Source organism: Homo sapiens, chromosome 16 (assembly GCF_000001405.40).
Source record: "Homo sapiens chromosome 16, GRCh38.p14 Primary Assembly".
Classification (NCBI taxonomy): Eukaryota; Metazoa; Chordata; class Mammalia; order Primates; family Hominidae; genus Homo; species Homo sapiens.
The window spans coordinates 24,533,955-24,600,514 of NC_000016.10; the positions used below are offsets into that span (position 1 = coordinate 24,533,955).

The 66,560-nt window shown below is 40.0% G+C and overlaps 1 protein-coding gene across 3 annotated transcripts, besides 6 other annotated features; it reads left to right on the forward strand.

Moving 5' to 3' along the window:
- Positions 3,554-3,848: an enhancer, noted in NCBI's record as "tiled region #12060; HepG2 Activating non-DNase unmatched - State 1:Tss, and K562 Activating DNase matched - State 5:Enh". NCBI's record gives its function as "activates a minimal TATA promoter and a strong SV40 promoter by Sharpr-MPRA in HepG2 and K562 cells {active_cell/tissue: HepG2 | K562}" and the evidence as "EXISTENCE:reporter gene assay evidence [ECO:0000049][PMID:27701403]".
- Positions 5,275-6,269: an enhancer, noted in NCBI's record as "NANOG-H3K27ac-H3K4me1 hESC enhancer chr16:24550550-24551544 (GRCh37/hg19 assembly coordinates)". NCBI's record gives its function as "activates a minimal SCP1, AML or CMV promoter by ChIP-STARR-seq in primed H9 embryonic stem cells {active_cell/tissue: H9 hESC(primed)}" and the evidence as "EXISTENCE:reporter gene assay evidence [ECO:0000049][PMID:30033119]".
- Positions 5,559-5,608: a silencer, noted in NCBI's record as "silent region_7286". NCBI's record gives its function as "represses an Ori minimal core promoter by ATAC-STARR-seq in GM12878 lymphoblastoid cells {active_cell/tissue: GM12878}" and the evidence as "EXISTENCE:reporter gene assay evidence [ECO:0000049][PMID:35858748]".
- On the forward strand, positions 5,612-38,909 carry RBBP6 (RB binding protein 6, ubiquitin ligase). Of its 3 annotated transcripts, NM_006910.5 has the most exons (18): positions 5,612-6,838; positions 12,209-12,308; positions 14,991-15,027; positions 19,559-19,603; positions 21,661-21,749; positions 21,867-21,963; positions 22,354-22,493; positions 25,551-25,723; positions 27,658-27,761; positions 27,870-28,207; positions 29,245-29,341; positions 29,469-29,547; positions 29,656-29,710; positions 30,843-30,911; positions 33,189-33,551; positions 33,838-33,939; positions 34,791-36,545; positions 36,922-38,909. In NM_006910.5, the coding sequence occupies exons 1-18, from the start codon at positions 6,673-6,675 to the stop codon at positions 38,489-38,491; spliced, it is 5,379 nt and encodes a 1,792-aa protein (NP_008841.2). In that variant the 5' UTR covers positions 5,612-6,672; the 3' UTR covers positions 38,492-38,909. The 3 variants fall into 3 exon arrangements, with proteins under 3 accessions (NP_008841.2, NP_061173.1, NP_116015.2); NM_018703.4 differs by lacking the exon at positions 33,838-33,939; NM_032626.6 differs by lacking the exons at positions 19,559-19,603; positions 21,661-21,749; positions 21,867-21,963; ... (10 more) ...; positions 34,791-36,545; positions 36,922-38,909 and having other exon boundaries at positions 14,991-15,447.
- Positions 5,879-6,058: a silencer, noted in NCBI's record as "silent region_7287". NCBI's record gives its function as "represses an Ori minimal core promoter by ATAC-STARR-seq in GM12878 lymphoblastoid cells {active_cell/tissue: GM12878}" and the evidence as "EXISTENCE:reporter gene assay evidence [ECO:0000049][PMID:35858748]".
- Positions 6,270-7,262: an enhancer, noted in NCBI's record as "NANOG-H3K27ac-H3K4me1 hESC enhancer chr16:24551545-24552537 (GRCh37/hg19 assembly coordinates)". NCBI's record gives its function as "activates a minimal SCP1, AML or CMV promoter by ChIP-STARR-seq in primed H9 embryonic stem cells {active_cell/tissue: H9 hESC(primed)}" and the evidence as "EXISTENCE:reporter gene assay evidence [ECO:0000049][PMID:30033119]".
- Positions 41,462-42,121: an enhancer, noted in NCBI's record as "H3K27ac hESC enhancer chr16:24586737-24587396 (GRCh37/hg19 assembly coordinates)". NCBI's record gives its function as "activates a minimal SCP1, AML or CMV promoter by ChIP-STARR-seq in naive H9 embryonic stem cells {active_cell/tissue: H9 hESC(naive)}" and the evidence as "EXISTENCE:reporter gene assay evidence [ECO:0000049][PMID:30033119]".

Here is a 66,560-nt window from a genome sequence, read left to right on the forward strand (position 1 = left end):
TTATTTATTTATTTATTGAGACAGAGTTTCACCCTTGTCACCCAGGCTGGAGTGCAATGGCACGATCCCAGCTCACTGCAACTTCTGCCTCCCAGATTCAAGTGATTCTCCTGCTTCAGCCTCCTGAGTAGCTGGGATTACAGGTCCATACCACCATGCCCAGCTAATTTTTGTATTTTTCGTAGAGATGGGGTTTCACCATGTTGGCCAGGCTGGTCTTAACTCCTGACCTCAGGTGATCCACCTGCCTCGGCCTCCCAAAGTGCTGCGATTACAGGCGTGAGCCACTGTGCCCGGCCAGTGTCACCATTTTAAAACAGACTCCATCTTAAAACTAGCAAGGCACATTCCCTGCTGGTCACGGCTCATGGTCATAAGATGTTTACAACTGAAGAAACAGCTTAGTAATGCCTGCAAGGACAAACTCCTCCAACAACAAAATGTCCAGATGTCCCGATCTCTCATAACAATATATGATTTTACAACCATTATAGTCATGCTTTTTGATATACTTACGCACTAAAATGCCAAGGATAATTTTCTTTAAATCAACAAGGTAATAAATTTGTTATGCTGCCAGCCTACTAGCACATAGACACAGCTTAGCTTTTACATAGATAAGACCCTATATTAGAAGAGTTTAAAATAAAGACAGTGCATTCGTCCTGTTGCTTTCTGAGGATGCCCTACTCTGCAATGAAGTAGCTTTCAATACACTATCTCTTCTCACTGTACTCTGAGACTCATCCTTAATTCTTTCCTGTGCCAGATCCAAGAACCTTATCTTGAGGTCTGGATGGGGATCCCTTTGTCAGCAACAGGAAGGAGGGATGACTAAGAAGGACACAGGGGAATTTTTATATGTCACTATACATTTGCCAAAATCCACAGAATGCACAACACAAAAGGTAACCCCTAATATGAACTGTGGACTTTAGTTAATAATGTATCAATACTGACTCATCAATCCTAACAAATATATGACATCAATGCAAAATGTTAACAATAGTGGAAACTGTATGAGGGGAGAGGGGCATATGGGAACCCTATACTTTCCACTCAATTTTTCTGTGAACCTGAAACTGCTCTAAAAAAGAGTATATTATGTACCGACAAAAAATAAACATTAAAAAAAATTAAAATAAGGCTGGGCACGGTGACTCACGCCTGTAATCCCAGCACTTTGGGAGGCCGAGGCAGGTGGATCACTTGAGGTCAGGAGTTTGAGACCAGCCTGGCCAAAGTGGTGAAACCCCGTCTCTACCAAAAATACAAAAATTAGTCCGGCGTGGTGCTGAACTGTAATCCCAGTGACTCGAGAGGCTGAGGCAAGAGAATCGCTTGAACCCGGGAGGTGGAGGTTGCAGTGAGCCGAGATTGTCTCACTGTACTCCAGCCTGGACAACAGAGCGAGATATATATTTTGTCCCTTTTCTATTTATTTATTTATTTATTTATTTTTTGATACAGGGTCTCACTCTGTCACCCAGGCTGGAGTGCAGTGGCACAATCACAGCTCATTGTAGCCTCAACCTCCCAGGCTCAAGCAATCCTCCCACCTCAGTCTTCTGAGTAGCTGGTACCATAGGCATGCGACACCATGCCTGATTAAGTTATTAATTTTTTGTAGAGATGGGTTTTCGCCATATTGCCCAGGCTGGTCTCAAACTCCTGGGCTCAAGTGATACTCCCACCTTGGCCTCCCAAAGTGCTAAGATTACAGGTGTGAGCCACCACTCATGGACTCTTTATTAACAATATACTTCACAATGAAAAAGGGAATACAGTGATCTTCATTCTATATTATACCCTATATACCAAAAAAAATCAGATTGATTATGGAGTTTAAAATCATGAAGCTATATATAAACTGGAAGGAAATATAGCAAAAAAATATCTAAGGTGAGTGCTGAGTGGGCTACAAGCCATTTCTCAAAGCAAAAGCAAAAACCATAAAGGGAGAAAGGTCAATGGACTTTTGTTTGTTTGTTTGGAGACAGGTTCTCCCTTTGTTGCTTAGGCTGGAGTGCAGTGGCACGATCATAGCTCACTGCTGCCTCAAACTCCCCGGCTCAAGCTATCCTCCCACCTCAGCCTCCCAAAGTACTGGTATTACAGACATGAGCCACAGCACCCTGCCGGTCGATGGGCTGTATTACATAAACTGCAAAAAAATAAAAAATACCCCAACAACTGTAGGCTGAAATATTAAATAAAATAGAAAGGCAACATAAAAGCAATCAACTCTCTGGAGAAAATACAGTGTGATGTAAGGGATGTATCTACCTTCTGTGAATTGGACTGACAACACAGAGGCTTAGAACTATTTTTTTTTTTTTTTTTTTTTGAGGTACAGTCTCGTTCTGTCACCCAGGCTGGAGTGCAGTGGCAAGATCTCGGCTCACCACAACCTCCGCCTCCTGGGTTCAAGTGATTCTCCTGCCTCAGCCTCCCCAGTAGCTGGGATTACAGGTGTGCGCCAGTGCGCCAGGCTGATTTTTGTATTTTTAGTAGAGACAGAGTTTCACCACGTTGACGAGGCTGGTCTTGAAATCCTAACCTCAGGTGATCCACCCACCTGGGCCTCCCAAAGTAATGGGATTACAGGCGTGAGCCACCATGCCTGGCCTTGTTAGTGCATTTTTAAGATTACATTCAATATACAAGCATAGAACAGCTTCCGTGGGACCAGGCACAAGCTCAGTCCTGTAACCCCAGCACTTTGGGAGGCCAAGGCGGGAGGACTGCTTGAGGCCGTGAGTTTGAGACCAGGGTGGGTAGCATAGTGAGGCTCTGACACTACTGAAAAAACTAAAAATTAGCTGAGCATGTTGGCACAAGCCTATAGTCCCAGCTACTCAGGAGCCTGAAGCAGGAGGATTACTTGATCCCAGGAGTTCAAAGTTACAGTGAACTGTGATTGCACCACTGCACTCCAGCCTGGGTGACAGAGCAAGACCCGGACTCCAAAATAATACTACTAATAATTAAACAAACAAAAAGAGAACAGCCTCCATGAAATAGATCTCATTCCGACTTCCTGAGCTTGAGTAGTTCACTACAGACAGCAGGCAGGCAGAGCTCCTTGGATCTCCCAATTCCGCTTGCTGGAACTGAATTTTGACATAAGAAAATAAGTTAAGGGGTTTACTAACTGTCTATGGTCAATGGTATGAGGCTATACTGGGTTTGAGAATGACAAAGGTTTGAAATCCTGGGACATGGGAGCTCCAGAATTGTTACATTATGAGAAGCTTAGACAGGAATGCTTCATTCACTGTAGGATAGTACAAAAGGCTTTTTCAGGGCTTACAAAAATATTGGTAGGGAGAGAAGCGTCAGGGAGACCAGCTCCATATTACCCAAAGAAAACGGCAAAATTTACAATTCAGCTCACTGAAGAAAAAAGAAAATAAAAAGTTTTTTTTTTAAAAAAAGAAAACTGCAAAATGAAGATTAGTAAAGGAATTCAGTGAAATGGACCAAATGTAGCATTGTGTCAATTAGTCAGGCAACTCAAGTCATAGGCTTATTGCAGGTGGTGAATGCATTTTGACCTGTTTGATGTGATATGAAGTGAGGCCTCTGTAAGTGAGAATATCAAGGTTGAACAAAGTTTTTGGCAGATGAGAACGGTTGGACCAATAGACAACATTCTTTCCAAGGACATCCCCCCCTGCAGATTAGGTTATGATCCACTCTGTCATATCCTGAGGGTGTGGCCCACTTTGAGATCCCATGATGCACCACGCTGATTAAATTAGGCATTCAGTATATAAAGGGGTCGGCCACAGACGGGCAAAAGGAACAGATTCACCGCTTCGGAGTGAATTCCATGACGGCTTGCAATTTTCTCGTCGAGTTTTTCTTTCACTAGAGATAGCCCTCGCCCTTTCATTCACACAGAGGCTTTTAAGAAAAAAGCAACCAACCTGAAGAGGACCTGGCAGCAATAAGTTTTTGGTGAAATAACAAAGAGGTAAAAGTGGAAGAAACTTGTTATATATGAAAAGTACTGATGTGTGTGGTTGAGTTAAATTGTAATGGTATCTCTAGAGCTGCCCTTGACTACGGCCAAAATTTTATTGCCACGACATCTCTATGGATCACGTAAAAATGTATCCAGTTATTCAGCACGTATTTATTGAGCACCTACTATGTTCTAAGAGCTGAGGATACAGCAAAAACAAATATAAAGATAAGATTCCTATTGTCAGCCGAAGGTAGGGGTTGGGGGAGATAGATAATTAAAAAGTAAATGTGTAACTGTCAACTATCTGCAAGTGCTAGGAAGAAAAGACTAAAGGGATAGAGAAAGATCGCCATCTTATTTTAAAAAGATGGCCTTAGGAAGGCTTTTCTGGCAGGATGGTGATTAATTTTAAATCAAGTTCAGTAAGAATTTGGAGTGTGCTTGCAGGAAGTCCCTGGGAAACTCTGCTACTTCTCGGCTATAGGATCTTATTCTCAGTTGCCTAAATTCACTGAGCCTAGCCTGTAAAATTCAGAGAGGATGAGGAACATGGATTGTAAACGATAATAACTATCGTTTATGAATGTAATTTTATTATATTATGATTTTTTCTGAATGTAATAACGTCCCCATGCCCAAAGGAAAAAAAAAATTCCAATCTACTGAGGGGGTTCTTGTCACTGTTCCTGGCATTTGCGCTTAGGAATGGAATCGGGACCCTGCCACTGAGCAGGCATCCCCTTCTGCAAATTCAGAAAGTACATGATTGCTAGCTTCAGTTCCATCATCTATAAATCGGAAATAATGTCATGTTGACCACGTAGGGTTTTTGTTGTTAAATTGACATTTATTGAGCTACAGCTATTAATATTTCGGTGCATTGAGCCACGTCAATGCACCGGCATGGTCTTAGACTATGGATTTATGTGCATTTATTTAATCCAAGTAAACCAAGTACTATTTTTAATGGCATTTTACAGCCAAGGAGACCCAGGCACAGAGGGGTTAAATCTAGAGCCCCCACAGCCAGGGATCCAACCCAGACAACGTGGCTGCTGAGCCTGGCAATGTTGTTATGCGATCAGCCCTGTGCCTAGCACATAGTAAGAGCTCAATAAATCTGTATGGTGCTGGTGGCTGTTATCAGTTCTTGGCAGCGGCTGCTCCACGATTTCCACTTGTCAAGAGTATAGGGTAGCCAGTTTATTGGAAGCAGCAGCTAGGGAGCGCTTGCATAGCAACCATAGTTTTCTGCGTAGCAACCATAATGCTCACTTAAATTGGGAGGCTTAGAGGAGCTGACGGGGCCTGTGGGGAAGGGGGAGTTAGCCGGCCACCCCTAGGCAAGCCACTTTGCAGTGGAAACTGCACGCAGCCCCTGCAAGGCGAGCTCTCCCCACCGAGCCTCCCTGTGAGCCGGTCCTCCTGACGCGCAACCCCCCTCCCTTTTGAAGCAGATGGTTCTTCCCGTTGTCCCTGCTCTTTCAGTTTCCGCGCTTTGGAGTCACAAAGCGCGGGGTCACGTGGGCGGGCCGTGCGCTTTGTGACGTCAGCCGCCCCGCCTCTCGGCCCGCCTATCCGCGCACGCCAGCCCCGCCTCGCGCGCGCCGCCCGTGCAATCCCTGCTTAAGAGACCCCGCAGTGGGGCGCTCGTCCGAAGCCAGGCCGCGTCCGCCATAGTACCTGGCTTGGAGGTGTCGCCGCCGCTCGGTGAGAGCCCCCGAGCGGCAGGGGGCCAACACAAAAAGGGAGCCGGAGAAGCCCTAGCCGCTGCCCAGCAGCTTGCGGGCGTGTTCTCGCGGTTCCGGGCCTCAAGGCGACGGAAACGAAAGGCGAGCGAAGCGCGGAGGATCCGGCGAGAAGAAGCGTCAGGGAGCCTCGGCGGTGTCCCCGGGGTCCGCCGAAGCCACCCGGCCGCCGGCTGGGGCCCGGGGTGGTGAGGAAGTGCTCCGAGGCCTCGCCGAGGCCTAGCGCCGGCTTTGTGTCCGAGGCGGCGGCGGCGGCGGGGGGAGGCGGAGCCGGGGGCGGCCTGCGGGAAGGCCTCTCCTCCGCCGACCGCGCGTTTTCGGCCTAGGCCGTGGGGCCGCTCGTGGCCTCCGGGGAGCAGGCGCCAGGGGTTTGTGTGCGGTGGGGGCCTGGGCCTGGGCCTGGGGAAGCTGACGCCGGTCGTCCGGAAGCCAGGAGGAGGCGTGAGGCCGCTCGTGGACTCCGGGCCTAGGCCCTCTCCCCTCAACCTTCTCCCGGGGCCTGGGTCACCCCAATCCACGGAGAGAGAGACCCGCCGGGAGGTGCGGCCGCGCTATGGACCCCTGACCCCGTGGGGTCGCTCGGACTCTTAACGTGTGGACTGACCGCTACTGACTGCACCGCCAATCCCCCCGTCTCTGCCGGCCCCTTAGCATGAGCGAGGGGGACCCAGCCGGGTGACATTGTGCCCGTTGGCGGATTCTCGATTTCCCCTCTTCCCCGTCCTCGTCCTCCTCCTCCCCCATGAAGTGATTCTGAGTATCGGGGGGTCTCTGGATTATTGTTCTGACGAACCCCTGCTTGTGGTTGGGGGGTATTTAATCTGAGGCCTTAGGGTCCTTCGGTGTCTTTGAGTGTTTTGTGTGTACATATTTTGCTCTTAAAGTTTATAAATATACGTATATTGAGAGTGTCCACGTCTCCTCGCTGAACCTTAGGAATCCCTTGGCACCATGTCCTGTGTGCATTATAAATTTTCCTCTAAACTCAACTATGATACCGTCACCTTTGATGGGCTCCACATCTCCCTCTGCGACTTAAAGAAGCAGATTATGGGGAGAGAGAAGCTGAAAGCTGCCGACTGCGACCTGCAGATCACCAATGCGCAGACGAAAGAAGGTAAGGGCCGCTTGGTCTTAAGATATTTGGTGGCTGGAGAGAGATACTAGCTAGAAGGTGCCTGGCAGGAAGCTAACCGCCATTATGTCTCTAGTGGGGACTGTTCGTTCTAGTACTTTGGATACAACTTTCATTGATAGCCAAGGTTTGCAGCAGTTGGCCTTGGAGTTTCACTGGTTTATTTTATTTCTGCATACTTGGGTCATCTGTAACAGGCTAACCCAAAACGTGGAAGCCTGATTATTCTTCTCGCTGTTTTTTAAAATGAGGGAGGGAGGAGAGGGGGATAGCTATCTAGACTCTTTGAGTGCTTGTCTTAGGGCGTTTTCTAACTTATTTTCCATCAGGAGGGCAGGAGAGCCTGTGCAAAGCTTGTTTGTTCAATCAGCAAAAAAAAAAACAAAAAAAAAACCAAAAAAACAATTTTCTAACCTAACAACATTGTGGAGTTTGATGGCAAATTTTATGTCCTGCCTTCCTCCCTCCTCGCATTTATTTATTTGGAGTTGCTTGCCTGTGTTGTGGATAAGGGATCTGAACTTTAATATTTTTGAGGATTTAATCAGTATTGGAATTGTTTTTGGATCTTGAAATGTTCTGATGTCACCGCTCTTGTCTTGTGTGTCAATTCCAGAATTAGTAATACGGCAATTAAGTAGTTAAACTGTTAGTTCATCACATTACTCTTAAGCTTTATCAATTCGGTGAAGATCAAAAGTACTGATTTTTTTTAAAGTAGTAGTTGCTAGATTTTACGTGACTGTTGATACTAAGGTACTGAAAAATAGGCTGCTACCATAGAGTACAAATAAGCCACTGATAAGAATCGTTAGATTCTTTCTCCTTTTCAAAAGTATTTTGATAATATTGGGAACTTAACAGTAGATAAATGTGACAAGCAGTCTTTCCTGACTCTGAACTTGTTTTGGTTTCTTTTTCTCAGATCAGTAATGCTGATGTGTATTTTTTAGCAGTTCGGTGTTCTAAAAGTTACTGATGGAATGAGAAGAAGTGAAGTTACAATTAGGTTAGGGTATTTTTTTAGTCACTAAATTTTTATCACACTTAAGGTGTGACATGGATTCTTTTAGTTGAAATGGGAGGTCCCCCACCTCCAGCCTGTAGTTTAGGTAGAGTAAATCTTGTCATGTAGAAGACCAGTTTTCCATTTACAATGCAGACCTAAGTATAATTGTATTAGGTTAAGGAACAGCAGTGCTGGCATATCATGACTCAAAAATATTAAGGAAGAATTTATTTGCTCAAATGATATTATGTGAAAATACTGTCTGCTTCCCCACCTTTTAAAAACAAGTGTCATACCCTTTGATAATTGGAGCTATGTGTAATCCTCTGCCTAAGGAGAGGAAAAACTGGTGGTGGTCATGAACAGTTGAGAAATAGCTTTATTTAAGTGCCTCACAAGCATCCCTTAACTACAACAGTCACATTTCACAGAACAGATGGGTTTATAAGAAGTTTGGGCCATCTTGACATATTGAGTATTTATGAATGAGAGGAGAGACAATATGAATGGAATTAAAGGATATTAAGGCAATTTTAATCGTCATATATTCAGGTTTCATATTTTACTGGAGTATTACACAATCGAATCATTAGGGCTAGGCGTTATCCATCTTTTCGACCCAACAATTGAATGCAGCTTTTTTTTTTTTTTTCCCCTGAAACAGAGTCTCACTCTGTCACCCAGGCTGGAGTGCAGTGGCACCATCTTAGCTCACTGCAACCTCCGCCTCCCTGGTTTGAGCGATTCTCATGCCTCAGCCTCCCAAGTAGCTGGGACTACAGGCATGCGCCACTACACCCAGCTAATTTTTTTTTGTATTTTTAGTAGAGATGGGGTTTTGTCTTGCTGGCCAGGCTGGTCTCGAACTCTTGGCCTCAAGTGATCCACCCACCTGGGTCTCCCAAAGGGCTGGGATTACAGGCATGTGAATGCAACTTTAGACTGGGTAAGTTATAGTTAAAAGAATCCTGTCCGGAAATTTAAGAGTTTTGTGACTTTGTGTAACCAATTTTTTTTTCCTAGCCCAGGAAATAAATGATACGTAATTCAAACCCAGAAAGCCAGGAATGTGTTTTTGCCCAGCACATTTTCTTTTTTATATTTATGTGAACTGCCCTTTATTGGAGAAAGCTTTGATGTTCGGTTTGTTAAGAAAAGGGAGCTTTGAGGGAGAAAATGTGTATTTTATGCAGTCCTCAAATTAAGAGAGAAAGAGATATTGATGGTAGCTACTTAACTAGTTTTATGGGAAATAGTATCCAATGTCACAAGGCAGTTGAGTAGAATGCCATTTGGTTTTAGCACCGATATTCAACATATTTACTAAAGAAAACTATGGTAATCTTTTTATCACAGTTAAGGTCCAGTTTCTTAATTTCATTCTTATAATTTTAAAATCCCTAATCTACCATGTTTCTGTAAAACATTTCCTTACAGTTTTGGAATTATGTGCATGTTTAGGTCCCTTAAATCTTTTTTTTTTTTTTTTTTGGAGACACATCCTCACAGGCTAGAGTATAATGGCACAATTTTGGCTCATTGCAGCTTCAACCTACCAGGCCCAGGTGATCCTCCCACCTCAGCCTCCCAAGTAGCTGGACTACAGCCACACACCACCATGCCTGGCTAATTTATTGTAATTTTTTTTTATTTTATTTTGGTAGAGATGGGGATTTTGCCATGTTGCCCAGGCTGGTCTCCTGAGCCCAAGTGTTCTCCTGCCTTGGCCTCCCAAGGCCATCCCAAAGTGCTGGGATTATAGGCTTGAGCCACTGTGCCTGGCATAGGACCCTTAAATCTTGATAAGACTGAAACGCTTGGGTCAGAATTCCATGGATTTTAGACAAGAATCCTGCTTGTTTCTAGACTGTATTTCAAAATGAATATCAAGTAATCTTTGTTATATATGAGAAACTTTTCTGCACACCGACCCCTAAAAAACAAAACATCCTTCGTTCTGAAATTAAAGTGTGAGAGGTTTGGAAGCTGAATATGAAGTGTTTATAAATGACCCTTGTCACCTTTCTTACTCTCCATTTCTCGGATTCATTCTGTTTTTCATTTCATCCATGCCTTTCATGTCTGGGGTCAAAAAAACTGGCAAGCAGAAAGGGTCTTTTGAAGCCAACAGACTACTTGTTAAGGAGGTATTTTAAATGAAATACCCCCAAAGTGTCTTTATTACCCCTAGAAAGATACTTTGAGGGGTAAGAAATCATTGTAATTCAGGTATTTAAAAAGTCAGTTAGAACATCTGTTTTGAAGGGCATTGAGGCACCTTTTAGTTTGACACAGTACGGTGCTAATCAAATTAATAAGCTGTCTTGGAAAGCTCTTGTGAGTGCATTGAGTTGTTACATATTCAGAAACTTCCTGTCAGGTGTTTGACACAAAGTTTTATTTCTAGAATTAACTTTTAAAAAAATCTAGTCACCCCATGCTCTCAGTTTTTCTGACTCAAAGCTTCCTCGGAATTTGGGGCTATCATGAACTGTCCAAGATAAAGATTATAGTCCTACATTGGCATGCCTAAATCTAGGAAATTGCCTACCTCTAATTGAATGCCTGTGAGATAGTGCCTTCTACTTGAAGTATATAGAAAATAACCCTTGCCTGAACAATTTCATTTCTAACAATACTATTAGCATTATGACTAAAAATAATTAATATACATTAAAAGCCGAATATGCCTACATATGTGGTAAGCGTAATAATCGGAAGAACAGAGATAGTCACTTTGTGCAGAGTAACTTTAAGTGAAGCAAGTAAACTTAATGACAATAAAAAGGCCTGGTTGTGTGATTAAAGGAGATGGATACATTTTTGCATCTCTAGGTAATTTTTCTTTTTGGTAATTTTACAGATTCTTTCTGTAGCAAATCTTTTTACCATAGTTAAGGTCCATTTTCTTAATTTCATTCTTATACAAGTATTGCAAATAGCCCAAGGAGTGTAAAAATAGGATCCATTCTTCTCCCTCTTGGTTTTCCCAGAAGGTGACATCACTGTTTATCCGATGACTGAAGCCAGGAACCCAGGGATTCCTCTGGCCTGATTCCTCTTTCTTCTTCATTTCCTTCATCTCCCCCATATTCGGTCCATCAGCAAGCTTTGTCAATCCTACCTGCAAACATTCTGTCTTTATTTCTCACATCATAACACAGGTCGTCATTATCTCTACCTGGATTTTTTAGCAGCCTGGTTATTAGTCCCCTGGTTTCTACTCTTGTTCTCCTACAGTTTGTGCTCCACATTGGTGCCACAGTAGTCTTTTTTTGAGACAGAGTCTTGCTCTGTCACCAGGCTGGAGTGCAGTGGCGCGATCTCGGCTCACTGCAGCCTCCCAGGTTCATGCCATTCTCCTGCCTCAGCCTCCTGAGTAGCTGGGACTACAGGCGCCCACCACCAAACCTTCCTAATTTTTTTGTATTTTTAGTAGAGATGGGGTTTCACCGTGTTAGCCAGGATGGTCTTAATCTCCTGACCTCGTGATCCGCCCCCCTCAGCCTCCCAAAATGCTGGTATTACAGGCGTGAACCACCGCGCCTGGCCAGTAGTCTTTTTTTCTTTAACAAAAAGCAAATAATCACTTTGCTTAAAATCCTTCAGTGTCTTCCTGTTGCACTTCAAAACAAAATATAAATCAGTGTATGGTCTATACCTTTCTGTCATTCTTTTCTTTTATTTTCTTAGGCTCTTCAAGCCGTTTCGTATCATTTTTCTACATGCTTTTTTTATCCTTTGCCTGAAATAGTCCTCAACCAGTTTTTTTCCTGTATCTGGCTGGGTTCTCAGTCTTTAAGTATCCAGTAGAAGTTCCTCCAAGGGGCTTTCTTGGAATCAACATTCTATCTGAAGTTGTATTCCACTATTCATTCCTTATTAGAAAACCATTTTCTCTTTATTCATAACGTCATAATTTAATTTTTAGTCTATCTTCCTCAGTAATAATTTCTGTGAATGCAGGGATTGTAATACTCAACTAACGTTTAGGGACTAGGAGAGACAGAATATCTTCATTCCGAATAACGGCTTTTTCACCATTCACATGTTCAGCATTTCAGACTAAACTAAAGAATGACGGTGTTACTGAGATTTGGAGTTCCACAAAAGTAGAAGTGCTAGAGCCAAGAACCTGCTGATGATATTGGTTGTCCTTTGAAAAGAAGCCCTCTTAGGGCTTTGGATGTTTGTTCTGACAATATCAGTAATCTAGTTGCAAGGAACTTGTAGTTATTATATTTAAAGTCATTTCCCATGAAATTTATATTTGAAGTTTTCTAATTCTTGGTTACGCACTCAAATCCCCAAATGGAAATTCAATTCTGTCTTTTTATTTACAGAATATACTGATGATAATGCTCTGATTCCTAAGAATTCTTCTGTAATTGTTAGAAGAATTCCTATTGGAGGTGTTAAATCTACAAGCAAGACATATGTTATGTAAGTATCAAATCTCATGTATTTCTCAAAATAGACTTTTTTTAGTTTTTTTAATTTTGTGAGAAAAAACTGTATTTTAGAACTGAACTCATTACTTTAACCTTAATGAATACATCTTCTCAAGACTGTGAGGATAGTAGGTTTCTTTGTTCGTTTGTTTTTGATTTCCTCCCCCAGTTAAATTGACTTAGCCTGTTGTGAGAGGGCCATTATTAGGAAAAATTTTTCTCCATATGGCCAGTATTTACAGATACAAGAAAGTGATATTCACATTATTTCTGTGCCTTTCTTTGACTACTTTTTTTTGTGGGGGTTCCTTCAGTTTTCTTCACTACAAAAATTTGGTGTTGTAGACATCGGTCCTAAATATTTTGACAGCATCAAGAGTATTCAGTAATGCTAACATTTACTCTTTATCAATAAGGGGCTTTGGCTGAGAGGCATAAAGTATATAGGATTTATAATCATGGGCACTGAAATCAGGCTTAGATTTGACTCCATTTACTGCTTCATACCAGTTGTGTGACTTTGGACCTTGGGTAAGTCTCTGTGCCTCAGATTCCTCAAAAATAAAATAGGGACGTGAGTACTTAACTCTAGAGGGTTGTAAGAATTAAATAGTGTCTGGCACATGCTAAATGCACATTATTGGAGTAGGAAGAGAGCAGTCTCACAACTAGTCCGGAGCTGGTATTCACTAACCTGGGGCAGGATTAAAACCTTATATCCTTAACTTTCTCTGCTTTCTTGCAATTTCAGTAGTGATAGCAGAACTATAATATGTGAAAAGGGCAGCAACATAGGTTATTTAAAGAGTAGTGATTTTCACTTAGAATTAGGTAGTATTGTTTGAAATTGGAACAAATTATTTTGAGTCAATGAAAAATTCTAGAATTTGCCAGTGCTAGGGAATGGAAAGTGTTCTTGAAATTAAGGTAAAAATAAAGTCATTTCTTGGAGCTTTACCTCATATGGGCAAGTATTCTAAGATTTTTCTCATTAGTTTGTTGTAAAGTTATATTCCATATCTTAACACTTAGAGGTCCTTTTGTGCAGTATCTTCCATATAATAGCTACTTTAAAAAGCTGAATACTTTCCTTGTTGTAATTGCCAAGTGAACTTTTAATGGTGTGTGTTCTTAACTTTAAATGATTCTAAGAATTATATATATATGTGTGTATATATATATATTGTTTTGTTTTGTTTTGTTTTTTCCTGAGATGGAGTCTCACTCTGTTGCCCAGCCTGGAGTGCAGTGGCACAATCTTGGCTCACTGTAGCCTCCGGGCTCAAGCGATTCTCCTGCCTCAGCCTCCCAAGTAGCCAGGATTATGGGTGCCCACCACCAAGCCTGGCCAATTTTTGGATTTTTAGTAGAGACTGGGTTTCACCATGTTGGCCCGGCTGGTTTCAAACTCCTGACCTCAGGTGATCCACCCAACTTGGCCTCCCAAAGTACTGAGATTACAGGCGTGAGCCACCGCACCCAGCCTAAGAATTATAAATTTATGGGGAGAATTAATTCCTACAATCCAGTGTGAAATTTTACTTTAATTTACCAAGTGCTTTTTAAAAAATGGCAAATGTATTTTCTGTAGATTTTTTGATAGAAACTCTTAAGAATTATTTGAAGTACATGGCAAAATAAGTTGCCTCTTACACAGAATTATATGTTAATGTACAATATATAGGGTTCTGTTTGTAATAAATTTGCCTCATAAAATGCATCTCAGTTTTTTTTTGAGCAAATACTAGAAAATCAAAGCTCAGTTTTTTTTTTATCTCAAATTCCAAATTATACACACACCTAGAAACTCCTGTTAGATGCTAACATTTCTCTATAGTCAAGATACCTTAAACTTTAAGCATTAAAAGGCTATAATCTAGCAACTCAACTTCTTCCCCTTTCCTGTGTGGATTAAAATAATTTCTTTTGGGGTTTATGTCTTTTAAACATCAAATTGTCCAGTTCTACACAGCCATTTAAGTCAGTTCTTTTAACTAAAATACTCTGATTATATTGTGTTTTTCTGGGAGTGAGAATTTTTGTTCAGTTTTTTTTTTTTTTCTGTTTTTAAGAGATGGGGTCACTATGTTACAGCCCAGGTTAGTCTCAAACTCCTGGGCTCAAGTGATCCTCTCACCTTGGCCTCTTGTTCAATCCTTGATTGTTGTTTTGAGACATTTGAAAAATGAAAATAGCTATCAGCCTGGCCCTCCAGATTTGAAAATTAGTTTTGGGAGCACAGCAATTTCTCAGGGATTCAAATTACAAATGTTAACAACAGCAGTCTTCCTGATGTGTGAAAATTTACGCATTCAGAAACTGGGAAATTATATAATTTAAAATTTTCAGTTTATTAAGAATAAACTACGTTTCTAAACATAAAATCCCTATACTACCTTTCAGAAAACATTTGTTTTAAGTGGCAGGGTACACCTATTTTTGAATTCCCTAGTATGGAATTTTTTTCCAAACCACAAATCTATCTTAAAACTGCTCAAAGGTGGTAAAGATTAATCAGAGTAATTTATTCATTCAGAAATTGGCTGTTAAATATTTATACCAAAGGAAAATTAGGTTCCTAAAAATGTATTATTGAAGATAATGTGTTAAAATTTATTAGCACAAAAATTCATAAATAGCTAATGTTAATTTTTGTTTTTATTTTGTGTTTTAGAAGTCGAACTGAACCAGCGATGGCAACTACAAAAGCAGTATGTAAAAACACAATCTCACACTTTTTCTACACATTGCTTTTACCTTTATAATGTAGCAGTGAAGTAAATCATTTTAGAACTTAATATCCAACTGATCATAGTACATATTGTAAATAAAATGTATTTTGATGACAGCTCAGTTGAATATGGATAATATGTGGCATCACTTGCACACTTATTTTGTAGAAATGGGTAATTTGTGCCCGTAACACTGTTTCATATTAAATATGATAGCATTATCCCTGTATGACACTGTGTTGTACAGTTAATGTATGATCCTTTTTAGATCGTTTAGGTTTTACACTAAGGAACATGATGACATGTTCTACATTTGTCTGTCTATAGTTAGTATTTTGTATGTATGTACAGGCTGTTGTGTGCTTTTTGTTTCTTGCAATAAAAAATGTTTGGAGTGTATATTTTGCCATTTTCACGTTGTATCACTTAGTTTTTGTTAGTTTTTTTTTTCCTGCCTGATTTATGGCTTCCAAAAACGCATTAGCAACATGCAAAGCTTATATTAAAGTTTGATGCTTTCTCCAAGTTCAAACACATCATAGAAAAGAGCTTTCCAGAGACCATTGATGCAGCTTTATTATTTAGTCTTGCTTTATTTGGCATTTTGAGCTCCTTCTTTTGTTTACATCTGTACTATAAAGTGAAACCTGAACCTGGGGCCCCCTATGAATATATAAGTGTCTTAGTGATTTTGAGTTTATATAAACTGATTATATTGTTTTCAAAGTTTAATGAGATCTTCCACTTCTATCTAGTTAGTGCAGATGTCCAAATTAAAATATTTCCCTCTTATACTAAAATGCTGCGTTAATTTTAGGCCATTGAAAGCTGTACCTTATCAGAGGTAACTCCCCTTAACCAGGATAACTGGTTTGAAGAAAGTTAAGCTTAATTTTTGTAATCACAGATTAACTTAATTTGTGATACCATTTTAACTTTGAGCTCTTAAGTAAAAAGTAGCAGCATTCCTAAGTTGTGGGGTGAAGCATCTGTTTCATAACACAGGTCTATCATAATTGGGTTCTGTAAATGTAATGGTTCTCTAAACATTTTAATGCCCAGGCTTGATATTGTACACAATGCAAGATGTCTAAAATCTTCATTTAGAATTCAAGGGTATTGCTTGCTATTTCACATTATATACTTTTTAAATACTATTGCTCTTTGTATATGAGGCATTTCACTAACCTTGGATCATTGGATCTTAAACATGATAATATAGAATATCTGAACATTGGACTTGTTCTTTAGAGTATATGGCCTTTAGTTCTTGTGGAACTAAATACAGTGATTCTAAGATCAAAAGTCTTAGTGTTTGGGGTTTTTTTTTCCTCTTTTTGGATATGGGGTGTTTTTTTTTGTTTTTTTGTTTTTTTTTTTTAAGCATAATGCTGTAAAAACTGTCCAAGCTTATGTTTTGCTGGTGATTGGTTTAAAACTGATTTTTATGTATCCAAATGCTAGCATAAATTAGATTGACTATCCTGGTGACTGTAGTAGTTAATGTAACACATTTTGTATAAAGTACAGTTTATATAGTATTTAAACTAATTCAGATGAAGTTTTATTTCTTGAAAACAGTTATTTCCTTTTTGTTTATTAGCATGTGTATAAACACAAATCACATGTTCATAAATAAAGTTAACATTCTTTTAGCCTTGTGTGTTCCGGCATGTCTGTATTACATTTATAAGAAGCAGTTTATTTAAGCTTATTTAGGTTTCTCTTTTCTTTTCTTTTTTTTTTAATACTTTAAAATTGGCTTTAATTTTTAGGTAGAATTATCTGAAATAGAGATATTAGATAACCTTGTTGTCCCCATCATTTATTTGCTTGGGGTACATTTGCTGGCATTTAAGATGAGAATATATTCATCAAGCATAATTAGTGCCCATCTTAGGAGATTTAGAGTCACGTGGATTGTACACATTCACAAAAGCAAAGTAAATAGAGGCGCTAAGCCAAATTTTTCTTATCCTGATTAGTAAAGTAAATGTATAGTTTTGGTAATGGAAGCGAACTCTAATCAAGAATGGATGGCTGTTTCCATATTCCCCAGTCTTGTTTTTAGTCATCCATCCATGTTGATACCCCAAAGCTGGATGTTCTTCTTGCTAACTAAATATCAGAGTGGTATTTTATAGGATTCTTTAACTTCAAAAAGCTAATATAATTGGCATAAAAGATTTTAGATCCTTGCTTCCCAAAACAAGACCCCTAATTAGGTACAGGGAGGTGGGTTAATTTTAATGTCTACGGTCTGCATCAGTCCGTTTTGTGAGGACTTTAAGTGGCAGACTTTTTTTTACCATTAGTATCTTACCAAGAGTCACTATTTTTATTGATGTTTAGTAATACAAATTCCTAATCATTTTTAAACCATTCTTTGTCAACATTTTTTGCTCATTTCTGAACACCTTGCTATATGTAGGAAACATTTGTTTGCTTTTCTAAATTTGAGGTAAATTTGACTTCTTTGTGGACTATAAGATATTTAGGGGCAATAGTGATTACTTGGTGGTAAAAAGGTGATTTAGGTGCAGTTGCATATCTAAAACCACTTCAAAGTCAATAAATACATAATACTAATAAGTTAGCAGAAAGCTTAAAAGCACACAAAAGCCCAGCATAAAAACAAAAAGGATACTATATCTTAAGTGTTAGGAGTGGGAAGATTTTTTTTTTATTCTTAAGTTTTTTAGTTCCAGTGGTAAGAAAGTTAATATAATTGTTTTCTTTCCAAGGAAATCATCAGTATTTATATTCTATTCTAGATAGTAATGGGCTATTTTTAAAGACTATTTGTTTTATTGGTTAGAATGTAGTATAGATGATGGTTGACAGCAATTTGTCTAGTCCTTGTTACTTAAAATCAAGTAACTTCTGGTTGGTATAAAATCTTTAAAATAGATTGAGTAGGTCAGAACTTATTTTAGATAAAAAGAGATATGTATTATTTAGAGGTTTTTTTCTACTTACCACTTGAGATTAGTTCTTAAAGGAAAAAAATACTTAAAAGCTGGACAAAAATGATAACCCATTGGCAAATTATGTAGATATGCATTAAGTTATAGGGTTAGTGCATCATGAACTCTTTTATAGTCAGTTCCTTAATGTGGAGCAAAGAACCTTTTGTCTGAATAAACATCCCAGTAATATCCATCAAATTAACTTTTAAAACCCTAAGATATTTGTGAGATGTGTCTTATATTTAGCCAACATTATTTTTTATTTACATTTATTGAATCCCTACTGTGTGGGCATTGGCTAAGAACTTCATATTGAGACTGGTTACATTTGTCTTTGGGGCTCTTAAGTCATGTTGCTTTTATTTTAAAACTTTTGGTTCTCTGGAACAGAATACCTGATGAAGACTTTTTTCTTTGATCCAGACATCTTGTTACATTCTCCATTTTAAATGAAGAGTTCTGACCTTACGACATGTTAACTAAGCAACCCACTTACTACGTAGGAAGCTGTAGGGAAATCATATCTTCAAGATTGTTTGCTAAAGATTTTTTTAAAAACTGATATTAAAATCATTTCAGAGGATCAAATGAAAAAAATTAGTGTTCAATTTAAAATACATTTTTATTTTTATTTTATTTTGAAAGAGAAATGTTTTATTCCTCTTTGCACAGAACAGTTTATGAAGGTGGCTCTCTCCTGACTCCATACATCTTTTACACAAAGATGCCTCTTCAAATATGCCCAGTTATCTCCCCCTCTTCAGTGTTAGAGAATTGGCAGTTAGTGAGTGGGGCAGAATGCTTAAGGCTCATTAAAATACCTTTTTTAAAGCCCTCTTATATCCTTTATGTACACTTGCTCTGTGTGATTAAATTAACTTTCTTCAAATATTAGAGTCCATCATAATAAGTGACAGCTCTGTTGGCCTTCTCCTCAGGGTGCCATTGTTTTCCCTTTTTTTGACTTAACATCTTTGCCCTGAGAAAGCTGTGGTTTCTTTGACAAGAAGCTATTACTCTTTGTATGAGAGAATAAACAAACTTACTCAGACTGAAGAGTATGTTTTCAAAAATTAAAGAAGTAGCAATTATATGGGAGCTGTTATTTATTAAAGCAATTATCTGAGCCCTTAAAGGGCTGTTTGTTTTTACAATGTTGTATAATGGCCTTGCAGGAAAATTAGATTTCTTATTCTCTCTTCCAGTGTACATTGTCTTGAGTATTGTCACATTTAGAGACCATAGGGAGATATGGGACTCCTAGTATTCAGTCGACACTCTGAACAGATTTTCTGTGTGATACATTTTTTCATTTTAATTGAGTCCCCTCTTCCTCCCCTCCAACTGATAGCTTTTTATAACTGTGTGAAATATCTAGAGAAGAATGAAGTAGGCTGAGCTACATTTTCAAGCTTAACATTCTTTAGAAAACTAAGAAAATGCCCAATATTTCAACATTAAGGTGTCAATAGGGGCTAAATGATCACTTTAAGATGTTTTCAGTTTGGAACTTGAATGTGTGTTTAATTTTTTGTGAACAGATTGATGACTCTTCCGCGTCTATTTCTCTGGCCCAGCTTACAAAGGTATATATATATATATATTCTTGAAAATATAAGTTTTTTTCTAACATCATATTTTTTTATGTGGAACGGTTTTTTAAGAGGGGTTGGGGGAGGACATATTTTGCAAAAGCATTGTACATATTATTACTATCCTGTAAAGAGTAGTTGCTGTTTTGAGAAGATAGGGGAATACTTTGTCAGCCTCAGCGTATTGGAGTATTGTTCATCTTCAAGACAGAAGAAACACTTGAAGCTACACTTAATTATTTTTTTTCCCTCATACATTTTGTTTAATTATACATTGGAAACTAACAAGGTTCTGGAGGAATTTCCTGGTTTTGGCTATAAATTATGTGGACCTTTTTTAAGCAGCCAAAACAGAAGATTTCCTTTACACGGACGATTGCATGGTTATTTCTTGAATATTTGACTTGATCCCATGAAGGTCAATATTTTAAATGTGATGCAGTTGTTTCTTTATGCTATAGACTTGTAGTCTGTCTGCATTAGGAAAAGTTTTGAACAACCTAATTTGTTTGAACACAGACTACATGAATTGTGTAAGTGTGTAAAGCTGTTTGCAGGAATATACCAATGTGTATGTTTGGCAGAGGGGCAAATTGTTACCTCCTGAATCACTGTATATGCCATGTTTTGCGATAAGATTGCTTGCATTTTCTGCTCAACAATGTGTATCTTCTGTTTGGGAAAGCACTAGTGATGGATTACTTTTTAAAGCAATACATTTAGCTTGCAAATTGTGCCTTTAAAAAAAAAAATAGGCAGACTTTTGAGGGCCAAGAAGGAAGCTGTCCAGTTTTCCAAAAATCCTTTTTCCCTGCTATCAGAAATGTGAAACCAAATTTAGCAACCAAGATTAATGAAAAGATGGGTTTTCCATTAGTGCTGTCCCTATCTTGTTCTTGGCTTTGTTATGTCCTTTCCCCTAGACTGTATCCCGACAAAATGTCCTAGTAACAAATTGCTTTTTAAGCTCCTGTTCTGGGAAAACTAAGCATTAAAATTGATTATTCTAAAACATAAAGTGGACTAAAGCCATCCTATTTTATAATTTTCTAATGCAAAGTGGTTTAGTATAGAGTTAACACTTAGAAGTTTATAGTTTACTGTTTTTATTCTTATGTACTGTAAGGACCATATTTGAGTTTTTGGTCTATTCCTACCATTGTTTCTTTGTGGGGAGGAGTTGGGGCGGTTTGGGGGATTGGTTTTTTTTTTTTGTTTTTTTAAACTACAGGTATTTGTAAAACAATGTTTGGGTTCAAACAAATTAGTTGTTAAACATCTGTAATCCAGTTTTCTGTAAATGTTGCTGTTGTTCTAAGCTCTGTTAATGTTAAGCATTCTTTGTATATAAAATTACAATAAAATGTTAAAACTGGTTGCTTGTTTTGTGGATGAATGTAAAGACAAACCCCAATGAATGGCTGATATGAGTGCTAAATGCCTGAAGATTCAACTTAACTAGAAATCACTCCCTTAGACCCTGCTTACATCTAGACCTTGTATATCATACCTCAAAGATGAAATTCATAAAACTTATCTGAAGAGTTTAATTTAAAATTATAATGCTCAATGCACATCTTTTGCACTTGAGTTGAAACTAACATCACTACCTAAAGAGCCTTCTACTTCTAATATCTGCTGCATAATACGTTCAGTCATTCTACCCCCATCCCTACCTCCACATTGTAAGTATAAATTAGTCTTAATGCTCTGACACTTGAATTATTTTTAAAACATCAAGTGTTTCTATTCTAACTTAATATCAGTCTTTAACTTGTAGAAAAGTAGTATGCAAGTCTTAATGTAAGGTACAAACAGGGTCTAAGGTTTGAGTGCCCCCAGAATGACTTTCTTCAGCCTTGCAGACACCTAAACATCATGTAATTACCTAAGGAATTCCCAAGTGCCTCTTCCAGGTTATACGTGTAAATAGCTGTTTTTATGCAAGATTAGTTAGATACTGCTCTTTACAGGATGAGTGGTGTTGTCTTTGGCTGTGTGGTCTTAAATGTGTTTCTAATGTGTGTGTCAAATAATTACCTGTTAAACAGACTGCCAATCTGGCTGAAGCCAATGCTTCTGAAGAAGATAAAATTAAAGCAATGATGTCGCAATCTGGCCATGAATACGACCCAATCAAGTAAGTTCATAAATATTTTATACTAATAGGAACTTTTGGGGTGGGTTTTCCCCCCCAATCAAAAGCACTATTTTTTCAAAGTCCTCGTATACATGTAATTTTTTTTCCCCCTTTTAGTTACATGAAGAAACCTCTAGGTCCACCACCTCCATCTTACACGTGTTTCCGTTGTGGTAAACCTGGACATTATATTAAGAATTGCCCAACAAATGGGGTAAGTTCAAAGCAGAAACTATGGTATATCTTACTTTTTTTCCTTTGGAATTGTTCCTTAGCTATCTTATTTTTCTTGGTTAATACTGCCTTCTGTAGACAATGGCAAATGAGCATGGTCTCTGGAGCCAAATTTGCCAGGCTTCAAATCTTGGTTCTGGCACTTGGCTGAGTTTGGGCAAGTTACTTGATCTCTATAAGCCTGTTTTTTCTTCTCTAAAATGGAGATAAAATAGTACGTACTTCACATAGCAGTTACAAGGATTAAATGAGATCACATATGTAAAGCACTACAAGTAATATAGTAAGCACTGTATAACATTAGCTAATTTATTAAATAAAGATAACTGCTTTTTCTCTTCCTCCTCCTCTTCCTTTTTCCTCTGAATAGGATAAAAACTTTGAATCTGGTCCTAGGATTAAAAAGAGCACTGGAATTCCCAGAAGTTTCATGATGGAAGTGAAAGATCCTAATATGAAAGGTGCAATGCTTACCAACACTGGAAAATATGCAATACCAACTATAGATGCGTAAGTATGCAAATTAGGTATGACCTGTGGAGACTCCAGTCAGTCCCAGGGTATAGTGTTTTAATCTTGGGCTTGTAACTTTGCTACTTGGATTCCTTGAGAACTTTGTATACCAAAGCCATTAGTCTCTACATCTTGCATTTCTGTGAGGCTGCAGTCTGCTCCATTTAAAGCAAATTTAAAATGGATTTGGGGATTTTTTGTTACCAGTGAGTGCCACTTCCCTTGTAGTCTTCTAATTTTTTCTTTTTCTGTCATTCCCTGCTTTCTTCCTCATTCACATACATACTCCCACATAATCTTATTATATATGCTACTTGCATTTTTAAGTGAACAAAACAGATTGTAATCATTTTGAGAAACAGGAGGCTTAAGAATAAAAGCTCTGCATGATGTTGAGGCAAATTTAAGTGTCAGGCATAAATGAAATACTGAAGTAGCTTGAATAAGTTTGGATATGCCATGTGAGTCTTAAGATTCTCAAGTAAGGTTTATTTTATAAACCACTAGTTCAGATCAACTATAGCTCTATAAAACACCTTAATGCCTTTTTTTTTTTTTTTTTTTTTGAGACCAAGTCTCGCTCTGTCCCTTAGGCTGAAGTGCAGTGGCACAATCTCGGCTAACTGCAAGCTCCACCTCCCAGGTTCACACCATTTTCCTGCCTCAGCCTCCTGAGTAGCTGGGACTACAGGCGCCCGCCACCACGCCCGGCTAATTTTTTGTATTTTTTTAGTAGAGACGGAGTTTCACCGTGTTAGCCTGACCTTGTGCTCCACCCGCCTCGGCCTCTCAAAGTGCTGGGATTACAGGCATGAGCCACCACGTCTGGCCCTTAATGCCCATTTTTAATGTGTATTCAGATTTTATATTATGAACCAGTTTTTAATGAAATGGACAGACATGAAAATTCAGTGGCAGGGTTCAACTAGATAACCTCCCATTTTATCTGCTTTTATTAATGTAGTCAGTTACTTTTTTGATTACCTTCAACAGTTGTGATCTCACATACTATACAGCATAATATTAAGTGTTCTTTGGACTGCTGTTCTCTAACTTTGTTGAGCATAAGAATTTCCTACAAAAGTATGTTAAAAGGCTGGCCAGGTAGAGGGACCTTGGGCAAAAAAAAAAAAGATCCTGGTTGCTCCGCCCCCAATTTTGATTTAGAAGTTATGTGATAAGACCCTGATTCTACATTTTTAACAGGTTGTCCAAGAGATTGTGAAGTTAGGGGATCCTCAGGGCATCAATTTACAGAATTAGGTGTTCATGTTCTCAGTGAAAAAATACATACATATATAAGAACAGTTCCTCAGCTTCATGCTATAAATATTGTTGAAGTGTAGTGTAGTGAGCAGGTGGGGATGATGATGAAAATAGCTATGCCATAGAATGATATTGAAAAGATCTTGTGTTTTTGAATATGTACTTCAGCAAATAGTGTTTTCGTTCACAGATAAGAATGTTTTCCTAAACTCCCAACCCTGCTCACTTCCTCAACTTCACCCCCATCTATTTTTTATCAGTCACCATCCTGTGTTTTTGTGGTTCATCATTGAACAGTCTGTTGTTATGCTGTTTCTAATTCAGAGACATTTCATAGATGTTTCCAAATAACTTTAGCTTGAAATTGATTATTTTTACAGACACAATTAAGAGCAGACCGCTTCATCTATATTATGTAAAATTTTTAAGTAAAAATTTGTGTTGGAAAAATTAGTATCACCTGTAAACCCTAACTAATAATTAACTTCATTGCTTTTGAATGCTGAAATACAAATGCCCAATTGTGCCAGACACACAGCAAATACTGGGGAAAGATGGGAATCTAAATATTTTAAATGAAACTTTCACCCTCTTCACTAACACCACTGATAAGCAACTCAGACTCTTCTTCTGTTTCTTTTTCTATCCTCTGTTCTCCTCTTTTTTTCTTTTTTTTTTTTTTCTTTTTTCTCTCTTTTGGGCAGTGGGAGACTCCTCTTTCACAAATTGGGAACAATGGGGCATAAGCAAATTGATACTTATTTCTGGAATCGTGGTGATGTCTATGGAGCAACTGCAACACAAATAACACACCTAAGGTACCCTACTCTGTACAGCCGAGATTCTTTCATTTTCAGCATTGAGATAAACACACTCTGTTCCTGAATGAAATAGAAAGGGTTTCTCTAGGGATTCCTGTGTTTTGCAAATTTGCCTGATTACAGAGAAGATGGGGGTGTAGAAGCAGTGGTGACAAGTCTGAGAATAGCTATTTTTATTTTTTAATACTATATTTAATGCCCAACATTTCTGCAAAATGCATTTCTACAAAAAACTGGACCTAGAATGTCTAATGAGGTGTTACTTTACATTTTTGTAACACCGATTTTGATCATTTAAGTCACTAATGCTTCTTAATTGACTATAAATTGATTAACCTCTCTTAAAATACTAATAAGTAGATCATGGGTTTTGGTATCTCATTTTATTAATTATTTGTGTGGTAATGACATAATATTTCCCTTGAACTATCTTTCCTTAATTGTATAATGTCAGTACTAATTTTAATTTCCCGTCTTGTGGCATTTACTCCAATACCTTCACAGGTTTGAGAGACTTTTGGGTTATGGAGAAGGGGAGATTTTTTGGGATTTTTAATTTTAATTTTCATTTTTATTTTTTTCAAGAAACTTGATAGAGTAGGAAAAATTGTGATTATGGTGTTGTCTAAATTCAAGTCTTGTCTTTGTCACTTAAATAGAACTTTATGGCACAGAACATTTCGCTTTATTTCTGGCCCTCAGTTCTTAAGAGTGACGGGTTCTAAGATCCTTTTATTGTTTTTGTAGCATTTCTTTGCTTCTTTTTGTTATGCTTGTTTAGACTTTTGTGTCTTTGTTTAGGGTTAGGTTGTACATAATTACTCCCTTATTTTAGAAGATATGGTGCTTGTCTAAACTAATTTGGCATTGCGCTGAATTATGTGTTCCCATTATGTTATAGTAGAACATGTAGCATGAGTACTCTGCCTTCTTAACAATGGTAAAACATGAAAACTTTCTTTTACAGAGAAGCATATGCAATTGGGAAGAAAGAGAAACCTCCCTTCTTACCAGAGGAGCCATCTTCTTCCTCAGAAGAAGATGATCCTATCCCAGATGAATTGTTGTGTCTCATCTGCAAGGATATTATGACTGATGCTGTTGTGATTCCCTGCTGTGGAAACAGTTACTGTGATGAATGTAAGAAGTGCTGAATCTTGGAAGATGTATATTTTAGAATATTTGTATTTACTTGGAATGGCTCTTCCCAACCTCATATGTTTTAATAATAAAATAAATAATGTTGATGACAAGTGTTGATCAATGAGCATTAAGTAGTGAGAAGTCTGTTTTTCTTGCTGTATCTTTTTTAAACAATAACCTGTTTGTCCTTTTAAATTCTAGAATTGACTTCTGTACCTTCATCAGGGTGACTATACTGAGGTGTTTTTCTTAATATAGACTTTTTGTTTCCTGTATGTTTTAAGTGGTATCCAGAATTTTAAAACTTTTTTGGGCCTTAGATAATTCTGGAAATATTTTTAAGTGGTATCTAAATCTTTTTCCTGGATTGTGAATAGCTTATCCTAATATTTCTAAGTGTATTAACACCTGATTCCTGTAGACAGTTTTTGTTTTTTTTTTTTTTTTTTGAGACAGAGTCTCACTGTCTCCCAGGCTGGAGTGCAGTGGTGTAATCTCGGCTCACTGCATCCTCTGCCTTCTGGCTTCACACAATTCTGCCTCAGCCTCCCAAGTAGCTGGGACTGCAGGTGCCCGCCACCACACCCGGCTAATGTTTTGTATTTTTAGTAGAGACGGGGTTTCACTGTGTTAGCCAGGATGGTCTCGATCTCCTGACCTCGTGATCCGCCCACCTCGGCCTCCCCAAGTGCTGGGATTACAGGCGTGAGCCACCGCGCCCGACATCTGTAGACATATTTATTACCCAGCATTTACCATGCAGTTGTGACTTTTTAAATCACTTATATTAGCACTTAGTTGTTTCCTGCCACTTATCCTAAGTTTGTGCCTTCTTACACAGAAGAAATCAGTGTTACCTGAAAATTTGCTCAAGCCTGCTCTGGCCTTTTTCATTTTTAAAGGTAGTTTTGAAATATACAGTCCTCATACACATGGTTCTGCATCTGCAGATTCAAAACCACAGATCATAAATATTTGGGGGCAAGAAAACAGTAAAAAATAATAGTAAAGACTAATACAGATTTTAAAATAAGAGTATAACAACTATTTACATAGCATTTATATTGCAGCAGGTATTACAAGCAATCTAGAGATTATTTAAAGTATACTGGAGGATGTACATAGTATTATATGCAAATACTATGCCTTTGGGGCAGTTGAGTGACTTGAGCATCTACAGACGTTATCTTCAGAGGGTTCTGGAACCCATCCCCTTTGGATACCTGTAAATCTTTATTTTTTGACCTCTTCAGTGAAGACCAAGGTCAAGAAGAGGTTGCTAAAGACTTGTTTCAGATTATATCTTAGATTTAACATACCACTTGGTATTACTGGAGTTTTACTACATTGAAGCTTAATCTTCGTATCTGTAATTTAGTGTTGCTCCCACGTACTGTGCTGTAGGTCTCTCATTTCCTTGCCTGAATAAAAACCCCAAGTTAGCCATGTAAAATTTTTGTCTTTCTAGACTATCTTATATTTCTCTTTTGTTTTCTACAATATTCCAGTTACTAGCTAAACAAAGAATAGTCTTTGAGAAAGAGTGCTTTTGCTCTCAATTCAGACATTTGTTTAAAAAAAAAAAAAGATGGGGTGGGGGATCCTTGCTATTTTGCCCCAGGCTAGCCTTGAACTTCTAGGCTCAAGTGATTCTCCTGTCCCAGCCTCCCCAGGAGTGGGGATTACAGGCACATGCCAGCACACCCAGCTGTGACTTCTTTTTAGCGTAGCATAGGTCATATAGAAAAGAGCAGAGGAGTACTGTAAGATGAGAGATTTTACTTAAGTTTCTTAATCTAAGAAATGATTAGCACGACATGCTTGGAAAACAGTAATGTAACTGAACAAATGTGGACCATCCTTTTAATTCATTTCGTAAACACTTTGAGTTCCTACTATGCTTTTATTAATATTTGAAATCTTATACATAGGTATAAGAACAGCACTCCTGGAATCAGATGAGCACACATGTCCGACGTGTCATCAAAATGATGTTTCTCCTGATGCTTTAATTGCCAATAAATTTTTACGACAGGTAACTGTCTGTATCCATTTTATGAAAAAATTCTTTTTAACTGATTTAACTGTACTTCAGTGAATACTGCATAACATTTTTCTGCATTATTATGCTTGGTATCTGTAGGCTGTAAATAACTTCAAAAATGAAACTGGCTATACAAAAAGACTACGAAAACAGTTACCTCCTCCACCACCCCCAATACCACCTCCGAGACCACTGATTCAGAGGAACCTACAACCTCTGATGAGATCTCCGATATCAAGACAACAAGATCCTCTTATGATTCCAGTGACATCTTCATCAACTCACCCAGCTCCGTCTATATCTTCATTAACTTCTAATCAGTCTTCCTTGGCCCCTCCTGTGTCTGGAAATCCGTCTTCTGCTCCAGCTCCTGTACCTGATATAACTGCAACAGTATCCATATCAGTTCATTCAGAAAAATCAGATGGACCTTTTCGGTAAGCCTGTGTGTTTTTCACTGTTAGAAACCAAATGAGGTCAATGATGTAGTGTTTTGTTGTTGGTTATCACTTTTAACAGCTTTCTTAGTGGACCACTGTGCTCAGTAATGTGGGATGACTTGTAAGAAGTGACTTAGTCTTATTGGGGGAAGAGGAAAACAAACGTGATTGATTTGGCAAATGAGGATTAAGCATCCTGAGGTCAAATACTACACAGGTTGCCAACCAGCCCCTATTAAACGTTGAATGTTCCATATACCATAACAGCTCTGAACTTAACAGAGGTGGGAGAATTCACTTGTGATCATAATGATAGTTTTGGATAGGAGTAGTTTTGAGTAGAACTAAGAACAGTTTAGATAGGTAGAGAAGAGGGGGTAAAAACACAGGTAAGTAGAGAAGTCAGGAATAGTGATTGTTTTGGAGCATAATTATTATGTAGGAGAATAGTGAAAACTCACAGCCTACCACTTCAGAAATGAGACTTTTGTCCATGTAGTTTAATGTCTCATAAATTCTTTAAAAAAAAAAAAAAAAGGTGTAAGAGGCCCATTTCAGACACACTGAAGCAAAATCTTTAGGATGAGACCTTTACATTTACATTTAAGAAATTCCACTGATCTGGTGGAATTTATTTGGTTGATAGTGGAAATAGGCCCAGAGAGTTCTATGGCTGACCCAAGATTATCCTTTCAGTTTAGTGGTAGAACTAGAGCTAAAACTTAACTCTTAATCCTAGGGGGATTTTTGTCTTCATAGGCCAGACTTTGATTTTAAGTTTTACTATTCTTGCAACTGATTTCTGTCATAACTGTAGTATCTTCTTAAGGAGGTCCTTCATTTTACTTTTCCACTTACTACATATAGAGAACTCTTCAAAGTTTCAGCCTTCTCTCACTTTCCTCAGAAGTATTCATCATCTTTGACTTAACTCATCTTAACTGCAGGTGATGGGTAAACAGCAGCAAACTTTTTTACTCTTAATTGTCCATTTCTGATAATTTTTAATGTATTATAATTTATGTTTTTTAAAGGGATTCTGATAATAAAATATTGCCAGCTGCAGCTCTTGCATCAGAGCACTCAAAGGGAACCTCCTCAATTGCAATTACCGCTCTTATGGAAGAGAAGGTAAATTTTACTGGTGCTTTAATTTGGGATTTTTTTTACAGCAGGGTTTTGTTTTTCTGGCTTTGTTCTTACCTCTTTTTTTTTTTTTTTTTTAACTATTTCTGTTTATTTGTGGTTGTTTCTAAAGGGTTACCAGGTGCCTGTTCTTGGAACCCCATCTTTGCTTGGACAGTCATTATTGCATGGACAGTTGATCCCCACAACTGGTGAGTAAGATCACTTTGGTTTAGACCTTTTTCCCTTTAAAAAATAATTTTAGCTTGATTTAATGTGCAATTTTGTATTTACCTACTGCTTTTATTTTTTGTTTCTAGGTCCAGTAAGAATAAATACTGCTCGTCCAGGTGGTGGTCGACCAGGCTGGGAACAGTGAGTAGATGTTTACAATAATCTTCAGATGATTGCCTGCAAACTAGATAATGGAAGGTCCAAACTAGGCAAACTAGATAATGGAAGGTCCAAACTAGGCAGCGGGTCGCTGCTCTTTATTGTAAACTTTCATGTGCCAGATTAACATTTTTTATGTAAAATGTCAAAATTCAAGCTTATATGAGGGTTTTTTTTAAATGAGCAAATCTTTTCTAAAATACAAAATTTTAAAAGTTTTTTTCTACTTTCATATCCAACAAATGGGGATCTTGACAGGACTTCAGTTTAATGAATAGATAAGAATTACTTGAAAAGTTATTTTAAATATGGTGGCAGTTATTTTCCTAGTAGGTTTAACTTTTTCTACCCTTAATTTGGATGATCAAAGTTTGATTTGAGTACATAAATACATAATAAGATTAACGTCTACCAAACAAAAATTTTTTGTCTGAAATCGAGTTGTTCTTGCCACCCTAAAATACAAAGAACTTTGATTTTCTCTGTGGGATATTTTATGGCATTAAAAATCAGCAGACTTACTTAATGTATTTTTAGTTATATAATTATTTCTGTTTATATAATCCGATTGAAAATTGATATATTCTTAAAAGTATGAGTTACTAGCAGGATGTATCAGTAGAAGGAACATAGGATTTAGAAACAGGTAGACTTGGGTTTGAATCCCATCTCCTTCATTTCCTAGCTGCATGACAGTGGTCTTGTGGTTTTACTCCCTAACATCCATTTCCTCGTTTGGATTTGGAATGACACTACCTACCTTAACATGTAAAATGACTTCATTGTGCCCAGCAGACAAAAGGGCTCTTTTCCTTGTATATAACAATAAGTTCACAGAGTAATTTATAGAGTGCTAATTAAAATATAATATTACATAAAGTAATCTATTTTGAGGTCTAGTTATTGTTATGATACAGTTAATTGGTGGGGGAAAGTTAGTTTTAAGTAAATATAATATTTACTCAGCTCTGTATCCGAAACAAATTTAAGAACTGGGGAGTAGGAAAAAGTTTTCAGAGTAGTTAAAATTGGTGTCTTAACAGCTATGCATGGAAAGGTCATGTATTATACCCATGGAGAAATACTTGAGCCTATTTTTTTTTCTCCCACACAGTTCCAACAAACTTGGCTATCTGGTTTCTCCACCACAACAAATTAGAAGAGGGGAGAGGAGCTGCTACAGGTAGGCATGCTAAAAATCTTGGAAAATAATCATCTTATTTTTTATATATATATCTCACCAAAGAAATTAAAGCACAGCAGTGGCAGGAAGGAAGGGGGTCATTTGTTTGTATTGTGCTTATCCCTCTTAAGTCCTGGGTAGTTGTCCTTAAAGAGGGCTAGAAAAGAATAAATTATATATAGTATCTTAAATGATGGTTTTTAAGACATTTTTAATATTCCTTCCCAGTGATTACTTTCTCCCTGTCAGCAAACAGCAGAGTATTGGCTTGCATTTACCCTCTTGGAAGTAGAAGAAAGTCAGGGGTCAGACAATATCTAAGATACCAGTTTAATTTAAGATTAAAGTTAACAAGCTCAGCTCCCAACTGTGAACAAGAATTGCAACTATTTCTCTTCTAGACCCCACTGTCCCAATCATCTCCCACCGTCTCTTTTCCAAAAGAAGAGACAGGAGATTGTTAGAGGCTCCTGCCCTAGTGGGCGGGTACAAGCAATATTAATCTAAGAAGTAAGAATCTTACTGTCTAGGTCAGGGGTCCCCAACCCTGGGCCACAGACCAGTATCCATCCTTGGCCTGTTAGGAACTGGGCAACACAGCAGGAGGTGAACAGCAGCTGAGCGAGCATTACCACCTGAGCTCCACCTCTTGTCAGATCAGCAGTGGCATTAAGATTCTCATAGGAGCATGAACCCTGTTGTGAACTGCGTGTGCAAAGGATCTGGGTTGCACGCTTCTTAGGAGAATCTAATGCCTGATCATCTAAGGTGGAACAGTTTTTACCCCCCTGCCCCCGTCCATGGAAAAATTGTCTTCCACAAAACAGCTCCCTGGTGCCAAAACGGTTGAGAACTGCTAGTCTAGGTCATAATCACCACCAGGATAAAGGAGCCTCCAAAACTTCATAACAAGAGTTTTGGCCAGGCATAATGGCTCATGCTGGTAATTTTAGAGCTTTGGGAGGCTGATGGGGGAGGATTGCTTGAGGCCTGAAGTTCAAGATTAGCCTGGGCAACATAGCAAGACTCTGTCTCTACCAAAAAAATAAAATAACCAGACATGGTGGCATGCACCTGTGGTCCCAGCTACCTGGGAGGCTGAGGCAGGAGGATCACTTGAGCTTAGGAAGTCAAGGCTGCAGTGAGCTATAACCACATCACTGCACTTTAGCCTAGGGGACAGAGTGAGACCCTGTCTCCAAAAAGAAGGAAATTCGGGATATCTTCTAGTGCTTCATTGCTAAACTTATGAAAGTTTACTATGTCATTACTGGATCACATTTTAAAAGAAGGTAATAGTTATTCATGGCTCACTGAAAAGATGCTTAAAATCTAAACCCCTACTGTTGCTGTTGTGTACCAATTATTTATAATTTAAAGCACCTCTAGTTTAACAGAAGTAACCAGTTCTGTTTGGTGAGGCACAAATTAGAAACTTAGCCAACACTGTTATTTTTACTTAAGCTTTTGAGAGAAAGCGTTGATATTTTCATTGTTAATTATAGAAGTTAAAACTAGAATTTATTCTGCTTTGTATGATCTTTACCCACTTCCTCCCTCAAAAAAGAGGTTACAGGAGTTGGTTTTCCTTCATTTAAACTTTTGGGGCCAGGTGTGGTGGCTCTCACCTGTAACCCCAGCACTTTGTGCAGATCACCTGAGGTCAGGAGTTTGAGAACAGCCTGCCCAACATGGTGAAACCCTGTCTCTCCTAAAAATACAAAAATTAGCTGGGCATGGTGGCACACGTCTCTAGTCCCAGCTACTTGGGAAGCTGAGGCAGGAGAATTCGCTTGAACCCAGGAGGTGGAGGTTGCAGTGAGCCAAGATTACACCACTGTAGTCCAGCCTGGACGACAGAGTGAGACTCTGTCTCAAAAAATAAAAAATAAATGAATAAGTAAGCTTTTGGGGAGAGCTAGGTCATAGCAGCATTAACCTGTCAGTGCCTTCAAAAGACAGTTTAGGAAGTAACAGGTAGTAATTAGTGGAGTGATAATCAGTCTGAACTTCATAAAAGAGAACTTTTAAATACAATATTTCCGTGTAGAGAAGGTCCTATAAACTTGCATCATCTCAGTCGAGACATGGCCTTAAAAATTATGTTGTAGAGTTATTTTTACAAATAAATTGTACTAATGTTGCTACACTAGTTGAATAGTTGGTTCTATTCCACTGTTTTTAAGTTTGAAAATAATTATGGATAGAAGAGATAAGCTTACTTGTCTCAGATGACTTTAGTTTGAAGAAGTAATATCTTGGAATTTATTTTTCCAGAAGTATAAACCGTGGGCGACACCACAGCGAAAGATCACAGAGGACTCAAGGCCCGTCACTACCAGCAACTCCAGTCTTTGTACCTGTTCCACCACCTCCTTTGTATCCGCCTCCTCCCCATACACTTCCTCTCCCTCCGGGTGTTCCTCCTCCACAGTTTTCTCCTCAGTTTCCTCCTGGCCAGCCACCACCCGCTGGGTATAGTGTCCCTCCTCCAGGGTTTCCTCCAGCTCCTGCCAATTTATCAACACCTTGGGTATCATCAGGAGTGCAGACAGCTCATTCAAATACCATCCCAACAACACAAGCACCACCTTTGTCCAGGGAAGAATTCTATAGAGAGCAGCGACGACTAAAAGAAGAGTATGTATTCTAATTTGAAATTATTATACACTTTTTTCATTTTCTGATAATAACATTAAATAGGTGTCTGGAAACGTTTTCCAGTGTTTCCAGTTAGTATGAGAAATTCACCTAAAATTTAAACCAAAGCCATACAAGCAACTTCTCAGGGATTCCTAGTTTATAGTTTTAAAGTGGAAAACTAATGGCAATTTCATTCATTTCATTCATGATCTAATTACATTTGTCTTGTTAGTTTTCTTAAATGGTTTTTGTTAACTTTCACTCTTTAACTTTATTTTACTAGGGAAAAGAAAAAGTCCAAGCTAGATGAGTTTACAAATGATTTTGCTAAGGAATTGATGGAATACAAAAAGATTCAAAAGGAGCGTAGGCGCTCATTTTCCAGGTTAGTGTTTTGCAAGCCTTCACAACAGAATTACAAACGGGACTTTGAATATCCAGGGATTAGCTATGGATATAAAGAACATTGCACTTAGGAATTTTTCTGATTCGGTCTAGGTGTATAGAAGTGAAGATGTAGCTTATTTCCCAATATCTGTTCATTGAAATAATGTCTCAGTGTAAATTTTATTGTGTAGAACTAACAGTTGTGGGGATTAAATTGCCCTTGTCCCTTAAAGTTATTCATAGTATCAAATAATTGGGAAATGTTTTTGGAAGGAAAGAAATAGGGGAATAGCCAAAAAACAGTTCCCAGGACCCTTTTACCATAAGGCTACAGCTTCTTGCTGGAACATTAACCTGCGTAATTATGAAGTAGTAGTAGAATACAGATCGCTTTATTGATAGAAAAAGTGAATTATAAAAATTCCCTGGAAGTTTGTTTAAAAGACTTTATTTTTTAGCCTTACACTTGAAATGTGGTTTCTTTTAAAACTAGGCTGTTGGCCAGTATAGGACAAAAAACAGACTCCTACTTCAATATTCAGATAGGAAGTGAAATTTAAAATTAATTGACATTTTGTTTAATGTTAGTTAGCTCATATAACTCACGGTACATTAATGCACTTCACTCTAATTGTTAAGACTTCACTTTTGTTTTGTAACAAGTGATTGCTCCGATTTGTGTACTTTATTCCATTCCAGTAGAGGTCACTGTGCCTCTTTAATCATCTAAGATGAAATTTGATATAAAGATAGATGAAACCGTGAGGAAAGAATGCTAGAATCTGAGAGTCTGTGTTTTATTTTGTATGTATTTCTCAACTATCAACTATTGTTTTGTTTTGTTTTTAGGTCTAAATCTCCCTATAGTGGTTCTTCGTATTCAAGAAGTTCATATACTTATTCTAAATCAAGATCTGGTTCAACACGTTCACGCTCTTATTCTCGATCATTCAGCCGCTCACATTCTCGTTCCTATTCACGGTCACCTCCATACCCCAGAAGAGGCAGAGGCAAGAGCCGCAATTACCGTTCACGGTCTAGATCTCATGGATATCATCGATCTAGGTCAAGGTCACCCCCTTACAGACGCTATCATTCACGATCAAGATCTCCTCAAGCGTTTAGGGGACAGTCTCCTAATAAACGTAATGTACCTCAAGGGGAAACAGAACGTGAATATTTTAATAGATACAGAGAAGTTCCACCACCATATGACATGAAAGCATATTATGGGAGAAGTGTTGACTTTAGAGACCCATTTGAAAAAGAACGCTACCGAGAATGGGAGAGAAAATATAGAGAGTGGTATGAAAAATATTATAAAGGTTATGCTGCTGGAGCACAGCCTAGACCCTCAGCAAATAGAGAGAACTTTTCTCCAGAGAGATTTTTGCCACTTAACATCAGGAATTCTCCCTTCACAAGAGGCCGCAGAGAAGACTATGTTGGTGGGCAAAGTCATAGAAGTCGAAACATAGGTAGCAACTATCCAGAAAAGCTTTCAGCAAGAGATGGTCACAATCAGAAGGATAATACAAAGTCAAAAGAGAAGGAGAGTGAAAACGCTCCAGGAGATGGTAAAGGAAATAAGCATAAGAAACACAGAAAAAGAAGAAAAGGGGAGGAAAGTGAGGGTTTTCTGAACCCAGAGTTATTAGAGACTTCTAGGAAATCAAGAGAACCTACAGGTGTTGAAGAAAATAAAACAGACTCATTGTTTGTTCTCCCAAGTAGAGATGATGCCACACCTGTTAGAGATGAACCAATGGATGCAGAATCAATCACTTTTAAATCAGTGTCTGAAAAAGACAAGAGAGAAAGGGATAAACCAAAAGCAAAGGGTGATAAAACCAAACGGAAGAATGATGGATCTGCTGTGTCCAAAAAAGAAAATATTGTAAAACCTGCTAAAGGACCCCAAGAAAAAGTAGATGGAGAACGTGAGAGATCTCCTCGATCTGAACCTCCAATTAAAAAAGCCAAAGAGGAGACTCCGAAGACTGACAATACTAAATCATCATCTTCCTCTCAGAAGGATGAAAAAATCACTGGAACCCCCAGAAAAGCTCACTCTAAATCAGCAAAAGAACACCAAGAAACAAAACCAGTCAAAGAGGAAAAAGTGAAGAAGGACTATTCCAAAGATGTCAAATCAGAAAAGCTAACAACTAAGGAAGAAAAGGCCAAGAAGCCTAATGAGAAAAACAAACCACTTGATAATAAGGGAGAAAAAAGAAAAAGAAAAACTGAAGAAAAAGGCGTAGATAAAGATTTTGAGTCTTCTTCAATGAAAATCTCGAAACTAGAAGTGACTGAAATAGTGAAACCATCACCAAAGCGCAAAATGGAACCTGATACTGAAAAAATGGATAGGACCCCTGAAAAGGACAAAATTTCTTTAAGTGCGCCAGCCAAAAAAATCAAACTCAACAGAGAAACTGGGAAGAAAATTGGAAGTACAGAAAATATATCAAACACAAAAGAACCCTCTGAAAAATTGGAGTCAACATCTAGCAAAGTTAAACAAGAAAAAGTCAAAGGAAAGGTCAGACGAAAAGTGACTGGAACTGAAGGATCCAGCTCAACTCTGGTGGATTACACCAGGTAGCTGAGTGTAGGGGGTGGGTGTGGAACTTTGTTGGGAGAAGGATTTTCTTCAGTTTTATCCATGCTTGTGCTTTTTATATTAATTATGAATGCTGATCTAGGGAAGTAGGCTGGTTTTATGTAGTCTTTTGTTGTCTTTGAAGAAGGGAATTGCCAAAGACAAGGTTGTAAATAGATTTTGGGGGTGAGCCACATTTGTGTTGATACAATCATAATCTTAAATTGTGTGTCTTCCTTAGGGCAGAATAAGTTTTTTGTTTTTTTTAATGTTAAAAGGACATTTGTGTTTAAGTTAGCATTTTTATATTTATCAGTGTTTTATAATTAATAGTAAATTCTTCATTAATTAAAAATATTTTGTTATTCTTTTTAGTACGAGCTCAACTGGAGGCAGTCCTGTGCGGAAATCTGAAGAAAAAACAGATACAAAGCGAACTGTGATTAAAACGATGGAAGAATATAATAATGACAATACCGCGCCAGCTGAAGATGTTATCATTATGATTCAGGTTCCTCAATCCAAATGGGATAAAGATGACTTTGAATCTGAAGAAGAAGATGTTAAATCCACACAGCCTATATCAAGTGTAGGAAAACCTGCTAGTGTTATAAAAAATGTTAGTACAAAGCCATCAAATATAGTCAAGTATCCTGAGAAAGAAAGTGAGCCATCCGAGAAAATTCAGAAATTCACCAAGGACGTGAGCCATGAAATCATACAACATGAGGTTAAAAGTTCAAAAAACTCTGCATCTAGTGAAAAAGGGAAAACCAAAGATCGAGATTATTCAGTGTTGGAAAAGGAGAACCCTGAAAAGAGGAAGAACAGCACTCAGCCAGAGAAAGAGAGTAATTTGGACCGTCTGAATGAACAAGGAAATTTTAAAAGTCTGTCTCAATCTTCCAAAGAGGCTAGAACGTCAGATAAACATGATTCCACTCGTGCTTCCTCAAATAAAGACTTCACTCCCAATAGAGACAAAAAAACTGACTATGACACCAGAGAGTATTCAAGTTCCAAACGTAGAGATGAAAAGAATGAATTAACAAGACGAAAAGACTCTCCTTCTCGGAATAAAGATTCTGCATCTGGACAGAAAAATAAACCAAGGGAAGAGAGAGATTTGCCTAAAAAAGGAACAGGAGATTCCAAAAAAAGTAATTCTAGTCCCTCAAGAGACAGAAAACCTCATGATCACAAAGCCACTTATGATACTAAACGGCCAAATGAAGAGACAAAATCTGTAGATAAAAATCCTTGTAAGGATCGTGAGAAGCATGTATTAGAAGCAAGGAACAATAAAGAGTCAAGTGGCAATAAACTACTTTATATACTTAACCCACCAGAGACACAGGTTGAAAAAGAGCAAATTACTGGGCAAATTGACAAGAGTACTGTCAAGCCTAAACCCCAGTTAAGTCATTCCTCTAGACTTTCCTCTGACTTAACTAGAGAAACTGATGAAGCTGCTTTTGAACCAGACTATAATGAAAGTGACAGTGAAAGTAATGTTTCTGTAAAAGAAGAGGAATCTTCAGGAAACATTTCTAAGGACCTGAAAGATAAAATAGTGGAGAAAGCAAAAGAGAGCCTGGACACAGCAGCAGTTGTCCAGGTGGGCATAAGCAGGAATCAGAGCCACAGCAGCCCCAGCGTCAGCCCCAGCAGAAGCCACAGTCCTTCTGGAAGCCAGACCCGAAGCCACAGTAGCAGTGCCAGCTCAGCAGAAAGTCAGGACAGCAAGAAGAAGAAGAAAAAGAAGGAAAAGAAAAAACACAAGAAACATAAAAAGCATAAGAAGCATAAGAAACATGCAGGCACTGAAGTGGAATTGGAAAAAAGCCAAAAACACAAACACAAGAAAAAGAAGTCAAAGAAGAACAAAGATAAAGAGAAGGAGAAGGAGAAAGATGACCAAAAAGTGAAATCTGTCACTGTGTAAAAAGACAGATTTTTTAAATTGACTTAATTACTAAGTCATCTGTATTAAATTTTGTTATAATGTAAAGAGATTCAAGCCTTGTAAATAATGACATGGAAGACCCTGTGCTGCACTTAAAATATTGCTGCTTGATTATTTGATTTTTACATCAGAGCTTTATAACACGAACTTTTGTACAGAATTGTGAGTTGTGACCATGTAACATGAGAGGTTTTGCTAGGGCCTATTATTTTTAACCACCATTAATTAGTTGGGGTGGAGTTTACTGTAATGTGAAATTTTCACATTTGAATTTTTTAATTGCCTGGCAAAAGCTGATATAAGTTCTAAAATATCAGCAGAATGATTTGCTGAATTCATTACAACCCTGTTATGTCACTTTTTGATTACAATAAAAGTTTTCAGTAAACTTTTCAAATGTTGAGTATTTGCATTATTTACAGAAAGTAGTGCCATATCTGTATACTTAACCCACCAGATGCAGGTTGTATGTGTGTCTCCATTTTCCTATTTTAAAATTCTTAGTTTTTAATACAAGCTGAACTGAATATACAGAATTCTAAATTAAACATGGAAGATACATTTCATAGGTGGGCAGGTGGTAGAGGCCAGAAATGAATCAGGATTAATTGGAGATGTGGTTAAATAAATCTAGGAGAGTCTTGAATTACATAGAAATTCGAAGTTTGAACTTTCAAAATGGTTTGGATTTGAATATTAGAGATGCAGAATTGTGACTCGTTTATGGCCACGTATTTTTCTGGAAACCCTGATAAATAAGTATTAAATTCCTTGATAAAGGAGAATGCAGCTAAACCAGTGAGTGCTTGTGGCCTACCCAATCTGCCCAGTTGACAAGCAAGCGGTCATTACTTACGATGAGTTTCCTTTATTGCTGTGGTTCGGGAAGTGTACCTGGGGACAGTGAAAAGGTACTGAAAGGATGTGGGGAATGAGGGAGAGTAGGAATGGCACTTTAGAAACATAGTGGTATAAGTAGGGATTGAGATAATCTTTTTTTTTCTTATTTGAGATGGAGTCTCACTTTTTTTTTTTTTTTTTAATTGATGATTCTTGGGTGTTTCTCGCAGAGGGGGATTTGGCAGGATCGTAGGACAATAGTGGAGGGAAGGTCAGCAGATAAACAAGTGAACAAAGGTCTCTGGTTTTCCTAGGCAGAGGACCCTGCGGCCTTCCGCAGTGTTTGTGTCCCTGGGTACTTGAGATTAGGGAGTGGTGATGACTCTTAACGAGCATGCTGCCTTCAAGCATCTGTTTAACAAAGCACATCTTGCTCCGCCCTTAATCCATTTAACCCTGAGTGGACACAGCACATGTTTCAGAGAGCACAGGGTTGGGGGCAAGGTCATAGATCAACAGCATCCCAAGGCAGAAGAATCTTAGTACAGAACAAAATGGAGTCTCCTATGTCTACTTCTTTCTACACAGACACAGCAACAATCTGATTTCTCTATCTTTTCCCCACATTTCCCCCTTTTCTATTCCACAAAACCGCCGTCATCATCATGGCCCATTCTCAAGGAGCTGTTGGGTACACCTCCCAGACGGGGTGGCGGCCGGGCGGAGGGGCTCCTCACTTCCCAGAAGGGGCGGCCGGGCAGAGGCACCCCCCCACCTCCCGGACGGGGCGGCTGGCCGGGCGGGGGCTGCCCCCCACCTCCCTCCCGGATGGGGCGGCTGCCGGGCGGAGACGCTCCTCACTTCCCAGACGGGGTGGCTGCCGGGCAGAGGGGCTCCTCACTTCTCAGACGGGGCGGCTGCCGGGCGGAGGGGCTCCTCACTTCTCAGACGGGGCGGCTGCCGGGCGGAGGGGCTCCTCACTTCTCAGACGGGGCGGCTGCCGGGCGGAGAGGGGCTCCTCACTTCTCAGACGGGGCGGCTGCCGGGCGGAGGGGCTCCTCACTTCTCAGACGGGGCGGCTGCCGGGCGGAGGGGCTCCTCACTTCTCAGATGGGGCGGCTGCCGGGCGGAGGGGCTTCTCACTTCTCAGATGGGGCGGCTGCCGGGCGGAGGGGCTCCTCACTTCTCAGACGGGGCGGCTGCCGGGCGGAGGGGCTCCTCACTTCTCAGATGGGGCGGCTGCCGGGCGGAGGGGCTTCTCACTTCTCAGATGGGGCGGCTGCCGGGCGGAGGGGCTCCTCACTTCTCAGACGGGGCAGCCGGGCAGAGACGCTCCTCACCTCCCAGACGGGGTCACGGCCGGGCAGAGGCGCTTCTCACATCCCAGACGGGGCGGCAGAGCAGAGGCGGTCCCCACATCTCAGACGATGGGCCACTGGGCAGAGACGCTCGTCACTTCCTAGACGGGATGGCGGCCGGGCAGAGACGCTCCTCACCTCCCAGACGGGGTCACGGCTGGGCAGAGGCGCTCCTCAAATCCCAGATGGGGCGGCGGAGCAGAGGCACTCCCCACATCTCAGACGATGGGCCACCGGGCAGAGACGCTCGTCACTTCCTAGACGGGATGGCGGCCGGGCAGAGACGCTCCTCACCTCCCAGACGGGGTCACGGCCGGGCAGAGGCGCTCCTCACATCCCAGATGGGGCGGCGGAGCAGAGGCACTCCCCACATCTCAGACGATGGGCCACCGGGCAGAGACGCTCGTCACTTCCTAGACGGGATGGCGGCCGGAAAGAGACGCTCCTCACCTCCCAGACGGGGTTGCAGCTGGGCAGAGGCGCTCCTCACATCCCAGACGGGGCGGCGGGGCAGAGGCGCTCCCCACATCTCAGACGATGGGTGGCCAGGCAGAGACGCTCCTCACTTCCTAGACAGGATGGCGGCCGGGAAGAGGCGCTCCTCACTTCCCAGACTGGGCAGCTGGACAGAGGGGCTCCTCACATCCCAGAGGATGGGTGGCCAGGCAGAGACGCTCCTCACTTCCCAGACAGGGTGGCGGCCGGGCACAGGCTGCAATCTCGGCACTTTGGGAGGCCAAGGCAGGCGGCTGGGAGGTGGAGGTTGTAGCTAGCTGAGATCACACCACTGCACTCCAGCCTGGGCAACATTGAGCACTGAGTGAACGAGACTCCGTCTGCAATCCCGGCACCTCGGGAGGCCGAGGCGGGCAGATCACTCACGGTTAGGAGCTGGAGACCAGCCCGGCCAACACAGCGAAACCCCGTCTCCACCAAAAAAATACGAAAACCAGTCAGGCGTGGTGGTGTGCGCCTGCAATCGCAGGCACTCGGCAGGCTGAGGCGGGAGAATCAGGCAGGGAGGTTGCAGTGAGCCGAGATGGCAGCAGTACAGTCCAGCTTTGGCTCGGCATCAGAGGGAGACCGTGGAAAGAGAGGGAGAGGGAGGAGGGAGAGAGGGAGGAGAGGGAGGAGAGGGAGAGGGAGGAGGGGGAGGGAGGAGGGGGAGAGGGAGGAGAGGGAGAGGGAGGGGGAGGGAGGAGGGGGAGAGGGAGGAGAGGGAGAGGGAGGAGAGGGAGGAGGGGGAGAGGGAGGAGAGGGAGAGGGAGGAGGGGAGAGGGGGGAGAGGGAGAGGGAGAGAGAGGGAGAGGGAGAGCCGGAGTCTCACTCTTACCCAGGCAGGAGTGCAGTGGCATGATCTCGGCTCACTGCAACCTCTGCCTCCTGGGTTCAAGTGGATTCTCCTGCCTCCGCATCCCAAATAGCTGGGGTTACAGGTGCCGGCCACCACACCCAGCTAGTTTTTGTATTTTCAGTAGAGACAGGGTTTCACCATGTTGGCCAGGCTCATCTTGAACTCCTGACCTCGGGTGATCTGCCTGCCTCGGCCTCCCAAAGTGCTGGCATTATAGGTGTGAGTCACTGCGCCAGCCAGTCATCGATTTTAAGTGGTATACAGACATACTTTTTTTAAATGTGTTTTTTAAGTGCAATACTTACTAAGTGATTTTAAAATTTTAGAATGTTATATTTCTATAGGTGACAGGCAAGTACTGTAAAGATCATGAAAGCTGTTCAGAACTGAATTAGGGAAATGCTGCCTCTGAATCAAATTAACTTTCTTCTGAAGGGCCCTCCTTTCGTTGTGATGCTTAGATTACATTTGTTTATTCCCAGACACCCCTGTTGCACGGGATGGGATGTCTGGCCTAACCATTCCAACTCTACCCCACCCCACACACAACACACACTGCCATTTTGACTTTAAAATAATCCAGCTAGATTTACTGTTAATTCTTGCTAATCTGGACCAAAAATCTGGATTAGATCTCTCACGTTCATAGGATCTGGCACCCAGAACTTTTTTTATCATACATTCCATCATCCGAGGTCAGTTTCATTACCTAAGCTCGTTGTTCCTTAAGCTAAACTGACCTTTTCTTTAAGTGCAGTCCACTCCTATGATAATTTTCTAGTTACTCAGCACCTGTGGCAATTCCTCTCTTGGAGAAACACTGGAGTTAAGCTCTAATGTTTCATCCACGACTTGGTCTTCCAGCTCCATCCTTTGTTGGTCTTATTTGGGGCTGAAGTTTCAACTCATCCCCCAGTCTCTCTTCTTTCTACTCTTTCCCTTCACTAGTATCCTATGCCCTGTTGTTTCAGCCACACGCTAACATGCCCATAACCTGCTGCTCCTTACTCACCTTGCTGCACCCAAACAGCTAACCTTCAAACCCGGATTAAGGTGCTGAACACTGCTTAACAAAACTAGTCTTTGAAGACAATTTAAGAAGTAACTTATTTGCAAGGCACTGTGCCAGGTGCTTGGACTTCATTTAATCCTTAAAAATTCCAGTTGTACTTGATGTCTTGTGTTAAGCAGGAAAGTCCACTGCCAGTGAAGGCTCAGTCCAGCCTTGGATATTCAAGCCAGCTCCTAACTAATCCAACTCGCCCCTACTATGTGGAAGAGTAAGCCAGCAAGTAAGACTCCACCTCTTGCAGATCCCCAAAAAACCATGTCATGTCTCCCTATCTTTTGCACTCAGCTGTTTCATCTGGCTGGAATTTCCTTCCTCCTTTGCCTGCTTCATAATTTCCTGCTCATTGTTCAAGAGTTAGGTTGCTGTTACCAGGCGCGGTGGCTCACGCCTGTAATCCCAGCGCTTTGGGAGGCCGAGGCGGGCGGATCATGAGGTCAGGAGATCGAGACCATCCTGGCTAACACGAAGAAACCCCGTCTCTACTAAAAATACAAAAATTAGCCGGGTGTGGTGGTGGGCGCCTGTAGTCCCAGCTACTCGGGAGGCAGGAGAATGGCATGAACCAGGGAGGCAGAGCTTGCAGTGAGCTGAGATCGCGCCACTGCACTCCAGCCTGGGTGACAGAGCGAGACTCCGTCTCAAAAAAAAAAAAAGTTGCTGTTTTGGAATTATTCCCTCACAGTGCCCGCCCGCCCCCATACGTGCCTGAGGTGCGGTAGCATCCCTGGATATGCTGTAGTAACACCTTCCAAATTGTTTTCTGTGGGCTGTGTTTGGTTATCTCACTCACTGGACTGAGCATGACTTCCACAAAAAGTCTAGTTTATATTCCGGAAGCCAAACCATGCCTTGCACATAGTAACAAATGTTTGAAATAATGAAATTACCTTGTTTTAAACTTTGAGATTGTGTTTTGCCAAGCAAGTTAATTCTTACCCACACACTGGCCTAAAGAAATATGTGTAGAAGCTAGTAATAAGAGCAGACTTCACAGACAACCGGTGACATGTCCGTTTCTCAAGGGAGGGATTAATTTTTGGCCTACTGCAGGTTTGAAAAGTAGTATCCTTCAAGGACCTAGGTGTTTCTGTGTGCCAAGAATACTCCAGAGTGTTAAAATCAGGAGCTTAAAAATCACTCCTTTGCTAGTGTCAGCATGGCAAATGAAGGGAGCGAAACCTGCTCCAAAATATTTAAGCCAGGATTTCAGAGGAGCAAAAAGCTACTTAATAAACGTAATAGTTTATTCATCCCAGTCTGCGCAAGTGTCTCCGTGTACTTGTCCACTTTCCCTGTCTTTCAGCGCCTTTAATGAATGCTGTTCTTACTGTATAAAGCTAGACATAGAACAAAACCTCTGATTTGAAACATGTCCTTTCTGAGAGTTTTTATACCACTGCTCATTTACTTTAGCTTCAGCAGTTGTCTTATTTTTAACTAGAAAAAAGCCTCCTATATATAGTATGTATATATATACGTATGTATATGCGTGTATATATAAAATATAGAGAGCGAGCGTGTACCCTGCATTTTCTTTATGTCATAAACACATCCTTTGACATTAAATTTTTCCACAAACATTTTTAATTTTGAGAATTGGAATGGTCAGGAAAGAATAGACTTAAGGTCACCTACTTAAATCCTGGAGAAAGTGTACCATGAAGCTGCTGTATGTGAATAACTTCAGCATACGGATCTGAAAGAAATAGGATTAATAGGAACATTCAAAGACTTCAGGCAAATTCTTTCAGTATGGATCTAAAGTATAAACAGCTTATCAAGGCTCCTCTTTGATAAAAGCCTTTGAGATTATTTTTAGGATCATGTTAAAAGGACTTTTTAAAAATAACTATTGCTAATTCCTTTATGCACTTTACCTTTTATTAAATTTAATGAAGGGTGAACAGTGATCTCATATTAAAGCCAACACCAGCGTGAATCTTGCTTTTCCACTTTGCTTGAAATGTGGCTCTTTTGTAATTTACTATGAAGTTGGTTTGGCCAGTGTGAATGTTTTCAATTTAGGTTTCTATTTTTAAAGTCTCTGTGGTAAGATTTTCATATGAGAATGGACATACATTTAGAATTTAAAATCTTCTTTGGTAGAAACAACTGGAACCTTAATAATTTTTGGCGGGGTTGGGGGGGTTGTTTTTTTTTTTTGTTTAGAAACAGAGTCTCTCTCTCTCTCTGTTGCCCAGGCTGGAGTGCAGTGGCACAATCATAGCTCACTGCTTCCCCAACCTCCTGGACTCAAGCAATCTTCCCACCTCAGCCTTATGAGTAGCTGAAACTACAGGTGTGTGCCACCACACCTGGCTAATTAAAAATAATTTTTTTTTTTTTTTGTAGAGATAGGTCTTGCTGTGTTGCCCAGGCTGGTCTCAAACTCTTGGCCTCAAGAAATCCTCCTGCCTGGGCCTCCCAAAGTGCTGGGGTTACAGGGATAAGCCACCACACCTGGCCCATTAACAAAATTTTGATAATTGTTAAAATATGTTTTTACCTAGCTTAATGATATATAAAGCTGGTAGACTGATTTCTTTTTGTATCCTAAAAACTAAAACCAATAAACACAAATATGAAAAATGAAGCCAGGGAAAACTGTATTAGTGCTAGAAACTCAGGAAAAGACAGAAGGGGCAGACATAGCTAAAAATATGGCATTTCTGCCATAGCACCACATCTTAAAAGTTTTTTGTTGTTAATGGAGAGAAGGCGAAATAAAGACAACTGACAGTTCTCTCCTTGAGAAGGCAGATGGCCTCTTGGAAAGCTTGAATAGAAGATCTTGGGTATTAGGAACACACCATCATCTGAAGAAACAGGGATGGGCCATGGAGCAAATGAAGTTAATTTCCTTTGAAGTCACTTTGAATATGATGAAAATTGCACAAAGGAAACCTGAAGCGTAGGCTACCATGTTGACGGGGATGGAAGAAGATTCTGTCCAGAGACAGATTTGTTATAGCTGGTCTTGTTGCCAGGAAGGAGGCCGGATCACGCAGCCCTCATTCCCCTGGCTATTATGGGGGCTGAAGGGGGAAAATATGCAATTTTCAAAACATTATGGCACTGGTGCCAGAAGAGGCAGACAAGTCAGTGGAATTGAATACAACACCATAAATTGGCCCAAATATAATACACAACAGTTTGAGCATAAGTAAATGTGAAAAAGGATAGGTTTTTCAATAAGCTTTGAGTGAACTGGTTAACCACTTGGAGAAAAAAAAATCACATCTTAAAATTCTAGACTAAATATTGTTTATCCAAAATTTTATATATTTAGGATTTAAAATATTCTTTTGTATAAATTTTGGTACCAAAATAAAATGTTGATAATTGTGTGTTTTGACCTATCATATTACATTCCTGGATTATATTCTTCCCATCTTCTAGGATGACCATTTTTTGATAGGTTAAGAGTTTATTATTTCAACTGGCCAGTCAACTGGAAGCCCAGGAGCTTCCCCGATATTTTTGATAATGGTTATATGAGATCTGGTTTATCCTGATTTGCTCCTTTTTAATTTTCTGATGTCTCTTGTGCTGATTTTTCTCTTCAGAGCTTCTCATTATGGTACAGTCTCAATCTTTATACATTTTGTGACATTTCTGCCTATTTTCTGAGAACACATCACATCCTCTCATCTTCCTGTGCACACCATCGTCCCTTCTTTTCTGTTCTACTTCATAGTTTCTTCATCTCTGAAACTGAAATTAGCCATTATTTTTCTGAACCAAGGATGAATTATGCCATTAGAGGGCAGAAGAAGCTGCTTGTTCTTTAAACTAGCAACTGTTTCCCCCTCTGCAATTTTTTAAAATTACAATCTCAATTATTACACAAATAAACATCTGAAAATTTTAAATGCCACTAGCAGCCGGGTGCGGTGGCTCATGCCTGTAATCCTAGCACTTTGAGAGGCTGAGGCGGGTGGATCACTTGAGGCCAGGAGTTCAAGACGAGCCTGGCCAACATGGTGAAACCCCATCTCTACTAAAAATACAAAAAAAAAAAAAAAAAAAAAATTAGATGGGCATGGTGGTGCACACCTGTAATCTCAGCTACTAGGGAGGCTGAGAATCACTCCAACCCCGGAGCTGGAGATTGCGGTGAGCCACTGCACTCCAGCTTGGGTGACATAGTGCGACCCTGTCAAAAAAAAAAAAAAAGCCACTAACAATAAAACAGAAATGCCAACAAAACAAAATTCTGGTGCCTTCAGGCATTTAGAGTTACCTTTAAGTCCAAAACCAGTGTGATTCTCCATCTTCCCCCTCCCCCCACCGATATTGACTTTTCTACCAGGATATGTCTGTGGTAGTTAGCATTTTCATTAAATTTGCCCAGATCATAATACATTCTCAATTTTGCAGGCTTTAAGAATTTAATTTTTCTCACAAAGTTGTACATTGTTTAAAAAGTCATAAAGTTCTTCAGGACTTACAACAGGCCGGGTGTGATGGCTCACGCCTGTAATCCCAGCACTCTGGAAGTCGCGGTGGGCAGATCATCTGAGGTCAGAAGTTCAAGACCAGCCTGGCCATGGTGAAACCCCGTCTCTACTAAAAATACAAAAAATTAGCCGAGCATGGTGGTGCACGCCTGTAATCCCAGCTACTCAGGAGGCTGAGGCAGGAGAATCACTTGAACCCGGGAGGCGGAGGTTGCAGTGAGCCAAGATCACACCATTGCACTCCAGCCTGAGCAACAAGAGCGAAACTCCATCTCAAAAAAAAAAAAAAAAAAAAAGACTTACAACAAAAACTTCATTCTCCTACTCTAATTAATTATATGCTGACTAATTCTTTACAGGCCATTTCAACTCTGCTAGTTCTTTCTTTAAAAAAGAAAAGAAGAATGTTATATGTAAATAACACACTCCTCCTATTACTTGATTTTTCAGTCTCAAGTATGAGCCACAATTGACTTTAGCAACACCCACACACATACACCTCTACCCTCTCCCACCCTCTCAATAAAAGTTTTACCATTTGGATTAAATAAAAATGGTGGTATACATTATTATATATCTATATAAACAGTTCCACATTGAGTCACTTGGTATAGTAGGATTGCTTTCATGTAAAATGTTGTTTTTCCTGGAATTAATATCAACTCCCGTTTCAAAAGTTTGATTTTCTATGGCTCACTGGAAACAAACCTCCTCCCAGGATATTCAAATAAGTGTTCATCAGTTTTACCCTTTTTCTTGGGATATTCCCCTCCAGAACCTTCTTTCTACCTATCTAATAAAAATTGGGGCCAGGCCCAGTGGCTCATGCCTATAATCCCAGCACTTTGGGAGGCCGAGGTGGGAGGATCAATTGAGGTCAGGAGTTTGAGACCAGCCTGGCCAGCATGGTGGAACCCTGTCTCTACCAATAATACAAAAATTAGCCAGACGTGGTGGCACGCACCTTGTAATCCCAGCTACTCAGGAGGCTGAGGCTGGAGAATTGCTTGAACCTGCGAGGTGGAGGTTGCAGTGAGCAGAGATCACACCACTGCACTCCAGCCTGGGTGACAAGAATGAGAGAATCCATCTCGAAAAAAAAAAAAATGGCTGGGCACAGTGGCTCATGCCTATAACCCCAGCACTTTGAGAGGCCAACATGGGCCGATCAGTTGAGGTCAGATTGAGACTATCCTGGCCAACATGGTAAAAGCCTGTCTTTACTAAAAATACAAAAATTCGCTGGGGGTGGTGGCGCACGCCTGTAGTCCCAGCTACTTGGGAGGCTGAGGCAGGAGAATCGCTTGAACCCGGGAGGCAGGTGTTGCGGTGAGCCGAGATCGTGCCACTGCACTCCAGCCTGGCAACAGAGTGAGACTTTGTCTCGGCAACAACAACAAAGATTGGTTGCCCTCTAGACGTACCCCAAAACTGCCTGCTCCTGGGTCTTCCCCTCGCCCTCTCTTCTGCATTAGATCTTTGCCTTCCATCCTGTGTCTTTCTCTTCCTAGGTTTGCTTCCTCATTTGAGGTGGAGGACATGTGCTCTAGTAAGTTACTGCGGAAGGGTACCTGGGAGGTAAAATTTTTCAGAGCCTAAAATGTCACAAATGTTCTTACTCTACCCCGACACTTGATTTATGGTTTGGTTGGGCATAGAATTCTGCACTGGAAATCATTTGCATTCATACCTGGAGGCATTTCTCTATCATAATCCTGCTTCTGGCATTGCTAACCAGGCGTTCAAGCCATTCTGACTCCTAATCCATTTATATGCAATTTTTGCAATATTTTCCCCTCCCAGGATTCTTTGGTAACTTCCTTTTAACCTAGGTACATTTAGAAAATCCAATGTTGTGATGATGACGTTGCGACCCTTTTAAAATATACTTTGCCAAGTGCTCTATGAGCCCTTTCTTTCATGTCTTTCATGAAATTATGTCTTTTATGATTTTCTTGGAAACATTATTTTATTACTTGTGGGATAATACTCTCCATTCCATTTTTTTCTGCTTTCTTTTTTTGGGACTCATTATTTTGATATTAGATTTTCTGGACTGATCCTCTACTATTTTCCATTCTTGTGTTTTGTTTTGTTTTGTTTGACCAGGTTGGAGTGCAGTCATAGCTCACTGCAGCCTTGACCTCCTGGGCTCAAGCGACCTTCCCGCCTCAGCCTCCTGAATAACTGGGACCACAGGCACACGCACCACACCTGGCTAATTTTTTATTTTTTGTAGAAGTAGGGTCTCTCCATGTTGCCCAGGCTGGTCTCAAACTCGTGGGCTCAAGTGATCCACCTGCTTCAGCCTTCCAAAGTGCTGGGATTACAGGCGTGAACCAGTGCGCCCACCCTCCACTCATATTTTTTGTTGTGACGTTTCCTCAACACTTCAGTTCTTTACTTCTGCTGGCATATTTACAATTTCTTTTTTTCTTTTTCTTTTCTTTCTTTCTTTTCTTTCTTTCTTTTTTTTTTTTTTTTGAGATGGAATTTTACTCTGTCTCCAAGGCTGGAGTGCAATGGTACAATCTTGGTTCACTGCAACCTCTGCCTCCTGGGTTCAAGCGATTCTCCTGCCTCAGACTCCCGAGTAGCTGGGATTACAGGCGCCTGCCACTGCACCAAGCTAATTTTTGTATTTTTTAGTAAAGGCAGGGTTTCACCATGTTGGCCAGGCTGGTCTCGAGCTCCTGACCTCAGGTGATCCACTCGCCTCAGCCTCCCAAAATGCTGGGATTACAGGTGTAAGCCACCACGTCTGGCCCATATTTACAATTTCTCAGGGTTCTATTTTTTTATTTCCTGATTGTTCCCCTTTTCATAACATTCTATTCTTTTTCATGGCTATAATAGGACTTGTAAAGATATTCATTTTGTTGAGGTTTTCTTCTGCTCTTCAAGTTAGAAATTTGTGAGATATGACAAGAGAGTTCTATTATAGAGTGATCTGAGTGTACCACTTCACTGAGGATCTTCCCGGCATTTTTTCTTGTGGTTAGTTTCTTCCAGAGGGGAATCCTCCACTCTTTAGAATGGGGATGAAAAACTATAGTATAATTACAAATCCAGCTACCAGGAATTTTTTGGAGCCAAGTAAGCTTCCATTCAGTATATATAGACAGACTCCATCCTGCTCTTTCCAGTACAGCACCCCTATCCACTTGATGTCCTCAAGTCCAGAGTCCTTCTATTCTTTGGTACCCAAAAGGGCTGCATATTTTGGACTACTTAGAGAGCTTTAAGACATACTGAAGGCTGTATACCTTACCCAGAGTTTTTACTTTAATACATCTGGTGGGGTGGTCTGAACATCAGTCTTTTAAAATCTCTCCAGGTGACTCCAATGTGCAGCCAAGGTTGAGAACCACTGCTCTAGTTGAACCTCTCCAGAGAGTAAGCCTCTAACTTCTGCCAAGGTGTGCTGCTTTGTGTTAACCCTTTGGACCTATCTGCATTCTGGCTTTCAGTGTTCTTTTTTTATTATTTTTTATTTTTTGAGACGGAGTTTTGCTCTTGTCCCCCAGGCTGGAGTGCAATGGCATGATCTTGGCTCACTGCAACCTTCGCCTCCTGCGTTCAAGCGATTCTCCCACCGCAGCCTCCTGAGTAGCTGGGATTACAAGTGTGTGCCACCACGCCCCACTAATTTTTTTTTTTTTTTTGAGACGGAATCTCACTCTGTCGCCCAGGCTGGAGTACAATGGCATGATCTCGGCTCACTGCAACCTCCACCTCCCAGGTTCAAGCGATTCTTGTGCCTCAGCCTCCCGAGTGGCTGGAATTACAGGCGTGTGGCATCACACCTGGCTAATTTTTGTATTTTTAGTAGAGATGGGGTTTCACCGTCTTGGCCAGGTTGGTATTGAAGTCCTGACCTCATGATCCACCCGCCTTGGCCTCCCAAAGTGCTGGGATTACAGGCGTGAACCACCGCACCCAGCCTAGAGTTCTCTCTTGCCTGCATATTCTGATTCACTTTAGGCTTCTAGGTTATGAGTCATCTGGTTTTTAGGCTTCTGATTCAGACCTCTGGTTTTCTGGTCAGCTTACCCCTTGTTCACATGAATTTCACCTTTCAAAAATGTGTTGCGATTATTTCCTCTTCTGCTCTCCCTGTTTGTGCCTTGTTTGACCTTTTATTATCATTACAGTGCACTCTGGAGAAGGAAGGAAGAATATTCGATCCACCATGCTTCGCTGGAATTTCTGTCCTACTCCGTGTCATTAACAGTCATGTTAAAATGTCAGCAGGGGGCTTGCCAAGCCAGATTTAGCAAAAATTGAACCTGTAGAACATCAAAGATTTCCCCAAGACGCTGTAAATTTCTAGGCTGCTTATGTTTTCAAGGCCATTCTAGATTGGTTATTTCTGGCTCCTTGATCAACCATATCAACTTAAGTTCTTTCTATAGATTAAGAAAGTTGTCTTTCATTATTTCTTTTTCTTCTCCAACACCACCACCACCACCATTTTTTTCTTTCTTTTAGTGACTCTGATTGTTTGTAGGGTGTAGCTAAGGGATTTGTCTTCCATATACCTTTTTCTGCCTCTCTTTTTTTGTTTTGTTTTTGTTTTTGTTTTGAGATTGGATCTTGCTGTGCCACCCAGGCTGGAGTGCAGTGGCATGATCACACCTCACTACAGCCTCGACCTCCTGGGCTCAAGCGATCCCCACAACCCTGCCTCAGCCTCCTGAGTTACTGGCACCACAGAACGTGCCACCACACCCAGCTAATTTTTTAATTGTTTTGTAGAAATGGGGATCTCCCTTATATTGTTCAGACTGATCTCAAACTCCTGGCTCAACCAATCCTCCCACCTCAGCCTCCCAAAGGGCTGGGATTACAAGCTTGAGCCACTGCGCCCAGCCCTCGGCAAACTTTTAAATCATTTTTTAAGGTTTCTTTCTGTTGGATAAATCATAGTTTATTTTCCCTAATTCAATGATCTTCATATACAGTCTGCCATTCAGTTTCTCCTTTGTGACTTTTCATTTCAAAACCACCTCTCTCATCTCCATTCCGTCTTCCTTTGCTGCTCCTTTTCTAGGACAACTTGATCAAGTTACATAGATGTAGAATCCACTTCAGTCTTGCTGAGAACATAAAACTGACGTTGGCTCTAATTTTTTGTTATTGTTTCTGAGGAATAGATTTCTGAAGGAGAAAGCAACTCTGAGGCCCCACATACTTGTCATTTAAGTTTTTGGTGTGTGTGTGTGTGTGTGTGTGTGTGTGTGTGTGTGTGTGTGTGTGTTTCTAAAGATGAGGTCCTGTAATCCCAGCACTTTGGGAGCCTGAGGCAGGCAGATTACTTGAGTCAGGAGTTTGAGACCAGCCTGGCCAACATAGTGAAACCCCGTCTCTACTGAAAAAAAAAAAAAATTAGCCTGGTGTGGTGGTGCATGCTTGTAATCCCAGCTACTCAGGAGGCTGAGGTAGGAGAATTGTGTGAACCTAGGAGGCAGAGGCTGCAGTGAGCTGAGATCATGCACTCCACCCTGGGGCACAGAGTGAGACTCTCTCAAAAAAAAAAAAAAAAAAAAAAGAAAAAAGAAAAAATAGTAGTAATAAAATTAAAAATAAAAATTAACAAAAATTAGCCGGGTGAGGTGGCACACACCTGTAATCCCAGCTACTCAGGAGGCTGAGGCAGGAGAATCGCTTGAACCTGGGAGGCAGAGGTTGCAGTGAGCCAAGATCACACCATTGCACTCCACCCTGGGTGACAGAGCAAGACTCTGTCTCAAAATAAAGAAAGAAAGAAAGATGAGGTCTTGCTATGTTGCCCAGGCTGGTCTTTAACTCCTGGTCTCAAGCAATCCTCCCGCCTTGGCCTCCCAAAGTGCTGGGATTACAAGCATAAGCCATTTCACCCAGCCTAGTTTTAAAATTACAGCCCTTTTCTCATAGACCTATTTATTATCCATACAGAGGGAGAGCTATTTGACTTTTTATTCTTTTTTATTTTATTTTATTATTGTTATTTTTTTGAGACACGGTCTCACTCTGTCATCTAGGCTGGAGTGCAGTAGCGGGATCTTAGCTCACTGCAACCTCCGCCTCCCAGGTCAAGCGATCCTTCTACCTCAGCCTCCTGGGTAGCTGGGACCACAGGCACACGCCACCACGCCCAGCTAATTTTTGTATTTTTTGTAGAGATGCGATTTTGCCATGTGGCCCAGGCTGGTCTCAAACTCCTGACCTCGGGTGATCCGCCCGCCTCAGCCTCCCAAAGTGCTGGGATTACAGGCGTGAGCCACAGCAGCCATCTGACTTTTCTTTTTAATGAAAAAATTTCAATCACTTCATGGCATCTTCATGGCATCTTGTTCTTCTCCTTTTTGCTTTTCTTCTTTATTTAAAGCAACATCTATTTTTGTTCTTCTGATTTCAAAAGTAACACACATTTGTTTTGGACGATTTGGGAATCACAGAAAAACACAAAGAAGAAAATTAAAATTAATTTCACAAGCCAATGATATTTTACTTCCAGTTTTTCTAGGTATTTATATGTAATTATCCTGATTCTTTTAACAATTTTAATCACTACTATTTTTATTTTTATTTTACGAATGTATAATACATTCACACGGTTCAAAAATTGTGTATGTGACAAGAGAAAAGGAAAAGGAAAAATACGTATGTATATATAAAGAAGTCTTTCAACACCTGTTTGTACAGCTTCCATCAATAACCACATCTAGGCTGGGAGCAGTGGCTCATACCTGTAATCCCAGCACTTTGGGAGGCCAAGATGGGAGGATTGCTTGAGCCCAGGGTTTGAGACTAGCCTGGGCAACATAGCAAGGTCCTATCTCTACCAAAAATTTAAAAATTATTTGGGCGTGGCAGCACATGTCTCTAGTCCTAGCTGCTTGGGACTCTAAGGCGGTAGAATCACTTGAACACAGGAGGTCAAGGCTGCATTTGAGCTATGATCACACCACTGCACTCCAGCCTGGGGACCTGCTGAGACGCTGTCTCAAAATAAACAAACAACCACACCTAGCCCCACCCCAGATGACCTCTCCGCTATTAGGTTCTTGTATATCGTTCCAAATTTTCTTTATACCTATACTAACACACACACACACACACGCGCGGATATATGCATGCACACTCACACAAACACTTAATACCTTTTTTTTTTTTTTGAGATGGAGTCTCGATCTGTCACCCAGGCTGGAGTGCAATGGTGCAATCTCAGCTCACTGCAACCTCTGCCTCCCGAGTAGCTGGGATTCAGGCACATGCCACCACACCTGGTTAATTTTTGTATTTTCAGTGGAGACGGGTTCCACCATGTTGGCTAGCCTGGTCTTGAAATCCTGACCTCTAGTGATCTGCCCACCTCGGCCTCCCAAAGTGTTGGGATTACAGGCGTGAGCCAACATGCCCGGCTATTTTTTTGTCTGTTTTTAAATTTAACTTTATTTATTTATTTACTTACTTACTTACTTACTTATTTATTGAGACCAAATCTTGCTCTGTCGCCCAGGATGGAGTACAGTGGCACAATCTCAGCTCACTGCAACCTCTGCCTCTGCCTCCCAGGTTCAAGTGATCCTCCTGCCTCAGCCTCCCGAGTAGCTGGGACTACAGGCATGTGCCACCACACCTGGCTAATTTTTGTAATTTTTGTAAAGACGGGGTTTCACCACGTTGGCCAGGCTGGTCTGGAACTCCTGACCTCAGGTGATCCACCCGCCTCGGCTTCCCAAAGTGCTGGGAATATAGGTGTGAGCCACCACACCCAGCCTCACACACACTTAATACCTTTCCTTTTTATACGAATCATAGAGTACTAAGCACACTGTCTTCCTCCTTGCTATTTTCACTTAACTATATACCTGAACATCTTTCTTTATGAATACATAGACAGATTTTCTATTTTTTATAGCTGCACGATATTCCATTGTGTATTGATATAACATTATTTAAGTGGTCACTTACTGATAATTTAGATTGTCAACGTTTGCTGTTACACATAGGGTTAAGTACATTCACACTAAATTTGACAGTGTTTCTCTCTTGGTTTAATTATTGTTTCAAATGTTCAAACAGACATCATGGGCAATTTTAAAAAATTTTTTAACATGAATCATATTATACAATAAACTGCACATATTTAAACAGTACAATTTGATAAATCTCACCATGTATATACCTGTGAAACCATCAACAATCACCACAATCAAAATCATGAACATACCTTCCGGGCACAGACGATTCTCCTGCCTCAGCCTCTGAGTAGCTGGGATCACAGGTACCCACCACCATGCCTGGCTAATTTTTGTATTTTTAGTACAGACAAGGTTTCGCCATGTGGGCCAGGCTGGTCTCAAACTCCCGACTTCAAGTGATCTGCCTGATCTCAAGTGAAGCCTCCCAAAGTGCTGGGATTACAGGCGTGAGCCACCATGACTGGCTGCTCCTAAATATTTTCTTGTACCCCTTTATAAGCCTTTTTCCCTGTCCTCCCATCCCCAAGCAACAACTGATATGCTTTCTGACACGTTAATTAATTGGCATTTTCTGGACATTACTGTGCATGGACTCATATAGTTTGTACACTTTTTTTTGTCTGCTTTCTTTCAGTATAATTATTTTGAAATTCATGCTGTGACATGTACCATTCCTGTTTCCTGTTATTGCTGACTAGAATGTTTTGCTTGTGTTGTTCATCCATTCACTTGACAATGAACATTTGAGTTGTTTCCATTTGGGGGTATTACAAATAAAACTGTAAACATTTATATAAAAATCATTTTGTGAATATATACTTTCATTTCTCATGGGTAAATACCTAGGAATGAAATTAATGCATCATATTTTAGGTGTCTGTTTAACATTTTGAGAAACTGCCCAACTGTTTTCTAAAGTGGCTATGTTACATTTCCATCAGCAGCTTGTGAGAGTTCAAGTTGTTCCACATCTCGGGGGGAGGGGGGAAGGATAGCGTTAGGAGATATACCTAATGTTAAATGACAAGTTGATGGGTGCAGCACACCAATATGGCACATGTATACATATGTAACTAACCTGCACGTTGTGCACATGTACCCTAAAACTTAAAGTATAATAAAAAAATAAAAATAAAAAAATAAAAGAAGAGAAAAAAAAACAGTTGTTCCACATCTCGTCAACACATGATATGGTCAGTTTTTAAAGTTTTAGCCATAACCACAGTAATGTCTGATGGTGGTTTTAATTTGCATTTTCTGCTGAGCACTTTTTCCTGTGCCATTTGCCATTCGTATGTCTTCTTTAGCGAAATATCTGTTCCAATCTTTTTGCCCAATTTTAAGTTGGATTATATCTATCTATCTATCTATATATATAGTTATATATATCTATATATAGAGTTGTATATATCTGGATATATATGGTTATATATATCTATATATAGTTGTATATATCTAGATATATGTGGTTATATATCTAGATATATATATAGTTGTTGTTTGTTTGTTTGTTTGTTTTGGTTTTGTTGTTGTTGTTGTTGGTTGAGACAGAGTCTCGCTCTGTCATCCAGACTGGAGTGCAGTGGTGGGATCTCGGCTCACTGCAACCTTCGCCTCCTGGGTTCAAGCAATTCTCCTGCCTCAGCCTCCCAAGTAGTTGGGATTACAGGCGCACACCACCACGCCCAGCTAATTTTTTTTTATTTTTAGTAGAGACCGGATTTCACCATGTTGGCCAGGCTGGTTTCCAACTCCTGACCTCAAGTAATCCGCCCGTCTCCGCCTCTCAAAGTGCTAGTATTACAGACGTGAGCCACCGTGCCCGGCCCCCAGATTGTTAACGTATTTTGCAACTTCTTTATATGTTCTGGATACGAGTCCTTTATCAAGCACATGATATGTAAATATTTTCTTCTAGTCTGGCTTGTTTTCATTCATTCAACATGTCTTTTGAAGACCAGAAGTTTTTTATTTCAATGAAGTCCAATTTATATGTTGACTCTTTTAAATATTGTGCTTTTGGTGTTGTTTCTAAAAAATCTTAGTCTAAGCCAAGATCATAAAGATTAGTCTTATGTTTTCTTCTAAAAAGTTTTGTGACTTTAAGTTCTACACTTAGATCTATAGTCCACTTTTAAGTACAGCTTTATTGAGATATATTTCACATACCATAAAATTCACATATTTAAAGTGCGCCATTCCGTGATTTTAAGTATATTCAAAGAGTTGTACACTCATCACCACTATCTAACTTCGGAAGACTTTTGTCACCCCAAAAAGGCACCTCATATCCATTAGCAGTCATCCCTTATTACTTCCTTACTTCAGTTTAGGCAACCAATAATTTTCTCTCTCTATGGATTTGCTTATTCTGGACATTTCATATAATTGGAATCATAGATCTGGTCTTCTGTGTCTGGATTCTTTCACTTAGCATAATGTTTCCAAGGTTCATTGTGTTATGCATGCATCAGTGCTTAAATCCTTTTTTTTTTTTTTTTTTTTTTTTTTTTTGAGACAGAACTTGCTGTGTCACCCAGGCTGGAGGGCAGTGGCATGTTCATAGCTTACTACAACCTTGAACTCCTGGGCTCAAGTCATCCTCCCACCTCGGCCTCCCAAAGTGCTGGGATTACAGACATGAGCCACCATGCCTGGCAAGCCATGCCATTTTACATTCTCACCAGCAGTGTATGAGAGTTCCAATTTCTTCATACCACCTCCAACACTTGTTATGGCCCATTTTTTTATTACAGCCATCCTAGTGAATGTAAAGTGATATCTCATAGTGGTTTTAATTTGCATTTCCTTAATGAATGATAATATTGAGCATCTTTTGTTGTTGTAACCATTGAGATAGGGTCTCGCTTTGTCACCTAGGCTGGAGTGCTGTGGCACAAACACAGCTCACTGCCGCCTCCATGTCCTGGGCTCAAGCGATCTTATTACATCAGCACTCCAAGTAGCTGGAACTGCAAGCATGTGCCACCACACCTGACTACTTTTTTGTTTTTTGTTTTTTGTTTTTGTTTTTGAGTTGGAGTTTTGCTCTTGTCGCCCAGGCTGGAGTGCAGCAGCACGATCTCAGCTCACTGCAAATTCCACCTCCCAGGTTCAAGAGATTCTCGTGCCTCAGCCTCCCAAGTAGCTGGGATTACAGGTGTGTACCACCATGCCTGGCTAATTTTTGTGTATGTGTATTTATTTATTTATTTATTTATTTATTTTTGAGACAGAGTTTTGCTCTTGTTGCCCAGTCTGGAGTGCAATAGCCAGGTCTCAGCTCACTGCAAACTCCACCTCCTGGGTTCAAGCGATCCTCCTTCCTCAGCCTCCCAAGTATCTGGGACTATAGGCATGCACACCCATGCCTGGCAAATTTTGTATTTTTACTGGAGACAGGGTTTCACCATGCTGGCCAGACTGGTCTCAAACTCCTGACCTCAAATTATCCGCCTGCCTCGGCCTCCTAAAGTGCTGGGATTATAGGCATGAGCCATCACACCCGGCCTTAAATGTGTTTTTATTTGGCAGAAATGTCTCTTCAAATCCTCTACCCATTTTTAAATTGGGTTATTTGTCTATTTCATATTGAATTATAAGTGTTCTTTTTATGTAGTCCGGATAAGAGTCCCTTATCAGATGTATGATTTGCAAATATTTTCTCCCATTTTGCGGGTTGTCTTTTTACCTCTATGATGTCCTTTGAAGCACAAGCATATTTACTTTTGATGATGTCCAATTTGTTTTTTTTCCTTTGTCACTTGTGCTTTTGGTTTCACGTCTAAAATTCCATTGCCTAGTCCAAGGTCATGAAGATCTACTCCTTCATTTTCTTCCAATAATTTTATAGTTTTAGCTCTTACATTTAGGTCTATGATGCATTTTGGGTTTTGTTTGTTTGTTTGTTTTGTTTGCTTGTTTTGTTTTTTGAGACAGAGTCTCACTCTGTCGCCCAGGCTGGAGTGCAGTGGCGCGATCTCGGCTCATTGCCACTACCACCTCCCGGGTTCAAGCGATTCTCGTGCCTTAGCCTCCCAAGTAGCTGGGATTACAGGCACACACCACCTTGCCGGGCTAATTTTTTTATTTTTGGTAGAGACGGTTTCACCATGTTGGCCAGGCTGGTCTCGAATTCTTGAGTTCAAAGTGATCTGCCCAGCTCGGCCTCCCAAAGTGCTGGGATTACAGGCGTGAGCCACCATGCCTGGCCTATGATGCATTTTGGGTTGACTTTTGCAGATGGTATGAAATAGGGGTTCAGCTTCCCTCTTTTGCATGTAGATGTTCACTTGTCCCAGGACCATTTGATGAAAGACTACTATTTTCCCACTGAATCTTGACACCTTCTTTAAAATCAATTGATCATATATAGATGTAAGTGTTTATGTCTGGATTCTTAATTATACTATTTATGTGTGTATATATATATATATAAAATAAGGCCAGGCACAGTGGCTAACACCTGTAATCCCAGCACTTTGGGAGGCCGAGGCGAGAGGATCACTGGAAGACTAGCTTGAGCAACATAGCAAGACCCCGTCTCTAAAAAAAACATAAAATATATATCCTTATATATTTTTACTCTTATATCCTGAGGACATGTGTGTGTGTGTGTGCATGCGTGTGCATGTGTATATATATGTGTGTGTGTGTGTATATATATATATCTTTATCCTTACGCTAGTACCACAATGTATTTTTATAGTAAGTTTTGAAATCAGGAATGGGAGTCCTCCAACGTTGTTCTTTTTAAAGATTGTTTTGGCTATTCTGGGTTCCTTGCATATCCATATGAATTTTCAGATCAGCTTGCCCATTTCTCAAATTCTAAAAAAAAATAAGCAACTGTAATTATTATTATATTTTTAGAGACAGTCCTGCTCTGCCCCCCAGGCTGGAGTGCGGTGGCCTGATCTCAACTCACTGCAACTTCCGCCTCCAAGGTTCAAGCGATTCTCTTGCCTCAGCCTCCCAAGTAGCTGGGATTTCAGGCGCCCACCACCACGCCTGGCTAATAGTTTTGGATTTTTTGAAGAGACAGGGTTTTGCCATGTTTGCCAGGCTGGTCTCAAACTCCTGACCTCAAGTGATCCACCTGCCTCCCAAAGTGCTGGGATTACAGGCATGAGCCACTGTACCTGGCCGCAACTGTGATTTTGATAAGAATAGCATTGAATCTGTAGATTGCTTTAGGTAGTATTGTCCTTTTAATAATAATAAATCTTCAATTATTTAGAAGAATTTATTCAGATCTTCTTTAACTTCTTTCAACAGTACTTTGTTTTCAGTGTACAAGTTTTATACATTCCTGGTTAAATTTATTCTTACGTATTTTATTCTTTTTGATGCTATTATAAATTGAATGGCTTTCTTAATTTTATTTTTGGTTGTTCATTACTAAGGGATGGAAATACAGTAGATGTTTGCATATTGATCTCGTATTCTGCAACTTCGCTAAACTTGCTTATTTTGTCCGGTAGTTTCTTTTGTGGATTCCTTGGGATTTCTGTAAATAAGTTCATGTCATCTAGAAATAGTGATGGTGTATTTCTTCCTTTTCAATCTGGATACCTCTTTTTTTCTTGCCTAATTTTTCTGGCTAGAACCCTAAATACAGTATTCAATAGAAGTAGCCAGGGGCGGAAGTTCTTGTCTTATTCCTGATTTTAGGGGAAAAGCATTTAGTCTTTCATGATTAAGTAGCACTTTTTCCACAAATGACTTTTCTCAGGCTGAGGAAGTTTCTTTCTGTTCCTAGTGTGTTGAGTGGTTTTATCAGGAAAGGGTGTTGAAATTGGTGAAATGCTTTTTCTGCATCTATTGATATTATCATGTGGGTTTTACTCCTTATTTTATTAATATGACATATTACATTGGTTTATTTTCTATGTTAAGCCAACTTCGCATTCCCGGAATAAATTTCACTTGGTCATGGTATATAATTCTTTTTATATATTACTGAATTCAGTTTGCTAGTATTTTACTTAGGATTTTCTTCATGTATACGGGATACTGATCTATAGGGTTTCTTTTATTATAATGTCTTTTTTTTTTTTTTTTTTGAGATAGGGACTCAGTCTGTTGCCCAGGCTGGAGTACAGTGGTATGAAAACAGCTCACTGCAGACTCAATCTCCTAGGCTCAAGTGATCCTCCTGTCTCAGCCTCTTAAGTAGCTGGGGCTGCAGGGGTGCACCACCACACCCAGCTAATAAAAAAAAAACTTTTTTTTTTTTTTTGTAAAGATAGAGTCTTGCCATGTTGCCCGGGCTGGTCTCAAACTCCTGGCCTTAAACAATCCACCTTCTTTGGTCTCCCAAAATACCAGGATTGCAGGCATGAGCCACGGTGCCTGGCCTCTAATAATGTCTTTGCCTGGTTTTAGTATCAGAGTAATATTGGTCTCATAACATGAGTTTGGAAGTGTCCCTATAATCCATTTTGAGTTAATTTTTGCGTAATGGATTTAAGTTTTGGGGTTTTTTGGCATATGTATATGTATTGTTTAGTACCATTTCTTGAAAAAGACTATACTTTCTCCACTGATTCCCTTCACAATTTTGTTAGGAATCAATTGATGATATTTATGTGGGTTTATTTCTGTACTGTCTATTCTGTTCCTTTATTTTTGTATCTGTCTGTCCACCAATACCACACTACCTTGATTACTGTAGCTTTTTCCTTCAATGTCAGTCTTATTCAAAGTTTTGAACACAAACATTAGCCAGGGGTGGTGCACATGCCTGTACTCCCAGCTACTTGGGAGGCTGAGGTGGGAGGATCGATTGAGCCCAAGAGGTCAAGCCTGCAGTGACCTGTGATCACGCCACTGCACTCCAGCCTGGGTGACAGAGCAAGACCCGGCCTAAAAAAAAAAAGCTTTTTTCCCCCACACTATTCTACATCCTCTACATTTTCATGAATTTTAGAATCAACTTCTCAAATTCTATGTTTTAGTAAAATATGTATAACATAAGATCTAGCATTTTAGCCATTTTTAGATGAACCATTCAGCGGCATTAACTACATTCAAACTTATGTGCAACCATCACCAGAACTTTTTAATCATCCCAAACTAAAACCCTACACCCATTAAATAACAACTTCACGCCCTCCCCTCTTCCCAGAGCCCATCAATCACCATTCTATTTTCTGTCTCTGTGAACTTGACTACTCTCGTGCCTCCTAAAAGTGGAATCACACAATATTTGTCATTTTGTGGCTGACTTAATTCACTTAGTGTAATGCCTTCAAGGGTTATCCATGTTGTAGCATTTGCCAGAATTTTCCTCCATTTTAATATTGCATAATAATATGTGAGTATACCACTTTTTTGTTGTTGTTTGGTTGTTTTTGTTTGTTTTTGTTTTTTCTTTTGAGACGGAGTCTCGCTCTGTTGCACAGGCTGGAGTGTAGTGGTGCGATCTTGGCTCACTGCAACCTCTGCCTCCCAGGTTCAAGTGATCCTCCTGCCTCAGCTCCCGAGTAGCTGGGATTACAGGCACCTGCCACCACACCTGGCTAATTTATGTATTTTCAGTAGAGACGGGGTTTCACCATGTTGGTCAGGCTAGTCTCGAACTCCTGACCTCAGGTGATTCGCCTGTCTTGGCCTTCCAAAGTACTGGGATTACAGGTATGAGCCACTGAGCCCAGCCGATACCACATTTTGCTTATCAAATCATCTGTGGATGGATATTTGGGTTATTTTCACCTTTGGGCTATTACGAATAATGCTGCTATGAACATTGGTGTACCCAACTTCTCCATTTTTTTTTTTTTTTTTTCTGAGACGGAGTCTCGCTCTGTCACCCAGGCTGGAGTGCAGTGGCGCGATCTTGGCTCACTGCAACCTCCGCCTCCCAGGTTCAAGCAATTCTCCTGCCTTGGCCTCCTGAGTAGCTGGGATTACAGGTATGCACCACCACAGCCAGCTAATTTTTGAATTTTTAGTACTCACAGGGTTTCACCATGTTAGCCAGGCTGGTCCCGAACTCCTGACCTCAGGTGAGCCACCCACTTCGGCCTCCCAAAGTGCTGTGATTACAGGCATGAGCCACTGCGCCCGGCCCAACGTCTCCATTTTTACAGAAAAAAATGCCAGCTGGGATTTTGACTGGGATTTTGACTGGGATTGTATTGAGTCGATAGATCAGTTTGGTAGAGAATTGACATCTTAATACTGAGCCTCCCAACACGTAAACCCATGTCTCTTTCCATTTACTTAGGTATTCTTTCATTTCTCTCAATGATGTTTTGTAGTTTTCAGTGTACACGGCTGACACATTTTTTTGTCAGATTTATCCTCAAGTTTTTCACGCTATTGTAAAGGGTATTTCTTAAGATTTTTATTTCTGACTGTTGCTAGCAGAGAGAAATACAGTAGAATTTGGAAACTGGGGTTATATCCTGAAACCTCACTAAACTCACATATTAACTCTTTCATAGGATTTTCTACATAAATGATCATGTCACCTGCAAAGACAATCTTGCTTCTTTCTTTCTAAACTGAATGCCTTTTATTTGCTTTTTTTCCCCTTACCTAATGGCCCTGGCTAGAACCTACAGTACAATGTTGAATAGTATTGGTGAGAGCAGACATCCTTGTCTTGTTCCTGATCTTAGGGGGAGAGCTTTCAGTCTTTTACCATTAAATATGATGTTAGCTGTATATTTTTTTTATAAATGCCCTTTATCAGGTTGATGAAGTTCCCTTCTATTCCCAGTTTGTTAAGAGTTATTATCAGAAATGAACATTTGATTTTGCCAATTTTTTTCAGCATCTATTGAGATATTTATGTGGTTTTTCTTTACTAGTTTATTATTATGTGTATTACATTAATTGAACATTAAACCAACCCTATTTGCTGGGCAAATTCCGCTTGGCCATTGCGCATCAGCCTCCTCATTCACTGTTAAATTTGATTTGCTACAATTTTGTTAAGAATTTATTCATCTAAGTTCAAGAGGGATGTTACTCTGTGGTTACGTTCTTTGTGCTGTCTTTGTCTGGACTTGGTATCAGAGTAACGCTGGCCTCACAGAATCAGCTGAGAAAAATTCCTTCCTCTTCAATTTTCTAGAAGAGCTTGTGTTGAATTAAAATTAATTTTTCCTTAATGATTTGATAGAATTCCTGAGTGAAGTCATCTGGCTCTCCAGTTTTCTTTGTTGAAAAGATCTAAGCTATGATTTCAAGTTCTTTAAGAGAAATATATACTTTCCAGGTTATCTTTTCTTGAGTGATGTTTAGTATTTGCGTCTTTCCAGGAATGTATCTATTTCATCTAAGTTGTCAAATTTACTGGCATAAACTTGTTCATAATATTCTCTGGTTATCCTTTTTAATGTCTATAGAATCTGGAATAATGTTATCTCTCTCATTCTGATATTGGTAATTTGTTCATTCGTTTGTTTGTTTGTTTGAGATGGAGTCTCGCTCTGTCGCCCCGTGATCTCAGCTCACTGCAACCTCCAACTCCCAGGTTCAAGCAATTCTCTTGCCTAAGCCTCCTGAGTAGCTGGTATTACAGGTGCCTGCCACCATGCCTGGCTAATTTTTCTATTTTTAGTAGAGACGGGGTTTCACCATGTTGCCCAGGTTGATCTCAAACTGCTGGCCTCAGGTGTTTCACCCGCCTCGGCCTCCCAGAGTGCTGGGATTACAGGCAGGAGCCACTGCACTTGGCCTCTGATATTGGTAATTTGTGTTTTCTCTTTTTTTCCTGATCAATATGGCTAGAGGTTTGTGAATTTTATTGATCTGAAAGCTTCTAATATTAGCTTCTGATATTTCTGCATTTTTCAGTTTTCCATTTCATTCATTTCTATTCTGGTTTTTATAATTTCCTTTATTCTCTTTGTTTTCTTTGTGATTTTGCTCTCTTTTTAGTTTCTTAAGGTAATAGCTGATGTTATTGTGATTTTTCTTTTCTAAGAAGGTATTTAAAATTATAAATTTCCATTTAAATACTGTTTTAGCTTCATCCAACAAATTTTTATATGTTTGTGTTTTTATTTTCTTTCGGTTAAAAATTCTAATGTCCCTTTTAATTTCTCCTTTGACCCATGGGTTATTTAGAAGTGTATTATTTAGTTTCCAAATATTTGTGGATTTTTCAGTTATCTTTCTGTTATTGATGTCTAATTTAACACCATTTTGGTCAGAAAAGATACTCTGTATGGTTTGAATCCATTTAAGTTTATTTGGATTTATTCTCATTCTCCCCGATTTAATCTAGGAGGGTTGTATGTTTCCAGGAATTTATCCATCTCCTCTAGGTTTTCTAGTTTGTGCGTGCAAAGGTGTTCATAGTAGCCTTGAATGATCTTTTGTATTTCTGTGGTGTCTGTTGTAATATCTCCCGTTTCATTTCTAATTGAGCTTATTTGGATTTTCTCCCTTCTTTTCTTGGTTAATCTTGCTAATGGTCTATCAATTTTATTTATCTTTTCAAAGAAACCACTTTTTGTTTCATTTATCTTTTGTATTTTTTGTTTGTTTGTTTCAATTTCATTTAGTTCTGCTCTGATCTTGGTTATTTCCTTTCTTCTGCTAGGTTTGGGTTTGGTTTGTTCTTGTTTCTCTAGTTCCTTGAGGTGTGACCTTAGATTGTCTATTTGTGCTCTTTCAGACTTTTTTGATGTAGGCATTTAGGGCTATGAACTTTCCTCTTAGCACTGCTTTTGCTGTATCCCGCAGGTGTTGATATGTTGTGTCACTATTATCATTCAGTTTGAAGAATTTTTAAATTTCCATCTTGATTTCATTGTGACCCAATGCTCATTCAGGAGCAGGTTATTTAATTTCCATGTAATTGCACGGTGTTGAAGATTCCTTTTAAAGTTGATTTCCAGTTTCAGATCCACTGTGGTCTGAGTGCTTGATATAATTTTAATTTTCTTAAATTTATTGAGATTTATTTATGACTGAGACTATGGTTTATTCTGGTAAATGTTCTATGTGCACTTGAAAAGAATATATATTCTGCA

Excerpts from the sequence above, each read along its gene's own strand:
- RBBP6 (NM_006910.5), top strand. The coding sequence starts at position 6,673 with ATGTCCTGTGTGCATTATAAATTTTCCTCTAAACTCAACTATGATACC. Across the intron at positions 21,750-21,866 it reads CATGAATACGACCCAATCAA|TTACATGAAGAAACCTCTAG; the intron begins GTAAGTTCATAA and ends TCCCCCTTTTAG. Across the intron at positions 36,546-36,921 it reads ACTCTGGTGGATTACACCAG|TACGAGCTCAACTGGAGGCA; the intron begins GTAGCTGAGTGT and ends TATTCTTTTTAG.